Genomic DNA, 56,286 nt, shown 5'->3' on the forward strand with positions numbered 1-56,286 from the left:
AGATTCCGCTGGAAATCTTGACGTATCTAGTTTGATCGTGAAAACCTAATTTATATTCGGACATGAAATTTTTATTTGATACGCCAGTCGTTCACCCGGATTATTGTCGATGGTTACGTCTTTATTAGAACATAGAACAATCACACCTATAACGAAGCCTCAGTGGCTTTTATACATAGAAAAGGGGGGAGGAGTTTTAATATATGAAAACAATAAGTGATGTGGGGGAAGGAATGTCGGGGGATAAGAATGTGAGGATGAGGAAACAATATCAATCAGGAAGCAAAGGGGAAAGTGCAAAATAGATCAAAAGATTATGATTCATCATCAAAAAGGCACCCGGAATCGGGTTCACAGATCTTTTCAGTTGATGTGTGTAGGGTGTTGTCATTGGGACATTATTTTTTGATTGGACCAAATTTTTATAGGAAAACCTACTCTATACATTGGCTCGGAATAAATTGATTATTCCCTCAAAAAGCTGTGTTTTGAGTTGTTTTAGCGTGTTTCAGCTTCTGGTTCCTGTCAAAAAAGGTTTTGACATAAACTAGAGAATCTTTTCTTGATTCTCTAGCACTCCAAACGGGAATAAACTTGGTAGAATCTTGGGCTTCTATGAACTCTCTACCTCTGGCCCACTCTAAGACTGCCCTTCTTCGTCTCGGACCTCGAAACTCTTCTCACTCGTACACTATAGGAGGTACCCTCATTGTTTCCGTTGATTCTGTTAGGGATTTAGATTTATTACTCGAACCTAATCTCAAGTTCACTAGACACATTAATCGGGCTGTTGCTCTCGCCTTACTCCGTTCAAGACAACTACTGAAATCTTTCAAATCCAACTCTCCCCAATTTTATATCTTCCTGTTCAAAACTTACGTTCTCCCTCTAGTTGAATACTGCTCCGTCGTTTATTTGCCTCCCACATCATCTAAACTAGCGCACAAGCTTGAAACTCCTCCCATATTCTTTTCGCGGAAAATCCTTCAACGCTGTAACACACCTTATCGATCCTACTCTGATCGCCTCTCCCAACTTGACCTCTTTTTTATTACTCTACCGTACTCCAACACTACATTTCTCTTCTAAATTTCCTCTTTCCAGCTTGTATTATTGATCGAATTCATATTGTTTCAACATGAATAAAAGTTATGATTCAACACGGAGCGACATTACAGAGTATAGATAAGAAACGTAGAGACTTAGACAATTCGACAGTCACCAAAATACTATTCAATATTTATTTATTTATTTTACTTCGATGACGCTCCGATTCGAACGATTTCGCTTCTTTCCGGAGAGTGGAAAAACTATTACTTTGGTACGATTCTAACTCAATTCTTTTCAAAAAATCCACTGTTTTTCAGTTTCTTGGTGCTCTTCTTGGTATTGTTCTCTGTTTTGTAGATCTTCACAATCCAAAAGGTAATTATAATTGTGTTGAAACAAGAATTTCACTGAAATTTCTAGAATCCAAATTCTTTTGGACAAGCTTCTGGATCTCTTTTCTTTTCGATGTAATCACAATTTTGATTCTATTGAAAGACTGGGATGAGAATGTCGACTGGCTACGGAAAGCTCCTTATTCGGTATACGTAAGTGAATTCCCATCTGATTTATTTATGAAATACGAGTATTTCAGCACTCGCTTGGTTCTTTGTTGATCAGTTTTCTGGTTTTCATGGCTGGAATCATGTTCATGTCAAGTGAATCTCATTCAGGAGATGGAGTGTTGTATGTTGCCGCGGTTAGTGAATTGAATAGAAATATATAATGTCAGTAACTCCAATTCTTGCGATACATTTGTTATCCAGAATTGCTATCTAGTTCAAGCTAGAAACATTATTGGAACTTAGGAAAATCTAAATATCTGTGATAGATTTACACTCCAATCCGTTCAGCATTATCTTGTTTAACTTAGACCATAACAATGACAGATATTAAAAAACCCAAAAATACTTCCGGGCTTACTGTTCAATTGAAAAACACTTATATTTTTCAGTCTGAATGTAGAGATTCTTATTTTTATATGCGTTTAAGTTCCAGTACAGCTTCTGATCCTTGTTTAGTGGAGAAGATTTGTTTTCATTTCCGACAACAATTCTTTCATAAAATCTTTCATTTTTCAGTTCTTCTGTTTCCTGATATTCGGTGTGCGAATAATGTGTGTTGTGAAATCATTTCCAAAAATGAAACACGATATCCATTTCCCAGGTTTGAACTATCTCCATCTCTTTAATTAATTTTCCAAAAATACATTGTTTCCAGGTCGTCCAACTAATTCAGATTACGACAATGATGGTACCTCAATTGCATAAATGAATCAACTTCTTCTCTTCTTTTCTCCTTCTTTTTTCTTCTGATCTTTTCAAATGTATTGTTGAATGAATTGTTTAAACCTATTGGAGAGCCCTAGAGCATCAATACGTTATCAGTACGACACGAGAAGAAACCAATGATAAGAATGACACAATGCAGTAACCGAAAACAGAATATAAGCGACTCGTTTTTCTCTTTTTGGTTCCCGATTTCTAATTAATACAGTCCATTTTTCTTCCAGCTGTAAACATGCCACTGAATGTGTCTCGGTTCAAGAAAATTCCAGAACTTGTGAAGGTTATGTCATTGGTGAGTTTAGTTATTCCAAAATGGATCGAAATTTAGGTTATTGATCATTTAGAGCTGTTCGAAAAAGTGTAATTCGGTCATGTGACTTGTAAAAATAGTTTTGTAAAATCGAAAAAAGAGAATTATAGTGAGAGTTCCGTTCAGAAAAGGTAATATTTAACAGAACAATCATAATTGTGTTAACTCAAAAATCAACTAGGTCTGAGAATTTCTAAAAATAGGAGGAAACAAAAGGAAAAATAGTTTAAAAATCTCCAAATTTCAGCTAACTTCGCTATCTCTCCTCGTCTATCTCGGAACCATCAAATTCAGACCTCCAGGTTTCTTTCTTTCGTTTTCTATTTCAACTTCTCATATTATTTCATTCAGGAATGTCTGTAATTTGGTTCACAATCGGATGCTCTATCGTATTCGACATATGCACAATTGCCGTTTTACTCAAAGAATACGATGTTTCTGTTATGGCAATCCGAATGTTACCGTATGCTGCTATTGTACGTTTGATAAATATAATAAATTCATTTTGGAATTCGAAAACTGATTCAGGAATGTGTTGGATCAATTCTCGGTTTAATCTTCTACGTCATCTCAATGGCCATCTCCATCAGTAGTGAGGAAGTGACAGATGATTTCGGATTTATGGTTGTTGCTGTCATTTGTTTCATAAGTGCACTGATCCACGTGTCCAATCTCGTTGTGAATATTCGAAGATGGAATAATGGATCTCATCATTTGAGTACGTGGATCAATGTCTTCTGCTTCTTATTACTTGTACATTTTCAGATCCGTCTGGTGTGTACGAGTATTCAAACTATGGATCCGAAGCTTAATCTGATGTTTTACCGATCTTTTAAATTCACAAATAAATTTTTTTTACTCGGAAAACTAGAAATACAATACTTTTAAAAAGATGAATGCTCATCAATCCAAAGTAAATCAAAAGCTTCACGTTCGAAAAGGTTTCCATAAACTTTTGATCTCCTTTTTTGGGGGTACCATTCACGATAGGATATTCTCACTTCGAAACTCAAATTCATATATAAAACAAAACAAAATCAACAAGGAAAGTTAAATATTGAAAAGATTAATGCTCATCAATGGAATGTTTTCTTTGCATAACGCTTCTGTAGAATTCGAAAATCGCAGTTGCGGACGGCTGTGCTAGACTCCACGCAGCTTCCAATTGATTGAAATCCCATTGTCCAATCGCATCCATCGAGCATACTTCAGGATGTCCATCGGCTCCATTACACACAGCAAACAAAACTCTTCCGGTAGAAGAAGCTTCTTGTTTTGCCGTCGGATCAATAATGAGCTCGTCTTTCAATCGGACTACAAGAACCCCACAGAAAACCGCTCTGAAAAAGAAGGGCACTTGAGAGAAATTATTGTTGAGCATACTTACTCGAATGGCATTCCATTGTCAAGAAGAGCAAAGCACGCTCCATTGATAGCTACTGCTCCAATGCTACCGTCATCTTGAATCCCATGAATTGTGACGGCAATCGTTGTGTGTGGGAATAACTCGAGATTTATAGCTTTTGATATTGTTGATTGAATGATGTTGTTCAGCTGAAACGACAAGGATCAGTCTGCTCTTTCTTTCTTGTCCATTCCTTACCACACTGAACTTATTGTCTCCACAATTAGCTCTGTAACTAATATCCAGCGTCATTGCTTCTTCGTTTGCTTTCGAGGCATGAACGTCTCCAGGACCGCTACACGACGCCCAAATACACGTGGATCCTTGTGAGAAACATGCTGAACCGTCTGCATTTTTCAGAAATGACAGTTCACATCTCATCTCTCGTAATCTTCCAGCCATCTATAACTTTCTATTTATAAAAAAGGGAGGAGACAAACAGTGAGAATGTGATAATCAATGGTTGTAAAAAACCAGAAAATATATAAAATTTACATACATCAGTGTGGATTATTAAGCAAATTTCATTTCAAAACAACACAACAAAAGTAAAAATAACAATAGAGACATCAACAAGTCTAAAGACAATCATTTCTTGTAGTTGATTGTTCCCGAACGATTCGATGACTTTTTCATCGACTTATTCGTCTTTGACTTGTTCTTCAAACGGTATTTTTGATGGAAAGGATCAAACTCGGCGTTGTTATCTTTGACTGGTTTTTCTGAAACTTTTATGTTGATACCGATAATACAACACACGTGCCTTACCGAAAGCACTACTATCCGCTTCTTCATAGTTAAACTCCTCGAGTTCGGCATCAGTTTTTTGCTTCTTCGGATCAGAACTAGACGATTCTCCAAGAACTACAGATACATCTATGTTTCTTTTGGCATGTTCTCTCTTTCGTTTCATAGCTTTCTTTGACATAAGTTGATCGTCTGAGAAACGAGAAGGATCGAAAACTGGTGGCTCCTTGTCTTGTTCCATCGTTGAGTCTCTCTGCTGCTGCGTGTCATCCGAATCTCCAACTTTCACGGTGTCGACATTCAGAAGCTGAAAAAGAATGAAATGCACGTTTTACGATGAGAACTACTGCCACACCTTTGAATCAAACTGTGGCTTCCTGACAACAACCGCATCATGATGAGAAAACAAAGTCTTCGGTTTGTCACCTTCTTCTAGTCGTTTTCTTTCTGCTTCTTTTCTTTCCTCTTCTTCTTGTTTTTGTTTTGTAATCATCATCATCTGATAGCATTCGAAGGGTGTTACAAATTTGTCGAGCTCTTCTACTAATTTCTTGATTTTCTTAACATCACCCTTTTTCCCTTTCTCAACCACAACCATCGCTTCTGTACTAGGAATCGATGATGACTGAAGGACGGATATCAGTGACTGCAGTTCGTCTTTTCCCAAAACATCACTGCTCTCTTTAGTTTTGTCTATATGAATTTCTCCACGTTCTTCATCGAATTTTGTGTGTGTAAAATCAATCTTCGATTTCAGAATCGATGTGATGTGATCCATGGAATCGTTCATCACACCTCTCGCCTCTTGTGCATCATTATTCTCTTTAGCAGTTACTTTCACTTTCTCCAGTTTCACTTCTCTTGCTTCAACAATGATTCTGAAAAAATATTGTAGAAACTAGCGGCGTTCATAAAACTTACTTGAGAATTTGTCCAGCAAGTTTTTTCACGAAATGCGGAAGTGGATTGCAACAAGCGTAAATTCCTCCAACATCTCTCGGAAGTTGTTCCGCCAGAGCTAAGAGCATGTGATTTGGAAGAACAAACTGAGGACTCTCATCTTCTTGCCGGGCAACAACATCTCTCCATTTGTAAAGACTAGTGAGAGCATGATCCTGTCGACTGTTGAAGGTGAAACGAAGTTTGAGATCCGTCAGATATCCTTTCGGTTTGAAAACGGGTTTCTTGTACACTCGAACACATAGATCATTGCATTCGGAGTACACAACATTCAAATCCTTTTTGTCTTGTTTCAGAAGCTGTTCCCGAAGCATATCATAAGAGTAGAGTAAATAATGAGTGTCTTCTCTGGCATAGTTAATCATCGCATTTCTGAGAGGTCTTGCTCTCCAATCCGCCAATTGATATTGCTTGTCTAGAACAACGTCAGCGAAACGGAAAGCGAGGTAAGCAAGACTGAATTTCGGATACTTTAGCTTTTTCATTGCAACATAAGTATCGAATAAGTTGACAATGTGGATTCCAAAATCCCGCTGCAACCACAGTACGTCATTGTCAGCTCCATGAAAAACTTTGAGAATTTTCGGGTTAGTGAACGGTTCGTTGAGAATTCCGATACAATCCCACATAGGAAATGGATCAATAATGAAGTCCTCGTCTCTTGTAGATATTTGGATAAGACAAGTGAGCCCGAGATATGTTCGCATTTCATGATGTTCCAAATCGACAGAAAACTCCGTCACACTATTCAATGTGTCTTTCAGAGCTTCTAACTTTTCCTTTGTGTCCACCATTGTCAATTGAGTGTTTTTCAACGCATTGAACTTTTTTGGCTCCGCGGATTCCAGTTGGGACTCAGGAAGTTTGAAATTCAAAATTTCAGCGATGTATGGATGCTCCTCTTCTGTTTCTGCTTCGGCGTTTGTCCAACCTATTCTTCCTGATTCATCGTCGTCCACTACAACAATCCCGCTTCTTTTCTCAATGGCGTGATGCTTCACGGTCAATCTGGATACGAATGGAGCCACCGAGTTGTCCGCAATGATGTTATATGTCTTCTGTGGCTTTTCATGAACAATCATCTGAGCAGCCTCTTCTCTTCTCTCTCTGAACTTTGCAGCCAATACAGTACCAATGTTAGCCGAGAATGTCTTCATTGCCTCTGATATTTCAGCTTCAGTTTTATTGTTTGTTGGACCTGCTTTCGTGATGAACTCCGGAACTTTAACTATTTCATCTTTTTCAGCTTTCTTAAGTGCTTCGTGAAGAGTGGCAACTCGCTCTGCTATGTTGTCTTGAGCCTCAATCACGCATTCCGTGTAGTGCTCCACGCTCGCACCGACATCTGGAACCCTCATTGCACAACCGATTGAATTTGTAACTTTTCCCATTCTGAAAATATGAAGAGAATAAAATTAAAATGAATTTGTCTAACAAGTGAAACTTACAATGCGTTTAAACGCTCCTCAGATCGTTTCATGAACGCGTTGAATGTTGGAAATGAATTGTAGAGCTCAAAGTCAGCTCCAGCCTTCGGAAGTCCATTAGATTCCCGTACTAATGTAGCTCCATTTTTTATTATTTCCTCAACCCGCTTCCTCATGTTCAATGTTCTCTGCCTTATCATTTCTTCGTCTTGAACATCTTCCTCTTTTAAGTTTGACATTCTGGAAATGAGACACTGCCAGTTTGTCGGCTCCTTATTTTTACAGATATTTTTAGCAGTTGAAAAACCGCAATAGGCGTCCAAAATGTTTTACAAAACAATTTTTAGTCGCCAAAATTAACATTTATTTCAAGAATACATAAATAAAACCACCCGCAAGGAACAACTAGATAGCAACCGTAATCAACATATAAAGCTGGATAAGTTATGACACAAGTTGAGTAGAGAAAGAAAAACATATGAGATTCAAAAAGAAATGAGAAGATTTCGACAATTATGTGATCTTTTTCCGGTAGAGAGTGCACGTCGTATATTTATTGAGAGTTCCGGCAAAGACGGGGAGATAGAAATTTTTGAAGAACATATCCGATTGATTCGCATCAATAACCGGTAATGATAGGATTGGTTTCCATTTTTCTGCCTGAAAAAGTAACAAGTTTTGAACAATGTTCTAACTGCTTCTCACCATGTTTCCGAAGTTCGGTTCCTTTTCTGTGGCAGGCATATCCATGTCAATGACGTAATCACAGAATTCCAAGCTGTTGTTTATTGTGGGACGTCTATTCTCATCAATGGAGGTGTCGGTCGTATTGTTTACAACTGCGTACTTTGTTTGAAGTGAGCAATTATATGCACTTTGCAGGAAACGCATCTGGAACTTGCGTGGATTCAGCTTTCCATCATATACACGTTCGGGGAGGAAGAAAGAAGAAGGGAAATACTGCCATTCTTTGCCAATGCACAATGTGATTGGATCCTGAAAATGTGAACTCTAAATGGTTCAATCAACTGTATAAAATACTCACATTGAATCTATCGAATTCTTCGTGTGCGTTTAGTTCTTGGTGCAATCCTTTGTAAATTTCGACATGGGATCCATAACTGTGATATACAGAAAAAGACCTCATAACAGAAAAAAGGGCGAACAGTCCAATGGAAGAATATAACATGTTCTTATACATATTATTCTCAAGCTTTTTTGTTTTGTCAAAAAACAGTCGAAGCATGGAATCAGCTGCGAGAGCTGCGAAAAGGGAGATGAAGGGGTACATTGGAAAAGCGATATGTTCTTCTTCCGTTGAAGGCAATCCGAAAACTAAAGACCACATAAAGACAATGAATGCACAATGAAGAATAGGAAGATAGTCGATTAAAAGATTGCGCTCTTTGGCTGAAAAAAGAAATGGATTATCGAAGAATCGAACAGAAAAACATACGGAGGAACAGTCGTTTCTCATAATTTGATGGAAGCCGAAATTTTGTGAATGTCTTGTAAGATAGAACAAATCCAACGAATGCATAGAATATGGCAAAGTTCCAGTTGAAAAAGAGGTTTTCCTTGTAAGGGTTGATTGTCGCATGTTCATATCCAGTATTATTGTGGCCGAGAGGAGCTTCATATTCAGGAAGTGTTCTTAGTTGAGACGCTACTACTCGTAGTCTCACAAGAGAGAAGATCATACAAAGACACATAAAGACTCCCGTCCACTTGAAAATCTCCTTCTTCAGGGCAGTAGCATGAGTGAGAACCACACCTAGCACGAAGATAAACGGTGTTCCGAAAAAAACCGCAAACAATAGTGAAATGATACAAACCACCCTGAAATTATTAATGTTCGATTCATTTGCATCTCATTAGGAACAATAATGCTTCTGAAAATCATACTTGTCTCGGGCCGGACCGGGCTGGACCGATTTCTAAATTTTCACCGGCCCGGGTGAAGCGATTTTTTCCCGAAAATTTTTTTTTCAGCAGTAATTTTTAAAGAAGGAGTATTTGGGGCGTTTTGAGCCAAAATTCGAGTAAATTGACGATTTTAATAAGTTTTATAGTGAGATAACAAAGTACTCGAAAATTATTTTTGGGGTGTTAAAATTCAAAAAGAAAATCCACCCGGGCCGGCAAAATCTTTCCCTCGGCCCGACCCGTCAAATGACAAGTGTACTGAAAACTATTGTATGAAGGATATTATGGACTGTTCTCTATTAAAACGGAAAACTACATTGGAGTGGAGATAGATGAATTAAAGAACCATAAGTTTTGTCAATTCAGAACTAGAGTTTCGGCAGAGAAATCTTGAAAAACACCTTCAGTGATTGACGAAACGTTACAATGAACGAATTCATTCATAAGTCACCGTTAGTGGACGCATCATATACTTTCTAAGTTCATATCAACTAGGCATGTTCCATAATACAAACACACATTGTAGTCAGAAACTTGGTTACTCAACCAACATACACACGTTCCCCTTTTAGAATAATCGAGGAGATCAGAGAACGAGTCTCCAAACCACGTTTAAAAAATTACCATTGTTCGTCCAGAAAAGCTGCGATAAAGTAAAATGTACATATCATAGTGAAGGAGAGATCCGAGAACGTGACACTAGCATGAAACATTCCAGGAGACAGAATGGTAAATAAAAGAAAGTATCGTCCAGTCGCTACGTTGATTCTGAAAAAAGGAATATTGTAGTAATAGACATATTTTCAAAACACCTTTTACTGATAGCATAGAAGGCATAGTACTCTCCCAAAAGACAAAGCAGTCCCGTCATCAAGCGAACACAAGTGAAGACGACGATTTTTGAATCACCGAAGCAATTGACAAAAATGCTAGCAGGAATTGAATAGATCCAGATTAGAAAAACACGGCTGTAGTAGTTTGTGTTATCAAGCAACTCCCATGTGTTGAATCCGTCTCCGTAGAGCAAGCGATGCAATCCCTCATAAAAACCGAAGACTTCAGTCTTGGTGTCGATACTTGACCAGAGTGCAGCAGAAATTCGAACCGAAAGAAGTAATTTAATCACAACACCTGCAGAAGGTTGCCAGTCATCGTCGGGTACGTTTTCCGGATGATAGAGTTTGGCGGGACGTTTTCTGGAAAAAAAAGGTTGAAATTTCGGTTAACATTGCATAACTAACTTGACGTTTGACATAGCTTGGAAAGGAAGTTCTATCCCTGGAAAGGTTTGGTTGCAAAATGAATTCTAAAAGGTGAAAGTACATATGGTATCAAACCACAATGAAACGAAGTCAATTAAACGAACATCAATCAAATATTTAGATTTGAATGAAGCAAGATAATATAGTCACATAAAAACGTACATCATTGGTATTAACTTAACCCGAAAAATCAAAATACAAAAACACGTATACAAAGTAAAAGCCCATCGGTATATATAATAGTGCGCAACACGGCAATGTTAGAGTTAGTCACTCAAATTAATGAAGCATTTTCCGGTGATCATTTCTCGATGATAATTCTTCGATAGAGCGTATACGTAGTCATCTTGTTGACTTTTTCCGAAAAATATGGAATGTAGAAAGCACGCAACAATCCGGCGAACCCGCTAGACTTAGATACATCGATAAATGGGTGTGAGGCTAAAACCATCCACTTGTCTGACTGAAAAAATGTCTAATTATGGAAAACTTTGAAATAGTTTACCATGTTTCTAAAATTAGGCTCAAACTCAGTAGATGACATATCCACGTCGATCACATAGTTACAGGAATCCAAATCAACGTATCTTGAGACCTCTTCTTTATTCAAATTGTTCATTTCTGTAGGCTCGTGTCTGGTTGAATCAATACGACTATAGCCTCGTTTGAATGGTTTTGGGAGAAGTCCACGAAATTCACTTTGCAAAAAGTGGAACTCAACTTTCCGTCCGGAATGGTCCATTTTCGGAATGAAGAATGAAGAAGGGAATCGGTGCCACTCTTTGCCAACGCAAACCCTGTTAACAGTCTGCAACTCATTAATGGAAATGACTCAAATTAATAAAAAACTGACGTCACTTGAAAACTCGGTATTACCCAGTTCTTCGTTTAGAGAACTGTAGATATTAACATGTCCGCTATAGTTTCGGTAAACTGAGAAGGATCTGGACGCAGAGAGCAGTACGAAACTCCCAAAGAAGAAGCAGATCAAGACATTTTTGAATGAAATACGATTGAGCCACTGGTCGTAAACATGCTCATAAACGATTGCGGCTATGAAAGCGATCAGTGGATAGATGGGGAATAAGAATCGTTCTTCTTTGTGTGCTTGTGCTCCGAAAATCACCATCCATAAGGCTGCACTCACTGCTAACAGAATGACTGATGTATTGGTTTCGAGGAAGGTAGACAATTTTCCTTTAAAAAATTCAGAAAGTTTTATTTTGAAGTTTGAATGATGATACCTTCTTTTAATGCTTTTCGAATTGCGATGAAAGAGAGTGGTACGCCTGCGAAAAAAGCAAAAATAGCGACATTCCAGTTGAGAATCAGATTCTTGATATAAAATATGATAGACTCTTCTCCGTACAATGAAGGTCCCGGACCACTCAATACGTTGTAGAGGACAATGTTCAACGATGCCTGAAATAATACCAATCATTATACAGGTTGAAAAGTATTAAAACTCACAACAACTGGTTTCCCGAAATAATAAGAGTCAGTTAAGAATTGAACAAGGGCAGTACTCGATCCTAAAAGAAGTGAAGTAACAATGAACTCGAACTTCAAGTCTTTAACGTAGAGCATGAGCACGACAAATGGTAATCCGAGAACAGCAACGAATGGCCAGCCAACCAAAGTGGAAAATGCGACACAAAATATGCCAAGGGTCCTGTAATTTTTAAAATTTATAAGTGGTCAGTAAAAATAAAAGTTTGAGTACCATCTCTCGTTCAGAAACGCTCCAAGTGTAAAGTAAGTAAGAGTCATACAAAAAGACGATGGCAAAAATGCAGGGCTTGCTTGGAATACTCCAGATGAAAACATGGTGAAAATGAAGAAGACTCTCCCAGTCCTGATGCTGAATCTAAAATAGAAATAACTTTCAAAACTCCGTTATTTGAAGTATTACTTTTTGGCAATAGCTTTGTAAGCATATAATTCTCCCAGACAACAGAAGATTGCTAGAAATCCACGAACTAATAAGAAGACGGTAGCTTTTGAAAATCTTGTGTGATCCAAACAAACGATAGGAATATAATGAAGGTAGATGTAGAAGTATGATCTTATGGCATAAATTGGAGAATATTCCCATGTTTGAAATCCTTCTTCGTAAAGGAACAAATGCAAGGGCTCCCAATAGTTGTAAACTTCATCACAGTCGTTGATAATCTGACTACACGCTCCCAATAAGCGAACCAGAAATAACGCCAAAAACATGGGACAACGGTAAGTATCAGGACATTCGGCTTTGATGTCTCCGCCAGATTCTGCCGGTTCTTTTTCACTGAAAATTGTTTTTAAAAATCATCTGTTTAAACAATCCCAAACCTTATTGAGGTTTTAGATGTGCCTCCTCTCCTTTGTCTCGTGGTCATTGTTGGTTTTCTTTACCTTCACCTTAAAAAATCTCTGAAACGACTACGAACTGCGTTGAATAAAAATCCATATTGGAACTAAACCATGGATGGATATTGAATTATTAAAGACAGAGAAAACCTATAGAAGTTTATAAACAACAGAAAAAAAAACAGAAAAAACAACTATTCTAATAAGTACAAAGATTTCGAGAATATCGCTCCTTCAATCCTTCTTCTTATCTTCTTTTGAATTTTGATCTCGACTTCTCCATCTTCCTTTTCCTCGTCCTTCGTCTTTCTTCTCAACCGCATCTCTTTCCCCACTACCTTCACTTTTTACCACTTTCACGGGATACTCTTCACTCAACTCGGCCAATGGTCCTTCAACACCACGAACATTAGCTGATGTAATACGTGCTTTTCTCCTGTCCATTCTTCCAACTCGTTCTCTAACTCCGAAAGTTTGTTTTTCCAAATCTTGATCTTGTTTCACTTTTCCGTTATTGATGAAATTTAACAAATCGCCGATCTGATCCCGGAAACGAGCGTTCTGCTTTATAAAATCTTTCACAATTTTTTCTTCGGAATCGCCTTGAGCAATAGTAACTCTCCAATCTGGTTTCACTGCCTTTTGGAGTCGAATAAGATTGGCACAATCCGATAACCGGCCGAAGCTACCAAAGTAGTTAAGAAGCTTTGGAATGTCGTCATTTAGAGCCAAGTAGAACACGAACGATCCAAAATGTCGAGTTGAAGTGATCACATGGAACTTGTTAGTTTCATTGATTCTATCAAAAATGAGTTGACTCAAACGGACAAAAGCTGGGTCATCGGGTTCATAAAACCAGCACGACCAATCGAGTACAAACTCATGTTCGTTCTTATCAAGAGCCTGTTGAAGATAAGGATCCGAAAAAAGCGGTGGTGGGTTGACTGGACGGTTAGGTTTCTGATAATACGTCCTGTTCATCCTATCATGCTCTTCTGGATTGGCAGTTCTTAGAGTTCCATCTGGTTCTCTGACAACTACTGTACGATCTTGATCAGTGGCATCGAATGTAATATCCGTGAAAACGAATTTGCTTGTATCGAAATCTTTCAGCTCTGCATCTTTTGCCAATGTTTGAACGGTTTCCTGACGAGGTTCTTTCACTGGAACGAATTGAAGGAACCGTCTAGCTTCTTCCCTCATTCTTTCACGAGTCTGAAATCAAGTTGTTTTCTACTACGTTTCCAGTATGAACTGACCTTTTCAAGTCGCTCGTCAGTCATTAGTGCGAAATGTGATCTTTGTTGAATAGATGTTCTTCTGGGGCGGAAGACTTTATGTTCGAGATCGATATCCGTCAAATCTGTCAATAGCTTCTGCACATTTTTTTCCACGAACAGTTTCTCAATGTTCACGTCCTCCGTGGTTGATGACCCGCTGAATGAAGAAAATCTATAGAATTATTCAACAATAAACATTTCTTACCTTGCCTTGACCCACTGTGACGATTGTCTAATTTCGGTGGACAGCCGAGTGAATGGCGAAATTTTCGGTTTTAGCTTCAACATCGAAGTCTGAATAGTTGCTGTGTTCATAAACTACATCTGGAAGAAAGATTTGGAAATAAATTTTCCTGAATTTAAACAGGTTTTAAAAGCGGATCCATAACACTGTACTTAAACACATATGTTCGCTTTCTATTTATAACAAACAATCTACAGAAAAACCTAAGAAAAGAATAACAAATATGATAGTTTTGGAGTCAATTGAACGCGCACAATCGCTCATAGTAATATGGATTGAATGCACTGAGATACATGAGTTGTTTCCTTCCTTCCTCGCTTCTAGCTAGAAAAATTGGCAGGTTGAGAATATATCGGGGAAGAAATGCATGTTTACCTGATTTCGATGCCAACCAGTTTTTGCTGACATAGTAGTTGTAAATCGTATCGGCCTCGCTTTCTGTGTAGTTGGATGTTTCGATGGGAACGAAGGGCTACAGTAAACTGATCATTTTTTGTTTGAATTAGTACTTTAATACCTCAATAAACTCAAATCCCTCTTCTCCAAATAGTTCTAATGGTGTGTGTCTGGATACTTCGAGTTCGTCTCTCGCATCGGCAACTTCTTTCTTGTCAGCAACCATCAAAACGCAACCGTTGGTCCAGTCGTTTGCAATCATTCGTCGAAAATGTACAACAAGAGTAAGATCAGATGGTGGAGCATACGTTCTGTCGGCTCTCTTCACTAGTGTTTTTCCCCAGAGTGAGTTTGCGTCGTCAATTGCGACAAGTACTTTTAATTTGTCGTTTTTAGCGTGTCTTCGAAGCTCTCGGAAAATGGCACCGACACAATCGCTTGCGAGAAACGGGGCAGAAGTTCCCATTTCAACGATTTCAGTGATTGGCTTTCCTTTCAAAGTTCGCTCACTTTTCGACCATTCGTAGTCTTTTTCAGTAAGCAAATCAGTAAGTGTTTTCCATACGTGTTGATTCTGTTGCTTGAAATTTTGTAGAATGGCCACGGCGTTTGAAGGATCATTGATACGTCCAGAAACAAATGATGACATCTCAATCTCTTTCACTCTTCTAGTTAGTTCCATCGCACTGCGGAGATTGACAATTGCCCAATTGTTTTTATAGGCATGGTGAACCGCTTGATTCAGCGTTACTGTTTTCCCGGTACCGAACGCTCCCCAAAGCACCAATCGCAAATTTGGAAGATGTTTGTCGACGACACGCATACAGCTCGCAACTTCTGCTGTTGGTTCTCGGACCTTTAAAAAACTAGCATCATTTATTCAATGCAGTGTGTTCCTTACTAAAGTAACAATTTCTCCTAACGTATCCATTTGCTTAGCGAGCTGTGAAGGAAGATGAGTTTTCATATTGAGCTGCTTGGCAACAGTGATGTCCATCTCGTATAAAGTTCCTGATTCAATATTTGTTTGGTCCTTAGACTCTACGCTGAAATGTCTTGATGTTGTTACATTGCGCTTGCACGTTCCGATTCGTCGTGCGGTGGTATACGCTAGCCTTCCGAATGGCTTCATTCTGAAAGTGGATAGAAATTTAAGAAAAAGTTTCTGTAAACGGAATCACTGACAAATAAAAATACTTCGAATATGACGAGACTTATTTGAACGCAACGCCTGATTATTAACGAACCCAAACTTCATAAAATCAACATTGTAACAAGAAACACAACTTAATTAATTAACAACTGATGGAACACTCAAACATGTGCATATTGCAAGTCAGAGCTGTTCTCATATTCAGCCATATCCAAGGCTACTTCACAGCTCTCACGGACGACTCGTTCTTCGTCATTGACATATTGCTTCAATATATTAGTGCATTCTTCATTCGCGATGGCACCGAGAGCTTCAGCGCATTCATGACGAACCATACAGTTCTCTGTTGACAACAAAAGACGATCCTTGAGTTCTTTGATAGCAACAGGAGATTGAACTTGTCCAAGAACGTAAGCGATTTCGTGTCGGAAGAGTGCGCTGTCTTCACAGTAGAGACCTTGTGCCAGAGCTTTAATAGACTCATCACTGTTAATGTTTCTTAAACTGAACATGGCACGGTATCGATCAAATAGTGGTAGGGAGACATTAACAAGTGTTGCTGCAAGCTCGCCTACATCAGAAATCGATGCAGATGGAGTTGGATCTGAATACGGAGTTTATTTTTATATACGCGCATAATTTGCTTACCAACACTATCATAAGGACTGTTCGTGTCTTTTCCACTATTTTCCACCCATTCAACTCTGCCAAGGGCGATTTGACACGTTTCAGACACTTCTGGACATGGATCTTGAGCATACTTTCTCAATACTTCTTTGACGGATGGATCAGCAATAGCTCCGAGTGCTTCTCCTGCTTCGTGTCGCACCATTGGTTCTGGAGTCATTTGCTCCAGAAAAGAAGAAAGTATGAGTCTCACCTTGTTTTTCATCTTCAAGAACACTGACTAATGTCGGGATGGCGCTCTTGTTTTGCATCTGACCCAAACAGTATGCCAACTCGTGCTTCAGTAGAGCCGATTCGTCATTCAAACATTTTCCGATCCATTCAACCGACCGATCGCATCCAATGTTTCGGAGTATGAACAAAGCACGAAAGCGAGCTTTCAGGGGACGCCTAGAAAGACAGAATTGGTCTTGCGGGTTTTCCAATGAATTTTTACTTGGTATCGTTGAGCGCCTGTCCGAATTTGTCAATTTCGCCTTCGCTGAATTTATGCGTCGCAGTCATAGTCCTCCCGAAGTGCTTCCAATCTAAAATTTTTATTTCATTTTCACAAAGTTTCGTAATAAAAAAGAAATATTAAGAAGAAACAGTAATACACTTTGAGAAAGATAAGATCGGATAGAGTAAAATTCAGGGTTAACACAAAAAAAAGCAGGATGTGGAGACATTTGTCTACCAATCAGCAAGTTGGAGTTGCTCGGTTGGCCAGTCTTCGTAGGAGCCATCTGGAAGATAACGACGAATGATGATAGGGATGCGACGTTGCTTGAGCTCTTTTCTAGCAATCTCAAGTGGATCAGTCTCTCCTTCGAGCTCAACCATCACTGGAGCACCCATAGCAATTTGAAGAGCACGAGTTCCAAGAACACGAGCACGTTCATATTTTGTCATGAACGGAGTTGTTACATGTTCACTGGTCGGAACAGCTTTTCCTTGATCGAATAACTCGAAGTTCTCATCGACATTATCATCGTCCTCATCCTCATTATCCGCACGTTGTGGGTCTTCCTCAATCACATCTTCCATATCATTGTCGTCCACAAAGTCATCGTTGTCCATATCTTGGTAATCATCATCATCGGCCATTTTTCACTGAAAGTTAAACACCTAAAGGGTCAATAAGGGTCAATTAGGTAGCAAACGAGACCAACAATGGAAATGAAAAATCGAAGAAATTTCAAACAGAGAAAGAGATATTCTTAACAAAGTAGTGGGAACAGTAGTTTGATATTTTAAAAGGTCATGTACATTTCAGCTTTTGAAGACAGAAACAGATTAAATTTGAAAACAATTTTAGGAAAACACCTGAAAAGCGTCTGCATTCGAAAAAATAGAAAGGATTAAAAGAGCGCGGGCGGAATAACGGAGCGTTGTTGTTTGCGGCAACTCAAATGGCAGAATCCTTGCTGACTAGGTGACTAGGCGCCGGCTGGGCTTAAAACGGGTCGTTATTATCAGAATGTTGGTTTAAATCATTATGAAGCCTGTCAATCAATTGAAAAACCTGTCACTTATTTTTCTTTCCAAATTGGTAGGAAGATTTCCCGGTTTTATCAGTTTCCCGCGTTGAAAAGCGTGTTTAACTTATTCTAGTCTACAGATTTGATCTCTAAATGATTGGGAGTCTACGGTAACTAGTGATATTTTCAAATCCTTTTTGTTCCATTACAGTTCGCGGTAATTATTGGTCGCTATAGAGTTGACCGGTCAAATCGGATTCCGAATTTATGGACCTACCCACGAAGAAAACTTGCCTATTCACGAATGCAAAATAATGCATTTTTATGGCTCAAAAATGCATTAAATTGCATGCGTGAATACTTAGAATTAAATTGCATTAAATGGTACAAGTTTTCTTCGTGGGTAGGTCCATTACGCTTCCATCTGTCACCCGTTAAATAGCTTATTTTTTCTATTCTCATGCTCCTTATTTAGGCCTATAATTGTTTCTCGCGCTTTTGATGTTTTGAAGGGATGTGCTGTATCCTTCTTTTAGCGCATGTCACGTTGCCATTGATAAACTGAAAATATAGCGTTCCCCTGCTTTGATTTCAGCCTCAAACGTATCTCTCCGAAACTTACGCCCTATGCTTTTAAAAGTAGGTTCAAATATCGCTTCGTTCTTCTGTTCTTTCTGTCTCGTTGTCTGGGTATCCACAAGCTGTCAATGGTTTATGTTCCGCGCTCGCGCAGCAGACGTGGCGTCCAGTCGATTTTATCCTGCCCTCTTCAGTTACTTACCCTTTCTCATTGATTTTTCTTTGAAAAATATATATTCAGGGATACAATGGTAGTCAACGTCTTCATTAGCGCTGTCACAACGGACACCTTGAGCAGAAAAGATGCGGTGGCTTGGGTTAACAATCTCCTAAAGGTAGAAAACTGATTATATGGAAAATCATTTTCCAGTTTCAGAGTCATTTCACGAAGGTTGAAGAAATGGCGAATGGTGCCGCATACTGCCAATTGACGCATCTCTTGTTTTCCAACTCTATCAATTTGCGAAAGGTGAAATTTAACCCAAGGAGCGAACCAGACATTCTCACAAACTGGAAAGTTTTGACAACTTCCTGGAAGGATTTGGGAATCGACAAACCAGTGGATGTCGAAAAGATGAAGAAGGGAAAATTCCAAGACAACATGGAGTTCTTGCAATGGTTTTACAAGGTAATCTAGTGGTTTTGTATCATTGAGATTACATGAGTATCAACTGTTTTTTCAGTTCTTCAAGGCCAATCTGAATGTGGAACCCGAAGATTACGACGCTGTGGGCTCTCGGTTTGGAGAAGACCTCCCCGCGTTGAAGGGAGCTTCTGGTCCGCGTCCCGCAGTCGCTTCTGTGCGTCCAGTTGTTGCTCAAACTATGAAAACGAAGACTACCATGCAACCAGTTGCTCCTGTCCCTGCCACCAAAGCTGCAGTCGCTCCAACTGTTCGAAATGGTGCTCGACCAGCGCCAGCGACATCCGCTGGTAATCGTCGGTCTGAAACTTCCCCGAACGAGGAACTTTTGAAACAAGGTAAAATCCGAGTTCACCAATAACTTTTTTCCCACAAAAGTCCAATTTTTGACTATACTTCAGAATTCAATCAGAAGCTAGTTATGCATCAAGAATTTGGATCAAAAAATGTAATTTGGTCAAAATATAGATACCATTTTTGAATCCGGGCCCACCGGGTTTGGAGTTTACAAATATGCACACAAATGGGAATTTTTCAGAAATCGAAAAGCAAAAAACGTTGGCTGCCGAGTGGGAAACGATGGCGAAAGATATGGAATCTGAGCGAGAGTTCTACTACAACATGCTTCAACGGGTGGAAGCTCTTGTCCACGAAGCAGATGAACTGAAAGCCACTACAATCGAAGTCGAAACTTTGAAGAAAGTTCTGTACGAAGGAAATGAAGAAACTGTAGAGAATGGAGATGACAACTCACAGCTCAATGAGGCTCTCAATGCAAATCTCGACGACACGGACACCTTCTAGAAGATGATTCGTAAACTGAAATTTCCCCGTTTCCTCATTCTCTCCCAATGATTTTTAAACGACTGCACATCTTATGCTTTCCCCGCTTTTCATGTGCCATCAATTGTTTCAATAATTTGTTCACACTCTTTAATTTTGTTCACACTCTTTTCATTAATTTCTTGTAAAATAAGCATATTCCTCATCGGTTTATAATTTATTGATTAAAAGATCAACATATTTGAGTAAATTTTGTGTTCTATTTGAAGATTGTAAAAGCGATGCCAGTGTATCTACAATTCGATTCGAAATAACAACACTCCGTTATTCCGCAGGAGCCTCTGTTTAAGAAATACATCTTCACTTCGTTTCCCTTGATCAAAGCATTTCTGAAGCAGAATGAGTTTTGTGAATGAACTCCAACCAGTTCCATTCGAAACTACTTTTGGAGGGTGCGATGGAGAAAGAATGAGCAGAGGTTTGTGAAAAATTAAGGATGCTAGATTTAAATATGAAAAACTAATTTTTAGAAAACTGTGGTAATAATTCAAACACTAATGCACAGTCTGAATCCCACAAACGACGCAAATCAACTTCGGTAACATCAAAAAAAAGAGCGAAAATGACTCGTGGTGATGAAAACAGTATGTATCAATATTTTCAAGTAGTTAAATTATTTTCAAAATGCTTTCAGTCACCGATGAAACTGCTAAACAAGCTGCGACGGAACTACTGGATCAGATCGCAAAAACGCCAGGTCAAATAGCATTGAACTTAGAGTCGTGAGTTGGAATTTTAGTATATCTATAGAAAATAACTATATGTTACAGCCCTGAAGCAGCAGGAATATGTCCATTGCCACCACTTCTTCTTCAACAATCAAAAACACGATGGTCTATCAGTCTTCTCGAAGAAGGACAATTGAGAGGTCTTTTGGCTTCAAACCCAAAAAATTGTCAGCCATTAGGATTGAAGAATATTCACAAAGGACACGTTGAAACACAAATACTCCCACGGCAGATGAATTTGAAGGAAGCAATAGAGACTCTGAAAAATGAGACCAGGAAGAATGATTCATACGTTGGGTTTGGAGTAGCTGTTGCCAATATTCTCAGAAGATGTAATGATGTTTCAGCGTATGTGCATTGAGCTTTTTTTTACTTTGTATCCATATGTTTTTCAGGGAGAAGCTAGCTCAAGTTATCACCGCTGCAATTGAAACAGAAGCAACATCTCTAATCAACAAATAAGTGTTAATTGAAACGAGTGTTTTTTGCAATCCAATCTCAAGCTGATTTTATATAATTTCTCATATTAATGTACAATAAGAAAACGTCAGATACATTTATTTTAGCTACTGAAAGATAAATGGAAAGTCATTTTGAAAAAAAACGAACGCGTATACATACAAACGGGGATACAAAAAAAATAGTTTAAGAGAAAGAGAGCAAAACGTGCGAAGAAAAGGAAGCTCTAATTATTATTTTATATTGAAGATTTCCATTTGGGCAATCGGAAGATCTCAGTTATCGATAGAATGACGCCGTGCTTGGAGCGGACTGAAAACTTTGATTATGTGAAAGTAAAGAATTAGAAACGCTGAAATTTCTAATAACAAACAACCACTGGGAAAGCTGAATGAGGGTAACGACTTGTGAAAGAGAGGACAGATTACGGTAGAAGTTGACAATATTTGAAAAATGAAAATGGCCGACATAACGAATCGTTGGATAATACAAACCTGAAGACGAAGAAGAAGGAGAAGAGGATACTCAGAGAAGAAAAGGAACGATCTACCATTCGGATGCTCCTTCTAAGTCGCTACAATTCGTTATAGCGTAATTATCATAGAAATTATATCCTATAGAAAATGAGAAAATCTAAATAAAAAGGGATCCATTTTTTCAAATTGTTTGAACTGGCTTCACAAAAACCGTTAACATGGAAAGAGGTTAGAATACTTACTTCAGCTCGGAGAATCTGCGCAAATATTTAGTTTCCTCAAATGATCGTTCATCGATTCTGTGTTGTTCCTCGGTATCTTGACGACGAAGACGATTTCTAGAATATACTTCTACAGTAAGTGACACCTTGTTCAGTTTTTGTTTAACGTACACTTCTAAGTAGTGTTCAATTTAAAAATGATCAAATCACGACTATAACTATTAAAATGGTCCACAAACCTGTAATTGGGTCTAAACTCGAACAGCATCCACAATGCGCTCACTACGATGGCAATGATAACTACTGCGAAGCTGTAATTCAAACCATTCATTCTGTGACATGAGTGTGAAAACTCACGTGAAAATCAAAAGATAAAGCCTAAAAATGTAGGACTCGCAGCAACTGATTTCGGTGCATTCAGTCGGCCAACCGCATAGTGTCATTCTCCTTTTGAATACTGCGAAATGGAAAATATTCTGAGAAATAAGAAAAAGAACAAAGAAATAGAAGAAGAAGAAGAAGAAGAAGAAGCAATTATGATAGGTATGTCAGATTGACTGCATTGCGGAAACATGAAAACGGAGCAATAAGGGGGGAAAAGGAGAAGAAGAAAAAGAGCATGTTCTTTCTCAAATTACCCATTTCCCTTCAAGTCAAACAACAAGATATTCAGAAGAGTAAGGAGTTATTCGATCTTTCTCAATTATCAGATGATTTAAATAATTCGAATATTTGTACCAAAAATGTCAATCTCAAAAACTGAGAAAAAGTTACGATTCGACTACAAAATTGTTTTGTTATACAGTAAGACACAGACATGACATGATAATGAACTATAATTATTAATAAACTTTCAAAAAAAATCTTAAAAAACGTTTAAAATTTCTAAAAATAAACCACATATCTATTTTCTAGATTTCTTTTCTCTTACTTTAGTATTTATACAAACAAAATAAACTTTTCAGACTAAGTATTGAACTAGAAGTTGCAGAAAAAGTGTATAAAAATCTGGAAAAGAGACCTCTATCGAGAGGATTTTTTCGAAAAAAGGTAGGGAAGCGGAACATCTCAAAGACACCTTCTTCTCCGAAAAGAAGTGAGAATAGTTGGCAATCGTGCCTCCTGGATGGATAACAGCTGTTAACCGTCTATTATTGTTGCCAATGAGTGGCTGTGTGGAGTCAAGTGAAGAAGAGAAAAGAGCCGACAGAAGAAGCGAGGGTGTAAACCGATTCTTGAGCTCACTTTTCTGTTATCACAACCCAAGATATGATGATTAATGACGTAAGGAAATAGGGAGAAGTGTCATAAAAACAATAGGTGACAAGAAGAGAATATGGGAAATAGTTTTGTGAAAAAATCGAAACGACTTTGAAATATCTCTGAGAACATCTCAATGCTCTCTAGAGTCGAATCGCAAACCGTTTGAATCCAAGAATTCTGAGAATCATAAGACTACTGTCTAGAGATGACTGACACAAATCATGAATCTAGAAAAGTCAGAAAAAACAAGTGTCTATAAATAAAAAATGGCCGCTGGCCATTTTTTGGTTGCTTTTTTCTGACAAATACACAAAAAGTAAGGACGGCAAAAAAGCAGATGCGCCTTCTTTCTCCTCTACTTTTATTTGTTGTTCGTGTTGTTTGTCGGGATGGGACCCACAAGAAAAGAAACCGAGAAGGTCCGTTTTCATCTGTTGAAAAAGAAAGAAAAAGAAGCTTCTGATGGTCCCGCCGTTCCGTTTTTTCTATTTTTCCTTTTTGTCTGGTTACTACTTGTTGATTTCGGAATAACTGAACAGGGCCTGAAACGATTTTGAGAGGAGACAAACAGTTATTGTTTGAATTAAATGGTCAAATGTGGGAAACATTTATGCATCTACCCACGAAGAAAACTTGTACTATTTAATGCAATTTAATTCTATTCACGAATGCAATTTAATGCATTTTTTGCATTTTTGTGCCATAAAAATGCATTATTTTGCGTTCGTGGGTAGGCAAGTTTTCTTCGTGGGTAGATGCATTAGACAATAGCACAATCAATCTGATATACATCAGTTAAAAGTTGCTGGCAATAACAAACAAGTCTTTCTTAATAATCAATTGTAATCTGACTACTAAAACCTGGATGCGGTCCTGCTTCAGACTGAAATTCAGGTTATTTAGTTATGCGAACTCTATGTAATCTCAGTCAGGATTTCCAAAGATTTTCTCTCTATTTGGAAAGTATCTTCTTCAGTCTTCTGCTAGGTAATACCAGGGATCAACATCTGGATTCTCGAAAACTAGATTTCATATTCACCTGGGACGTTTTTCTCAAATTCTATCGCCTTCTAAACGTTATTATATCTATCCATATAACCAATTCATTATAAATAATATTCCATATTTGTCAACAACTCAAATTGAAAAACAACTAAAATAAACGTTGAGGAAAAGAAGAGAGTGAGTCGGAGAAGTATCCCTCAATCCATCTCTTATTACTTGCTTCTTGCTGTTGAAAGTCGTAGGTCCCCCTTCTGTTTTCCACACTTATGATCTATCCCATTTGACACTTTCGAGACAAATAAAACTCATGTGTCATGATTTATGAGCCAATTTATAGTATTGGATAGCAGGGAAAAGAACGAAAAGGCTAGAAAAAGAAGAAGATGATCTCCGGGAATCGGATGAAGAGGTGGAAGGTTTCGGAGCAGATGTTTATTGTTTAGAGAGAAGAAATTTAGATTTGATAAACAAATTGAAGAGAATGAAATGATTTTATTGGGGAGTGGAAGATCATAAATTCACAACAGTTGTGTTTTATGAGATGGGGGTCTGAGGATGTATTCAATGCGGAAAAAATCAAGTAATGAATTTAAAGGAAAATAGATTGAACCATAGTGCAAACTTCAATTATAGAAACAGTTTTTGAAACTCTATAATCGGAAATACCCTGCTAATAGTAAGTGTTTCAGAGAGAGTCTTTCAGTAGAGCAAGCCTATTCAGATTCCTATACTAGCTTTCTTATTTCTGTAATCTCCTTTGTAATCTCCTTTCTGTAATCTCTTGGAAACGTTTCAATATTGATAAAAAGTGTGCTATATTACGGTAACTCACTAGAATTTCTTGAAAAGTTTTCTTCATTCAACTTCTTATGCATCAGAATGAAAACCTACACTAGGAAAACGCTCTGTCCAAAAAGGAAATTGATAGCACGGCGGTTTGAAACAAAACAAAAAAGAATAGAAAAAAAGGAAGATTTCATTAAGAAAAGCACACAGAGAAAAGCAACAGAAGGGCACATTTCGAGATGCAAAATGAAGGGATTAGGTCATTTTTTGTCGGTCTTTCTTAAGCAAACCCTAAGGGGGCAAAAGCAAAAATGAAAGATGTCGTCTTCTTCTCCGGAAGAACAAGAGAAAAAACGGATGAACTTGTCACTTTTTCAACGCCAGTACATCAGTACATTCAGAAGATTCTGCCTGTGCAACAAAGAGAGATTCGGTTTTGAAAAGCCAAAATTGAAAAACGGAATGGATAGGAGAAGAGGAAGAAGAAGAGAAACAGCGTAGAGAGATTTCCAATCTAAATAAAAAATGGAATGAGAATTCGATGCCGAATTTGAAGTATGTGTTTGTGTGTACTGCCCGGAGCCGCCTTCTGAAGAAAACGATGAGAAGAGTCGATTTGGAGTCGTCGTTCTTTCTCTCCGGGAGCGAAAAAAGGAAGAAGGAGCATAGGGAAATGAGATTCGGGTCGCTTCAGACCCTCGGCGCCTTTTTTGGGAAAACATACACAACCAGACCAGTTGTTGCATTTGGGTTTCTAGTTTTCATGCATTGGAGAAATAGAAAAAATGACGCCAGTTGATGACAACTCCGTTGGAGTAATTGATTGGAAAAATGAAAAAACGAATGGGATGAGAAGAAGATTAATAGTGAGTTGTGATATAGTTGTGAAACATTTTCCGAATCCGTCTATAATGAAGCAAGAAAAATAAAATAATACAACCTCACATTCAGTGCCACCACAGCGAAATTCTTCTCCGCTTACTGTAGTTTTTAACCGACAGAGCTGCCGAAAATATGTAGTAAAAGCAAGAGTGAAATTTAAACAAAAAAAGTTTATAAATCAAATTGAGAGAAAAGAAAAGGGTAGTAATTTCTGTCAACAAGAGAAACGGAAGCATTTCAGGACATAGAAACGGAAAAAAAGGAACATGAAATATTGTTTTGTTGACTGGAACGACGACAAAACTGCCCATTATTTATCAAGTTACGTAAGCTGACGGATTCGATTAGGAAAGGGTAAAGTATACGAAATTTAGAAAGAAAAATTTACAGCGTCGCAGGTTTTCTCGTTGGATCCAATCACTTCTGGTTTGGGTACGGGAAAACTTGATTCCAGTCAACAAAACAAGGTCAGGTAATGGGAGTTTAACTATCTCGGAGGTGATTATGAATTAACTCCAAATCAAGAACCAACAACGAGACTGCCCTCTATATATAGTTTTTCTCAGGTTGAAGAAATCTGAGAACCTATTCCAAAAGAAGAGAATATTTTCTGTCAACACAGATCTTCCGAGTCATCTAGTCGATTCTATTCACTTCTTCTACCCAACACCATCAATGTATCCCAGAAAGAATTCCCATGTGTTGGCAAACAATTTTGATGGAGCCGTGAGTCGATGCACAAAGTTTAGAAGAAAGAGACGTGTGCTCCGAGACGACTCATCCCATTCACTTTGCATATAAATGACCATACACCATAGAGAATCCGGCACAAAACGCAGAAGTTTGGAAGGAAAAGAAACAGAATAGTTGAGTTGAATTTGAAAAGGGAACCAGATTGAATGTTGCAAGTTTTGCAATAAAGGAAATGTTGGTTTTCGTTTGAGGGCTTGACGGGATTCATCCGAATTCACAACTGCTTTGAGACTGAAGAATTTACAGCAAAACGGATGTTCGTCAGTGTTGACACGAAAACTAAACAAGTCAAAATTGGGACCGCCTGGAGCTTGTTTTCTCCACCAGTTCAGCTTTTTTCATCGTTCCGTTCTCTTACTCTTTTTCGATATTTTCCTCTCTCTCTCTCTTCACGCCAGGAAAAAAGAAAAGAGAACTGGAATAGACAATGGATGGCATTTTGGTAGTTTCTTGAGAATTGGGTTAGAAGAGCAAGAAAAACGAGTAGAAAGAATATGGGAAAGAAGAAAAAGAGAAGAGTAGATGCGTGTGAGAATCTGAACAGAAGAAACTGAAAGAAAAATGGATGGAAAGCTTTTTTTCATTTGAAGGTTAAAATCGAGGATTACAAAATGGAACAGGAAAATAATAAACAATATAAACTTATTTTCAGCACTCAACTGTCTTCTTTTGATTCCAAGAGCTCTGTTAGCCTCATCGATTCGAAGATTCTGAAGAGAACCAAGTTCACGTTCTCCGCCTCCACATCCACAGCATACACATCCTCCGTTTCTTTTCACTCTAGATGATCCAAGAGTATCAATTGAAGTTTCAGAAGTTTCAGATGAAATGGCAGCGACTTCTGTAGTGAAAACTGGTAGCACAGCTGATTATCTGGAGAGTGAGGGAAGTAGTTCATCCTCACCATCTACTTGAACGATTTGTATGGTTAAGAATCAGGTCAGAGCTTCAACTTTGAGCTCAATTTTCTCGATTCCTGGATGCGTTCAGCAAAATTTGAAAATAGTTGTTCATTCCCCAATCGTTTCGGTAGAGGACACACATCTCAGTAAATTTTTGTGCTGTTTTTCTCAAACTTGACACACTTATAGAACTGACATTCATTTGCACCAAAGACATCCTCAATATTCGACCTAGTGACCGAGTTACTGTCTTTTTCTGTCAATTAGACCCCATTTCAAGTTGTTCGACACATTCATATGTATAACTTCTTTATTAACCACGGAAAATAACTGAAACCTGTGAAATGGTAATAACAGCGAAAAGCATCCCATATAAAATCAAAAACTTTGTCATTTTCTTCTTTCAATTGGTTTTATAAGTTCACTCACTACGAGCAGTTTTATATATCCTGATCAACTACGTGTTTGTCGTCTCGCCATTTGACAACTTGCCGGAAACCATTTTTTGTGATTCTTCGCGCGAGCCGCGTCATTTCGTTCAGTGCAAATTAGTTGCAAAAAGTTGTTAAATGCAGATGCAATGGACTGGGTGGGTGAAGATATATAAAGGAATATGATATGAGATATCTCATATCAGAACATAATGACTAAACTGATTTTGGCATCTTCTCTTGCACTTATTGCACTTGTAGCCTTTACGCAGGTATTCACTCTTATGATACTCGTGTCCATAACTCTTGTTATAGGTTCAATCAGCTGTTCTACCAGTTTCCACTACAGATGTCACTGCTATAACATCTGAAACTTCAATTGATACTCTTGGATCATCTAGAGTGAAAAGAAACGGAGGATGTGGATGTTGTGGATGTTGTGGATGCGGTGGTGGAGGTGGTGGATGTGGATGTTGCTGTTGCAGACCAAAATGCTGTTGTCGTTGTTGTCGTTGTTGTACTTGTTGTAGAACTTGTTGTTGTACAAGATGTTGTACTTGTTGTAGACCATGTTGCTGTGGATGTGGTCAGTTTTCTATTTCTCTCTGAATATCATTCCAGCTTCTTATTTAGGTTGTGGATGCGGATGTGGATGCTGTGGATGTGGAGGCGGAGGACGTAAACGTCGTTCTCTTCAGAACCTTCGAGTCGATGAAGCTAATAGAGCTCTTGGAATCAAAAGAAGACCATCTAAGAACGTAGAAAAATGCTAATATACCCCAACCATTCTTTCTTATATATTATTTTTAACTTATCAATAAAATTGGTTCATTGCTTTTATATATTCAAAACCACGTTTTCCGTTTTTATATAAGAACGTGACTGGATGGTTTCATAACTCTCGATATCAAGAGAAAGGAGAAAAAACGTGCTTGACCTGATGAATAAATGTTCCACTGCCCTATATTTAATGCATGTGGTGTTCAATTAGTTCGAATTTTTCTGTATTTTATACTGGATACTCGAGTTCGATAGGATGGCAGATGAAAACAGAGTAGCGGACGATAACGTCTCATTCACTGATGTCGGCGACCCAACTGGAGGTGGGGCTCATCAGAGTTCGCTGGTAGAAATACAAATTATTAATGTTTTATTACATTAAATCCTAAGAAACTTTTATGAGTTATGCCTCTATCGTAATGTTCTTTCAATCGATTAATCTTCTCCAGAATCATCTTTTGCCTCATCTGCAGTTCCCCACCAAGGTGACATGTAACTAACCATATTTCCATTGGTTCTCACTGAGAAGACGATTCCAAGAATGATAAATGTCAGAATCATGATCAATCCAACGACTAAAAACATTTGAAATTTTCAGTTTGAACTGTTGAAACTCACTAATTCCAGCACAAAACATTGATCCTTCGACACGATACAAAAAGTTTTGAGATTCATATTTATCCACTTTTCTGACTTTCTTATACTTGGTTTTCTCCTTTTTCTTCTTTTTCGTTGCTTTCTTCTTCTTATTCTTCTTTGCCTCTTTTTTCTTTTCCAACGATCCGAGCAAATCAAGCATTCCAGATGATCCTTGACGAGCCCCACCTCCAGTTGGGTCGCCGACATCAGTGAATGAGACGTTATCGTCCGCTACTCTGTTTTCATCTGGCATCCTATCGAACTCGAGTATTCAGTATACAATACAGAAAAATTCGAACTAATTGAACACCACATGCATTAAATATAGGGCAGTGGAACATTTATTTATCAGGTCAAGCACGTTTTTTCTCCTTTCTCTTGATATCGAGAGTTATGAAACCATCCAGTCACGTTCTTATATAAAAACGGAAAACGTGGTTTTGAATATATAAAAGCAATGAACCAATTTTATTGATAAGTTAAAAATAATATATAAGAAAGAATGGTTGGGGTATATTAGCATTTTTCTACGTTCTTAGATGGTCTTCTTTTGATTCCAAGAGCTCTATTAGCTTCATCGACTCGAAGGTTCTGAAGAGAACGACGTTTACGTCCTCCACCTCCACATCCACAGCATCCACATCCGCATCCACAACCTAAATAAGAAACTGGAATGATATTCAGAGAAAAATAGAAAACTGACCACATCCGCAACAACATGGTCTACAACAAGTACAACATCTTGTACAACAACAAGTTCTACAACAAGTACAACAACGACAACAACGACAACAGCATTTAGGTCTGCAACAGCAACATCCACATCCACCACCTCCACCACCACATCCACAACATCCACAACAACCACATCCTCCGTTTCTTTTCACTCTAGATGATCCAAGAGTATCAATTGAAGTTTCAGATGTTATAGCAGTGACATCTGTAGTGGAAACTGGTAGAACAGCGGATTGAACCTTTAGTTATAACCTCTTTATTAACCACTGAAAATAACTGAAACCTGTGAAATGGTAATAACAGCCAGAAGCATTCCATATAAAATCAAAAACTTTGTCATTTTCTTCTTTCAATTGGTTTTATAAGTTCACTCACTACGAGCAGTTTTATATATCCTGATCAACTTCGTGTTTGTCGTCTCGCCATTTGACAACTTGCCGGAAACCATTTTTTGTGATTCTTCGCGCGAGCCGCGTCATTTCGTTCAGTGCAAATTAGTTGCAAAAAGTTGTTAAATGCAGATGCAATGGACTGGGTGGGTGAAGATATATAAAGGAATATGATATGAGATATCTCATATCAGAACATAATGACTAAACTGATTTTGGCATCTTCTCTTGCACTTATTGCACTTGTAGCCTTTACGCAGGTATTCACTCTTATGATACTCGTGTCCATAACTCTTGTTATAGGTTCAATCAGCTGTTCTACCAGTTTCCACTACAGATGTCACTGCTATAACATCTGAAACTTCAATTGATACTCTTGGATCATCTAGAGTGAAAAGAAACGGAGGATGTGGTTGTTGTGGATGTTGTGGATGTGGTGGTGGAGGTGGTGGATGTGGATGTTGCTGTTGCAGACCTAAATGCTGTTGTCGTTGTTGTCGTTGTTGTACCTGTTGTAGAACTTGTTGTTGTACAAGATGTTGTACTTGTTGTAGACCATGTTGTTGCGGATGTGGTCAGTTTTCTATTTTTCTCTGAATATCATTCCAGTTTCTTATTTAGGTTGTGGATGCGGATGTGGATGCTGTGGATGTGGAGGTGGAGGACGTAAACGTCGTTCTCTTCAGAATCTTCGAATCGATGAAGCTAACAGAGCTCTTGGAATCAAAAGAAGACCATTGAATGATAAGTGCTGATGATGTTTTTTCTCATATTTATTATTTATCTAACTTTGATTCTTAATAAATTAGAAAAATCCACCCCTTTCTTTGATTTTGTTAAATATGTTCATTAAAATTGTTTTGTCTTCAGTCAGTTATCGATTCGGTCGCTCAATAAATTTTATCCGCGCGCGTTCCCGCATTCGTTTCGAGACCCTCTTCCATACACTGCGTACAGCATTCCACATTCTCTAGAACATACCTGCTGCCAAAAGAAGGGAGAGCAGCATTCATTCTATTCATCCTCCGCATCCCATACCTATTCTCTCTTCCACCCTCTTCCTATCCACTCAAATAGCCACATATATCGATTGTTACTTTTTAACTCCAACATTTTACCATTTCACGGTAATTCAATCATAACCTATGCAAACGCGCTTTGTTGAGACTACATTTTGGTAATATTATTTGACGCCTAAATTGCAATTTTTTAATATTTTTTGTTTTTCCAAAAAATTGGCCTTTCTCGATTATATTTCTCCTTAAAACTATTTCTTGTCTAAGTTTTTCAGTTAGAACAAAAAAATTTAGGTAAGCGATTTTTTCTCAAAAGAGCGCATTTGCATAGGTTCACTTTGAATTATCGTGCCATTTATACACCTATTCACGGCATGTTAAAGTAAATTTTAATACATTTTCTCCTTGTTTGTGATTGTCGAGTAAGCAATTTTTACAAATCATTTGCATTGGTCTACCAAAAACTGGGAAGCCATATCAAACATACATTTTGACCGTCCGCGGACCTTCTTTACGGACGCGTCCGTAAAGAAGGTTAAATAATTATGAAACTACATATGTCAAACAACCCCGTGAACAATCCAATAACTCAATGAGAGCTGTGTTTAAACAAGATCTCATATTTTTGAAGCAAAGCTCTTCTACAGAAGCTTCTACTTATGAAATCGCGATTTTTTTCTACAAATTGAAATTATCTCAGAAAAATTATTTTTGAACTGCGCGCCAAAAGAGCATTGCAACTGCGCCCTGGCGCCAATCATCATACACTCGCCATACACTTAACAAAAAGGCGCTTCAAAACGCGTGGATGATGACAAAATTCGAATTTGCAATCTCTTACGTATTTTTTGAGACCCCACAAATTCCGAGGAAAAAAAACTCCTGGGAAACGAACTCCTGGGAAAAAGGCGGGGCCAAGCGCGCTGATTGGCTAATCAGTTGCGCAATCTTGCTAATTTGCATTTTGCAGCCAATCAGCGCGCTTGGCCCCGCCTTTTTCCCAGGAGTTCGTTTCCCAGGAGTTTTTTTCCTCGGAATTTGTGGGGTCTCTATTTTTTCTGTAATTTGCCGAGTTTTCAGAATCTTAACTTCTCTTATTTAAGTGCAGTCTCCTTTTACGCGAATATTTATTTTTGTTCAGGCTTCTGAAATCGTTAAAATGTATGTTTACAGGTTTTACTTTGTACATAATACAGTATGGCCTCTGTCCCCACGCATCAAAGCGAAAAGGAGAAGAAAAATGATGAACTCTCTACAGCCATCTTGAAGGATAAGGCAAAGCCGAATCGCTTGATTGTGGACCAGTCAGAACAAGACGATAACTCCGTCGTATCTGTTTCCCAAGCCAAGATGGATGAACTCGGCCTCTTCAGAGGAGACGCTGTAATTCTCAAGGTATGCTAATTTCCGAAACTATACTCGGACACAAGTTAAGAACTTGTAAGATACTCTGGCACAGCTTAAGAACTTGTAATGTCGGTATTTCACAAATCACTTCGATAGACGTTCTGTATTGAGATTTGTTTTGTGAATTTGCTGTTGATTTTATGAGTGTCATAGTTGTGCTATAGAAATCATGACAACTGTTGTTATCTTTTTCTCCAGATTTCTAACGCTGCGCAAAAGCGCTGAGTTTGTTGATTACAACAGATGTCTGACAAAATCACAATCAGAAAATCTACAAATTTATAATAATTTGTTTTAGGGAAAAAAGCGGAAGGAGTCAGTTGCAATCATCGTATCCGACGAGTCTTGCCCTAACGAAAAGGTTCGCATGAACCGAGTTGTTCGCAACAATCTCCGTATTCGCCTCGGAGATGTTGTCAGTATTACTCCAGCTCCAAACCTCAGCTATGGAACTAGGATTCATGTTCTCCCCATTGACGATACCATTGAAGGACTCACAGGAAACCTTTTTGATGTTTTCCTCAAGCCTTATTTCCTCGAAGCTTACCGTCCTCTACATAAAGGAGATATATTCACAGTTCAAGCTGCCATGAGAACAGTCGAGTTTAAAGTTGTTGAAACAGAACCGGCTCCGGCTTGTATTGTTTCCCCTGATACAATGATTCATTATGAAGGAGACCCGATTAAGAGAGAAGAAGAGGAAGAAAGCATGAATGATATTGGTTACGATGATTTGGGAGGAGTTCGTAAGCAGTTGGCTCAAATCAAGGAAATGGTAGAGTTACCGCTTCGCCATCCTCAGCTCTTCAAGGCGATTGGTATCAAACCACCACGCGGAATCCTTCTTTTTGGACCACCGGGAACAGGAAAAACGCTCATTGCCCGTGCTGTAGCCAATGAGACAGGATCATTCTTCTTCCTGATTAATGGTCCAGAAGTCATGTCAAAAATGTCTGGAGAGTCTGAGTCTAATCTTCGCAAGGCATTTGAGGAATGTGAGAAAAATCAACCTGCAATTCTTTTCATTGATGAGATTGACGCCATTGCTCCAAAACGTGAGAAGACAAATGGTGAGGTGGAGCGTCGTATTGTTTCACAACTTCTTACTCTTATGGACGGAGTTAAGGTAACTTGAACGAGGAGGTATATTTTAACACTTTCATTTGGATTTCAGGGTCGTTCCAATCTTGTTGTCATTGCTGCTACCAATCGACCAAACTCCATCGACGGTGCTCTTCGCCGTTTCGGACGATTTGATCGAGAAATTGATATCGGCATCCCTGATGCTGTTGGACGCCTGGAGATTCTCCGTATTCATACCAAGAACATGAAACTTGCTGAGGACGTCGATCTTGAACAAATCGCAAACGAATGTCATGGATTTGTCGGAGCTGATTTGGCCTCATTATGCTCAGAAGCTGCTCTTCAACAAATTCGTGAAAAGATGGAGCTCATCGATCTTGAAGATGATCAGATTGATGCTGAAGTTCTTAATTCTCTTGCTGTCACAATGGAAAATTTCCGCTTTGCACAAGGAAAATCGTCCCCATCTGCTTTACGCGAGGCCGTCGTTGAGACTCCTAACACTACTTGGGCTGACATTGGTGGTCTTCAAAATGTGAAGCGCGAGCTTCAGGAGTTGGTTCAATATCCTGTTGAGCATCCTGAAAAGTATCTCAAATTCGGAATGCAACCATCGAGAGGTGTTCTTTTCTATGGTCCACCGGGATGTGGTAAAACATTGCTCGCTAAGGCAATCGCCAACGAGTGCCAAGCCAATTTCATCTCCATTAAGGGACCGGAGTTACTTACCATGTGGTTCGGAGAGTCCGAAGCCAATGTTCGAGATGTGTTTGACAAAGCTCGCGCTGCTGCTCCGTGCGTGCTTTTCTTCGACGAGTTGGATTCAATTGCTAAATCCAGAGGGGGTGGAGCTGGAGGCGATGCTGGTGGCGCTTCAGATCGTGTCATCAATCAAGTTCTCACAGAGATGGATGGAATGAACGCGAAGAAGAACGTTTTCATTATTGGTGCTACCAACAGACCTGATATCATCGATCCAGCTGTTCTTCGTCCAGGTCGTCTGGATCAGTTGATTTATATTCCGCTGCCAGATGAAGCATCTCGTCTTCAAATTCTCAAGGCATCTCTCCGTAAAACTCCACTTTCAAAGGACCTCGACTTGACATTCTTGGCCAAGAACACTGTTGGATTCTCAGGAGCTGACTTGACAGAAATTTGTCAGCGGTAAGTAATTTTCTATTTAGTAGATAAGATAGCACAACTTAAGAACTTGCGGTGTCTGCTCGAAGTTTATTGACTCTTGCCTGCGTTTTGCATGCAAATTTCAAAAAATTTAAAGCTCATGATCACGCGAGTGTCATATTTGTGCGAAAACAGTTTCGTTTAACAATCAAAGATTTTCTAAGGCCACGCTAAGGCTCCGAAGTCTTGGAATGCTTCTATTCAAACGAATACATTTTCAGTGCCTGCAAGTTGGCTATTCGCGAGTCAATTGAGAAAGAAATTCGAATCGAAAAAGACCGCCAAGATCGTCGTGCTCGTGGCGAGGAGCTCATGGAGGATGACACTGCTGATCCAGTTCCAGAGATAACTCGTGCTCATTTCGAGGAGGCTATGAAGTTCGCAAGACGTTCAGTGACTGACAACGATATAAGAAAGTAAGTTTTGTACATGAGAATAAAATACCATTACGTTCTTTCAGATACGAAATGTTCGCTCAAACGCTCCAACAGTCTCGTGGTTTTGGAAACAACTTCAAGTTCCCAGGAGAACAGCGTGGTAGTGATGCTCCAGCAGCTGCAGCGCCATCTCAGGACGATGATGACCTGTACAATTGATTATCCACGTTCAGGATTTCTGATCGTTTGTATGATACTTGTTTTATCCCCTCCCATACCCACATTTTTCCATCTGTCCATTCACCCTTTCCAATCCACATATTTATCCTTATTTATTGTAACTGTAAAGCCAACATTTTTGCTTTAGAAACTAATGGTTACGGATGATCCTCGTGAAATAAGAACATGTAGATCCCCTCGTCCCAGTTTAACAAGTAATTATGCCACCTTTATTTTGAACCCTCTTCTCCCAGTTTTTGTAATTATTGACCGATTTCACACAAATAAATGTATGATGTCTAAATATAATGTTTCCGAATTGGGAGTGTGTTGCCAATTCAAACTAATATTTTGTGAGTAGGCGGTATGGTCACAAGACTGGCTCTCAATTTTTGCTTGATAGTGGGAAGCTGTAAACGGAGATAACATTCTTTCTTTCATCGTATTATTTAAGTAGTTTTACAAGGAAGGAATGAAATTTGAATAACGTTCTTCAATTTTCGACTCATTGCAACTACAATGTTTGATCTCATTGAGCCTTCCGTGCTTTTTCAATCGCTTATCACTGCGCTCCTCTCTCCGTGATAATCATTCTATCTCGTCTCTCTTTAAAGCGCACGCAATTTGTAAGCAATCATGCTTTGAATTCCAGATCTTTCATTTTTTTTTGTAAATTGATTAGAACATTTTTTGACACCGTCGATTCGAAAATAGTACAACATGTGTCGAAATTATAAATTATATTTTTTCAACCTCGTATCTAATGTCACATGTCCTACCCTGTTGTCAAAACATTAGACAATGAGATTTCGATCTACAGTAACTTCCGTTGTTTGTCCGGTATTCTATCGAATTTTGATCTATAAGTCGTCCTCAATTGTATAATATTCAGTTTTGAAGACCGAAAATAATGACTTCTTCGTTTTCGAATTATTTTTGACGAAGATTGACTGCTATTTATTTTGGATTCTTCCAATTGGTGCCAATAATTCAGAAAGTCGTATATTCCGCATGATAGCTCTGCTACGTTCACTCTCAGTCTAGAGTTTTAATGCATTTATCTACTTCTTCAAACATTCATGTGTATCCATTCGTTTCCAGTACAAAGTGTTGTCTCCTTTTTCTTGTGCGAACATTTCGTTGTTTTTGTTGCTTTCACAGTTTTCAACAATAGAATGTATAACGCAACTCACCAATGAATAGGGTGCCTACCAGACAGATCATGTGTGTTCCTTTCGATGTCTTATGACCCTCTGCAGTTTTCTGTTCTTCTTGAAAAAAATACGAATACGCGATCTTTGTTATTAGATAGTAGCGGTTATAAAAAATATGCCGTTTTGTTAAAATGTGTTCATATAAGTTCAGACATCAAAGGATTTAAAAACTATTCGGTTCCATCCCATTAATTTACATCCTAAACTTCAAGGATATTTGAATTAGATTCAGTTGGGGAATGTCACATGGGTAATTTCTTCACGACTGGGCGGTAATTCAAAAAGAGACACGTGCATTTGCGCTCACAATTTGTCTGCGAACCCGTGACCATTCTTTTGGCACCGCGCTTGTTGGACGCAAATTTTCAAACTCTCTGATGTCTCCTCGATTCGTGTAATCTTCCAATAACTACATTGTCACGCGCTGTCATCCGTCACTTTCATACGTGTACATATTTTATCTGAATTAGGAATCTTGTTGAATATTAAAACTGAACTCTTGGTTTGTCTGACTGTCTATATTTGCTCAGTTTCTGGCACAATGCCAAAGATCATCTAAAAAAGCAAAAGCTAACAAAAAAAGTTTCGGGGGTTTGAAGAGTTTACACATAAGTTCAAAATCTCAAATCGGTGCCGTTCTGCACTTTTCATTTTTCGAAAGTAGCTTTCTTTTTTCGATCTCTTTTTTATCCGTCCAATCATCTTTCTGAAGCTATTATAAAGAGTCACAGGAGAAACTTGTGATCCATAGATTTCAAAAAATATGGAACCAATAGAGCAGTTGTTAGCACTAGTCTGACATTCATCACGCATTTCCTACGAAAGATACGCAGAGAAAAGCACGTGGCACCGTTGAGCCACGCCCATTCTGTCATCAGGATTCAGTGAAGTGCAAATTCAGTTTAAAAAAGATCATCCGTTGTTGTTCCAAAATTGTTTTTTTTTTTTCAATTTTTACGAAGAACTGCTTCTTGAGAGTCAATCTTTTTGTAGAGAGCTGCCACAGTAGCCCTTTTTCTCTTCGTTTTAATTCCACAATGGCAGGCCTTACAATTCTTAATTCTCTCGAACAAGAAATGTACAAGTCAGTGTGAAAATAGTTCTGTACTCATTATCTCTGTGCTTTAGACTTGCACCTCTTGATCGCACCCGGAATTCACAGCCATTCAGAAAATATTTGTCAACTCTCTCCAGAAATCACACGACACTCGTGTATATTCTTGTAAATGTTTCGTTTCTTTTCAAGAACATTTATCATGTGACACGAGGCGACTATTTCAAAAGTTCATCACACCTCACACTATCTTCACCAGATAGATAGAATAAGATGATAGAAATCTATTCTTTTTGCAGAAGTGTCTAGTGTATAGCTGATGTTTGTGTTTCGAACTGAACTGTTTGTTCGTTTATCAGTCTAGATTCTTTTAATACTCGACTAAAGGTCAGCTTCTTTTTATCAATTTTACTGATTGACATGTCGAATATTTGTTGTTTATTCCAATAGTGGCCATTCAAACATTTTGAAAATTCTTTTCTTTCTGTTTTCCTGGTACATAATCATTGCTCGACTCATTTTTCTCCTCTGCCGATCAATCATCAATTGCAAAAAACCGCATCATTAAACTCTTCCGAGTTTCGCTATCTATCCGATAGGTGTACCATAATGTTCACTCTGATCAGGAAAAGACTATGGAAGCTTCTCGGCGCTGCGCTCTTATCGCTCCGAGTACACTTGTCTGGTCTTCTTCATAACCCACTTTCTATTCGGAGCACAAGCAAAACTTCCTCTTCTCTCGACCATTTGGCTTTTTTACTGTACGTGTGCGTGTTAGAGGAGAGAAAACCCGACTTTTTTCTTTTTTATTCTCCTGCTTCACCTTTCCTTTTTCGATTATTTATATCAATAGTTCCTCGTTCTTTGAGGTTTCTAAAAAGTCAAACGCCATATTAGGCCGTTGATGATTTGCTTTATTTGTTTTCTGCCGAGTTTTTTAAGTAGGCTAATTCACACACAAAATTGGACTGTTTGGTGAAAGACTACGTTCGCCGAGTCGTCTAAACTCAGTTAAAAATTGACATAATGGCACGTGAACTTCGTAAGATTTGAGTCGTTCAGATGATCCAAATATTTACTCACACTTCATTCTATTCAAAAATTCCTACTCAATATGTTGCGCCTGGGGACAAAAGTTTTGTTTTGTTGGCCGTCAGAGACGAATTGAACATTCTGTCTGATATTGAAATACGGTCATATCCTAATTGCCATTCTTAATGACTCTTCTCGAAATTTCTTTTTCATTCTTCGAAAAATGGTATCATGTACGAATGACCTCGGCCCTATAAAAAAGAGGAGAGAAGAGCGGCGTTAGTCTGCCGATGAATGTACTTCTTGTGATGTCCCGGGAACGACGTCATTTCTATTGCATCAGTTTCTTCGTCTCTCTCTCTCTCACTTACCATTCTCATCTAACCTATGGGTAGTCTTCTAAGTCTTTTATCTGTATTTGACTCTCAATCATCTCATCTCATTTTCAATTTCATTTTCACATTGAGAGAACGGAATTGATAGAATCTCGTGGCTGAGAGACGTGGCCACTTTTCATTTTCTTCTCCTCTACTCTCCACTTTCTTACACAGTTTCTCACCCCGCGACTGTGCCTGACGAGAGAGCAGAGACGCAAACATTCTGAGTGGCAGGGCAATGGCGCCATTTTATCGTCCCTGCGCCGGCGACGGGTCCTCTGTGTCTGATATATATTCTACGTTTTTTTTACTCATCACACGTGACCTTATACCAAAAGCACTCACGAGGGTTTTTTTGTGTATTACGTGACATGATTAGTGATTCATATTGGCACAAACAAATCATTCAAATCTTGAACCTATTTTTCGAATTGTTTTTCCTCGTCATTTTTATACTCTTTTCCATGGCTGTATCCTCTTTTTTCCAATCTCGTATGCTTTTTTTTATAATATCCACTATAAATCAATTTTCTTCATTTTCAGACTAGTTACAATCGTAGAAAGAAGTGAAGGTGTTTGACGGTCGGTGTCACACCCATTGCCGCAAGCAACACAGGTCCTTAGTCAGGTAAGCTATTAAAAATGTCTAAAGCTTTTTCCTAGCATGCACATCTGGTAGTGGTAGCTCTCCAGCGGACCAACATATGTTGAGAAAGCCACTCGTCTTCTAGAAAGCTCTAGACTGATTAATGGGTCTCGCCAAGAGAACGTTGGCATATAATTTTCTTTGTTTTTTTTGAGAGGATGAATAGAATAAGTCCCTTTTCGAACTCAACGTGTTTCACTTTTCTGGCTTCAAACTGGTTTTGAAATGCATTTTCTGTTTTTAATTCTTTGTTCTTCCCTGTTTCCTTTTACAAGATTTTCCAATTGTGTTCGTCTGAATGGAAACTGTCCCGTGACGTCTGCATTGTTTATGAATTATAAAACAGCGCTCAAATTTTGAACCGAATATAACTTTTGTAAAGTTGTGCAAACCACCTAGGCTCTAGAGAACAATTTACTATCTATGCGTATGATTTTCGATGACATCACTTTTGGCTCCTTGCCAATGGCAATTTATAATGCAAAACAGGCCACCTGTCTTTTAATGTATGGTCCTCCTGTCAGCCATCTGAATTGGGTTTTTCTCGTGACTCCTCTATTCAAAAAAGAGGTTACGTCTCCTTCTGGATGGTGGTTCGATGTCCTTGAATTTCACTGACACTTCCTCCTCCCATTTCGTCCCACCATCTTTTTCACCATAATTTCTAGGATCCTGCTACGATTTAGCACAAAATTTTGATGAGAAGCTGTTCTCATTCCTGAGAAGTTTCTAAAAAAACAACTCCAAAAGTTAGTTTTTTCTTGTTGATTTCGACACACTATTGTTCGAATATAAACTTCATGAATCCATAAAATTGGATGTCCTGTTTTCAGGAAAAATATATTGCGAAATCATGAGGGCTTTTGTGTTTACTATAAATAGAGATGTGTTCAGACTTTTGACACATTCATTGTTGGTGTATGATTCGGGAGAGTCTTACTGTAGTTTAGTTATGCGATCAGACATTCACCCTAATACTTCTGTCTTTCGATTTTGAATCTTGCTAACTCGAGATTTTCAGACTTGAATTAAACCCGCGATAAGAACAAAGCTGCTATCAACTCCACGAACTTGTCAACATGTTCTTCCTGGAAAACAAAGATTCGATGTCCACTCCCAGCCGCGGGATCGCCATGCCCAATACCATGAACACATCATTCCCGGACGACGATATTGGCGGATTCTCACCACGAAAAGTTGGCATTCAACACAACTGTGAGTCATTGTATTACTTAGGGAAGCTATTTGGCTCTGTTGAGTAGTTATGATTCTCTGAGATGTTTGTTGAACAGCTGGCTGATGTGGCTCTTTTTCTCTCTGTGTTTCTCTTCGCGGTTGTTCAGTAATGATCAGTGGAGCGGAGCTGGTGGATCTATAGGGACACGTCATTGGTCGTTGATTTGAAGATCATTGGAATAAAAGGGCATTGCGGATCCTAGTAAATAGTGAAGCTTTTTAGTAAACAAGTATGTGCTTCGAGTAGATATGTCCACTATGACTGAACAAAGCATTATCTGATACTAGCAAATTAAGTTTTACTTTCTTAGGCAAACTTTTTGCACTCTTCTCTATTTCTTTTTTCCTAACCGGTTGTGGTAAACAAAAATGCATTCGGTCAATACTTGATCGACTGTTGAACTTTTTTTCGTCAGCAACCTTAGTTTTTTTCATCTTTTCCGATACTTGAAAACAGTATACCCAAGATATTGTGTAGCTTTGCAAATTCGGTTTCTTTTAACAGTAGTATGAACTTCAACTTTTGTCTTTTATTGGATGTCCAGTTTGCTGAAACAAAATCAATGAAGTCTTTGCAGAACTTTTCATCCCAATAAAAAATTTGACTTTTTCTTACTTCACTTTGTTAAGAGGGGCTTAACCCCTGACCCGTTTTAGTTTACTCTACCGGTTTTCTCTAAAGTTGACACAAACATTCCACCAGTCAGATAGACATACTGACGACATATTCCCACATGAGATGCTTAGGAGCATCAACTATTTTGATAACCATCATGACGTAGTCGAGTTGGATGCTCAATAATAAATCCAACAAGTCTTGTAGAACTTGTAAACACTCTCGAAAGTGAGAAAAAGCAAAAGAAAACTGTTTTGTTTGTGCTCTTCGAGCAACTTTTGTTATTCTCTGTAACTTTCTCTCTTCTCGTATGCTTATCAATTTCATACAAATATTGACTTTGTTTTCACCCCGCTGTATGAGAAATCACAAACGAAAAGCGATGATAAGAGTTGAGAATCGTTGATGATGGTGTATGGATTTTTATGCGAAAGCACGGTGTGTTGACGATACGGAAAGCAGGAGAATCCCTCCTCCCTCGTAGTGGTCATGTGAGACGACGATGAGTTTTTTTTTCAAATTGACGCGATTCTTGACTTTTTGGTTGGACCTGGTAAAAACAAGAGACCGAGCAAAAAGAAAAAAAATTGAACCAAAGTCACATGGTCCCAGTCCTCTACCTTTTTTTGCATTTTCTTTCTTTCGGTTTTTTCAACTGCTAGTCTTTAGGGACTTCATAGACCCAGACATTACAAGTGTCCTCAATCTATCTGTGTTTCTGTCTCTTCAGTTTACATTGTCTATGTATTCACTCTGACCACTCTGTGTTCAACCATTGAGAATCATGTGATGATCAGCGAGAGAGAGTGAATTGGAAGAGACTCAGAAAATAATAGAACAGTATTTCTGCAATTGAAATTAAATGGGGTGAACAGAAAGGTGATCTTTATTCGAATCGTGTCGTGTTTCTTTTACTTTGACACGTTTCATCTTGTCACATATCTCGTTTAGTTTCTTTTTCGAATCAACGACTTCTATCTATCGACGACAGGCATTCTTCTTTTGCATCGACTTCTTTTTTTTTGGGTGATGAAAATGAATTGGGAATGAAGACATCGATACCAAGTTTCTTTCCGCAGATAGGTTATCAACCGCTGGATTACGGTAGATTTTGAAAAAGTGGAAAAAGTGGTGGTTTCAAGTTTTTTGAGGGCATGATTGAGAGAAATGAAATAAAAAGATCTGAATGAAAATCTTACACTGAATACATTTGAAAACTGAAAAGTTGTTTCATATTACTCACAGTTATTTGAATAATCGGATTAAAAAGTGTTCCACTTCCTAGTAGTCTTCCACTTTGGGTCTAAACAAACACTAACCACGTCTTCTACTCTTTGAATCGTCGCCTCCGCTTTTTCAAGCGTTTCCTCAATGAAAACAGGTGGGTGTGTTGTGTTGCTCTGTTTCCAATTTAATAAGATTACGTTCGTTGCGCACTTGTTGTCCTTCTCCGATTTCCCGAGAGGTCGTCGATTCACTTCGATTTTCCTATCTTCGTTTTTCTTCAATTCTTCTTTTCCTAACGTTTGCGGGGTGCAAACAATCCATCCTCGTCTTCTTAACTTACAACAAATGCGAGTCATTGTTCATCATAGTGGGTGCGTACGGTTTGTACCAGCAGTTATAACGTTTTCAATTCAAATTCAAAATGCACGTGAACGATTGCTCTGAAATGGTCATGTGACGTTGCGTTTCGTGTACTTTTCTCCGTTAAATTTGATTAAAAATGTGAATTCAAAATGCGAAAAACGGACAGCCTATATTTGCAATCTAGGCCTGGTAAACAGCCATAAGATATCTGATCACCTCGTCCTACCTATATTCTACATCGCCATCACCAGTTTTGGTCGGCTGACTTTCCGGTCGTTACTGCTTATGTTTGTACGTGGGTGGAGAGAAGAGGTTTTTGATGATTATCTCGTCAGTCAGCAGCACAACCCATCGAAAAAGGCTATATCCGGTTGTGTTTATAATAGAGTTTATCTTATGTTTGCACCAAACGAAAAAAATAAAATGACGGGAATAATTCGAGGATTAGAGAGAGTTAATTCAAATCTGAAAAATCACAAGATAATATGGATTTTACAAGTGACATTGATTTTCAATGAGGAAGACCCACGAGATCTAAAAATAACACTGGAGATAAAGGTATCACGTTGTCTGAATACTTAAGTTTTTTCATTTTTCTCACCGGGGCCTGACAATGAAAAAATCTGAGAAATATTCAAATGTGATCTCTGAGCTTGGCGGGCCACGCAGAAAGTCCCGTCTGGCAGTCGGGTCTGTCGGTCTCTCTAGTGGGTGGTTGGCGTTGTTAGTCACACTTGTTATTTTTTCTTATTCTTTCCTTTCGTTATTTCCTCGTGTTCTTTGACTGACGGAGCAGTTGGAGCCAGACGGACGCACCCTTATAAGGAGAAGTAAGAAGGAAAGTTAGATTGAAGAACCTTCCTGAAGAGACCTTCCAGAGAAGAAGACGAGGAAAAAAACGACACACATAGGACCTCGATGGCTCCCCAGCTCTGTAGTTTCTCTATGCTCTCTTTGCTCTTCAAACTCCTTACTTTAGGCTCGGGGAGCCGGAGGAGCTCGTGTCCACGTCCTCAAATGACAGCTTTTTTTCCTTTTCATTTCAAATTTTGAATTGACCAGATATTTGAAAAGCAAACTAGAATTGCGGGCAATCATCATCATCTATTCGTATTGTTTTGTCTGAAAATTTAAAAACAAAACTATAAATATCGAGTGTGGAGGCGTTCTTGTGTCCATTTCGCCCGCGAATGCATTCTTCTGGTCGTCCTCAACTGTGTAGCCGTCAAAAACATTGGCCGAAAAGAGAGAATAAGAGAAGAAGAAGCTTCGATGATGGTGAAGGGATTAGGCACGGAAAAGAACGCCTCTCCACTTTTTTCGCCTTATTCCCTTTTTCTTTATCTCTATTGCTGTTTCGCAGTTTTTTGGCGCAACGGGTGTAAATCTAGATAATCTTCTATCCGGTGCTAAAGAAGCTCAATAATTTCAACAGATTTCACTTTTACAGATTCACGTATTTTTATATTATCTAGTATTCTTTCCAAATGTCACACGATTCCTCTTTGATATTACCATCATGATGATGAAATTAAGCATATGGTGCCTGACAGGACTCCATGTACCAGTATGAATCCTTGGTCATCTCTGTCATAAAGGTTGTCAATGGTCGGTCTTTCCTCTTGATCGAATGACCTTCTCCGAACACGCTCTCTCACCACCAGATGGCTTTTTGCATATGCAGTCGTTTTTGTTGTCATTGTATTACGGTCGATTTGAATAGGAAACCCCTTCTCTCCTTGTTGTTCCGACTAGGGGTCACACTAGGTCAACACCTCTTGCAATGGCTGTGAGCGTGCGCTTCATTTAACACAGAGCCCCACACTCATCATAACTCCAACGTGCGATTGTGTATTCGGATTGTAGTGGGGCGGGGTGAAGGATAAACTGTCAGCCTGTGTAACAAGAATGATGTCATTCTCATTTACCCGGTTGCACGCAAACCGCTCAGCCCCGCATACTCATCATGAACACGTGATTATTAGAGGAAGGAACTGTAGGTGACGACTCAGATTTGGAAAGTGCACAGTCGTCTGAATTTCCATGATCTGGAGCAGCTTCAAAGAGAAAGAAACGACAACTAAACGGATTCTACGCAGAGAATTAAACAAATAATCAGCTTCTTTGTCATGAGTAATCATCTTTTCACCATTGCGTTTTAGAAGAGTCTCGGTTTCGGAAAGTTTGAAACATCTTAATTTTCGGCCCCTTATAAAAAATCCTCAATTTTTCAAAGTTAGGGAAACGTGTTGACGGAAAAGAAGAATATAGACCGTCTCTTCAGTTGTGTATATCTCTAACTACCTCGTCCTTTTCTCTCTCATTCTCTGTTCTATAGCAGTTGGGGACGATAGAAGGCGCTCGAACATTTGGGCTAGAGTGCGGAGACCCAGACACGCGCTGAGAAGACAAGACTCAGAGACGAAGGGAGCGAGAGAGAACATGAAAGCCCATCCCTCGTGGTCTATGTCTCCGCCTCCGTTTCTCTCGACCTACCTCCTCACAGTAGCTTGTGCGTTGTTCTGTGCTTGTGTCTCTGTCTGTGAGTGTGGAAAAAGCTGAAGAAGTAGAAGAGCTGACGATCAGTGAAGGAGAAGCTCCACGTTTCTCTTTGATCTCTTCATAACTTCTTTATCTCGTTCCCTCTCTGGTATCGTTCCATCGAACCGATACATTTGTTCGGTGTCAACCATTCTGCCGTTCATTCAAAACAATATGACAATACTTCATGCCGGGTACCCACAGTCTCCTATTGTCCATTTTGGTCGCCATCATAACCTGAACATTAGCCATCTTGATCTCAGTAAATTGGATCAAGCTGATAATGTATTCAAACAAGTTAACAGTGAGTTTTCTTATTATTTTCTTCCGATCTCCTTGTCTGTTTTCTTCTTCTCCGATACCATTTAATGTTCCTGTATTCATTGAAATCAGCTGTTCAAACAGATCATAAACCAAATTTTATCAGTCCGTGCTTGAATTCAATTTCAATTGTAGTGAATCAGTGTCCCAAATAACTTCACAATCAGAAACGGAGCCGACTGGTCTGATAACTGTGTTATCTTGGTATTCGCAGTTGTTGTCCTTTATTACTTGACACTTATATTTTTGAGACAACAAGTGTCGGCTGATGCAATATGATTCGATTTGTACTGTAACTAGTACGTTTCAAATTTTTAAAATTTGGTGACGATCATCATTAGATCCTTCAAGTGTTAAATTGAGTCTGTAATCGTTTTTACTAATAATCAAAAACAATCCCGAAACCGGAAAGACTAGACGCGTACTTGTTTTCTCCCCTCGTTCTTTCTGTACTATTTTCATGGTGTTTTTAATGTGAACACAAGGCGAAATTTGAATATCTCATATTCCTGCATTCTTTCCATGTGACATACTTACTTATTATTGTTAGTCACGAAAAAGGACCAAAAGAGAGGGTTTTCATCAGTAGATAGTCTACGGGTGCACCCAACACCAACAGCCAGCCAGCTGGGAGAGACCACCCGCTGCTACTGCTGCGGCCCCCGGCTGACTGGTCTTGTGACATGGTAGACGCACTAGTGTCGTCCTCTCCGGAATTGCCATTGCCTCTCTTCCGATCCATGTGCGATGAGGTTATGACTATTCGTGAGGAACGAAATGGATGAGAGAGTAGACGGACAATTAGAAATAAAGTCCCAAATTTTATAACGTTGGAAAAAGAGTACGGTATCTGTAAACATTTCGACCTCTATGATCTCTGAAATTAAATCTTCCGTATACCAAACATCTCTTCCTACTACATATTTTCCATTAGTAGAACAAGAAAACAATCAATTTATTTTTCCAGATTCGGCCGTCGGCGGCAGCGGTGCTGCTTTCCACCATCTGCACACTTCTGCTGCTCCGAGACACGTGGCCTCCTCTGAGTTCTACGACGACGAAGAGGCAACGTCGCCACGTGGTGGAATCGAAATTGGCTCTGGTAACGATAAGATGATGGCCAATTTGCGTCGACATCGTCAACGTGAGCGTCAGGCGTACGAAGACGAGGAGTGGTCATCGTCGGATGAATCCGGACGTCCGATTCCGCGTTACGCCGGTCGTGACACGGACCACGTTTTCGGAGAATTCGAGATGGACGATGACGACGTGGAGATGAGAAGTGGAAGTGGTAGACGACAGGAGGAAAAGCATTACTATGGAGAGGAGACCGACGAAGATGAGATGGAAGAGGAAGAGGAATCAGTTTCGGAGCTGTTGCCGCTCGGGGGAGGAACTCGTCGGGTGCCGCGAACCCCGAGAAGGAAGAACTCGTCCAAGTGCGGATTCTTTGGTGAGTTTTCTTTCCCAATTTGTTTGTTTTCGTCGGTTTCGAGATACCGTTTTCTTATTCCGTGTTCCTCCTCCTCTTCTTTGTTTGTTTGAACAGCTTGATTTGGTTTTGACTAAGCAAAAGGGACGGATGTCTCTACCAAAAACAGCTGTATTGGTTGTTTTATAGATGACAGAATTATATGGCACGTTATGAAATATCGAGTGTTTCATTCTATTAATTTTGTTTCATTTTCGATCATTTTAATTTTATAGGCCGCAAATATGCTATATCTAGCCCTAATCAAAAGAATATACCAAAAAAGAGACATATTTCTATCAGCGATACCACCGGAAACAGTGATGTATGTGAGATGACAGTGACGGCACGTAGATTAGACGCCATTTGATTGTGACACATTACCATTACTTGATGCTGATTGATTTACTACAATATTATATGGTAGTAGAAGTAATAGTACTTGTTGTTATGTATGGAGGTGATTTGGGTTTGTGAGACGGCGGTGTAGACGAAGAAAGGGTAGTCAACACACATAATTGGTCTTTTGAAGAAAAGAACGGAACTAAATAGGCCGAACCAGTCTTTGGTTACGGTGACTCGCATAATAAGCATTTATTGAATGTTTTACGGGTTAATTAGGCGTTTTTTTTTCTTCCAAATAGTTTGAGAGACTATTTTGAGATTATAAAAAATTCACATAAATGACGAAATTGTGATGCAAAGATGAAGGGGACCATTTCGAAAGCTCTCGAAAGTTCTAGAAAATTCTAAGAAATGATGCAAAACTGTTTCTCACTGTTTTGTTATTTCACGCTTCATCATTCCACAGTTCCAAATTTTGCAACACTCTGCAACTTTTGCAATAGTTTCATAATAATCCCCGTAGTGTTAGAAAACTAGAAGATGGCTATTGGACGAAAAAGCAACAACAGAATATCTCGTATCAGAAGACGTATTGAAGGTGACTATATCTGAATACTTCTGTTTTTATAACTGAATATCAATTTTTACTAATTTCAGACTACTACAAGTTAACGGATGAGCATTTGGGCTCCGGCGCCTACGGGTCTGTAACCACCTGCAAATCGATCAAGTCTGGCCAGGAGTTTGCTGTGAAGATTGTCGACAAGCAAGGCGAGACTCACTCCCGGAAACGCATTCTCCGTGAAGTCAACATCTTCAAGACCTGTAAAGGACATCCGAACATTGTCCAACTCCTCGACTGGTTTGAAGATGACAACAAATTCTACCTAGTCATGGAAAAGATGCGTGGCGGACCGTTGCTCCAGCACATTCTTGAGCGTGGCTATTTCACCGAGGAGGAGGCTCGTCGTGTCACCAAGGATATTGCGTCGGCTCTCAAGTTCATGCATGATCGTGGGATAGCTCATCGTGATGTTAAGCCGGAGAACGTGCTTTGCACTGATCCGAATCATGTTTCGCCCGTCAAACTTTGTGATCTGGATTTGGCGAGTCAACGACAGCCGCAACATGAACGTCATCCATTAAGTCAAGTTGCTTCCGAGCCCGATCTTGCTTCACCAGTCGGATCAGCCGAGTTCATGGCTCCAGAAGTTGTGGATGCGTACGTTGGAGATGCGCTCAAGTACGACAAGAAATGCGACACGTGGAGTTTAGGAGTAATTCTTTACATCATGCTAGCTGGATATGCTCCTTTCCAAGGAGTGTGTGACGATCAAGATTGCGGGTTAGTCTTATAACTTAAATCTAAGATAGTATGTTTTCTCACATCTTTTTATTTAGTTGGTCTGAAGGAAAGCCGTGTGAAGACTGCCAACAGGATCTATTCCATCGTATCCAAGACGGCTACTACGAGTTTCCTGAAGAAGAGTGGGGAATGATCTCTGAAGAGGCCAAAGATCTGGTCTCGAATCTGCTGAAACGCGACCCAGTTGACAGGTTCGTTCTCTCCCTTTTTCTCTTCTTTGTCTTTCTCGTTTCTCTTGAGACAGCGCTGACAACAATAGCGCAGTGGGTAACACGCGCGCTCTTCACTCTAATAGCGGTTGTTCTATTCCTTCTTATCCTGCACTCAGTTTGTTGATTGGCTGTGGAGCCTGGAAATGGAGGATAAATGATATTGAAGGAGTGCTATTACTTGACGTCTTCTGAGGATGTGGAGATAGTGTGAATTTGAACAATTTATTTTTAGGAAGTAAAAAAGTTTAACATGATTTTTATTTCAGATTCAACGCTGATCAGATTCTATCTCATCGCTGGCTCCAACAATCTGCCGCCTCCACTATTCTTCAAACACCATCCAATCTCATCTATCGTAAAGATTCAGCACGTGATGTCCAGCAAATGTCTGAGCACTTTAATCTAATGAACAGACACACGGATACTCCTCTCTCTGCAAGATTCGACAACAAGATGACGATGAGCGAATGTGCGAGCGATTTGGGGACTGCTACCTATCAGTAAGAATACATATTTTAACTCGTACCGTAATCAGTCGTTTTCAGTGGCGATGGCTCATTCCTTTCAATGGGCGGTGAACCGTTTGGTACTTTCCCACGGAAAAAATCAGTTGGAATCGCAATTGAAAAATCAAGAAGCGGAGAATTCACCCCACCAATCAGTCGTGCTTCTCCAACAACTCCACCACCATCGATGCTCGACTTGAGTCAAGATTTGACTGATTCTCCGGTCAAAAGAAGATCAGCCGATGATTCAGGAACATATTCACTCTTCTCACCAGCGTCCTCCAATGGAGAAGATAATATTCGCTCACCACCAATACTCTTCCTCGAAATGCCATCAATTCAACTGTTTGATACTGATGCGACTATGTTGAATTCAGTACAAATGACTCCTCGACATACTACCGAAGACGAGGCGTCATTGAATTCATTTGAGGACGAACATGAGGTGGTTCATTACTTTAGAATTCGAATGATCAACTTGCTGCTTTTCAGGCTCCAAACCCAATCCATCGTGTCGAGACTCAGGTCAACGTCTAGATCTCTCTCCCCATTTTAAACACTCTCACCAATTCTCGGACTATCTAAACCACTTTTTGTTTATAAAATCCCCACCCCCAGAATAATGTATGTAGTTTGTGCCTTGTGTTTTCTATAATTTTCTTGCACTCAAATGCACTCTTGTTTTCACTTTCATGCTCTTGTCTTCATTCTTTCTTAATTTTGTTTGTTTGGTTTTCACAATGCCATCCAAGCACCTCTAGAAGAAGTGTGTTTGTTGTTTCATTTCACTCATGTATCTGAAAATGCTGTAAATTTCGGGAAGTTTCTAGTTTTTCGTTGACTTTTGAAGTTTCTAGCATTTTCGTTTGCATCAACCATACACACTCTCAGCCCCTCAATTGCTTCATATTGTAAATAGTAAGCTGAAATCCCCACCACCACCCTAAATTTGTTTTTTCTCTCTTGGAAACGTGTATAGTACGGTTTGTCATTCTATCAGTTAGGATATGACTGAAAGTTTGACTAGTCGTCATTAATTGCGTGTACAAATGCCCATCCACCCACTCTAAATTGCATTGCTGGTGTTGTTGTTACGAGATCCCCAAACCCCCACAGAATGCCGGAATACCATTGAAAGTTACTCTTTTATTGTTTTCCCTTTCATAAACTCCTTGTTGATATAACTTTTCGATTTGAAGATATACCTCTATAGCTTCATCTCTTCAAATCGTAAAGTTATTTTTGTATTTATCATCTTTTTTTATCATCTTCGTTTTTTATTCCAAATCCCTGTAACACCATCACCACCACCCACCCCCATTTTCCAAGATCTGACACTCATACACCTCGAGTTTTCAGTCGAACATTATGTTCGTCTGAAGTTTTCTGCAACCACGTTGCGCTCCCCACCCCCGTTTCCCCAAACAATCCCCTTCAAGACCTGTAAAACACGTGTACAAAATCAGAGATAATGTCGAGTTTACCAGTGATTCATGATCGCAGGATCATGAAACACTGTTCCTTTCGGTGTACATACCCGCTTTTTAGTCGGAAAATTGTTGATTTATGGAGAAGAATCATGGAAAAGGCTAGAACTTCTCAACAGAATTTCTAAACTTTTGCTTGTGTTCATCTTTATTTCTTCCCCTTGAGGATCGTTTGATAACCGTGATTGACAGTGACAGTGGTTTATGTGCCCCTTTCCAGTCACCCAACTTTTTCTCTGATTCTCTTCCCTTTGTTGTACATTTTCCCAAACTTTTTTACTGTAATACTCTAGGTTCTAGCCTCCCCTCCAATACCAAGGTAGAATGTACGATGAATGGAAATAATTGAGAAAATTCAAAATGTGATTTTCTCAATGATTTCTGTTTTCTTTCCCTCGATAGGCCCTCTATGCTCAGAACAAGAATAGAAAACCCACAAAAAAAGAGATAGTTTTTTTTAGTTTGTCTTCATACGGTTTGGAATAGCCATTCCTTTCTCACCCCGTCTTGCACAACATCTCGCCCTGACACCCCTGAAAATCCCCCAGCAGAAGCCCGTGTTCTTCCCGCCACACTCACTCAATTGTTGTACGATCTCGTGTGAAAAAGTCGAACTATCTGAAACTTTTTCGATTTTTCCGGTTTGTCACAAATCTTCCCCACCTATCTCGTTGATGGAAAACACGGGCCCGGTTTCGGTTTTTCTCTGTTTTACATCCGTTTTTAAACGGACCCCGAACTCTGACCTCGATTTTAAGATCTTTCACTGTCAGTTGTTCATTATTCACTACCCTCGTTCACTTTAAATCTCTCTTGTCGTTACCATTGTACACATTCATCCTGTTTTTATCCGCCTTGCCTCATAACTTATTTTCTTTGTTCCTTCTCTACATCCTTGTGCAGAACTTTTCATAGTAAATTAATATTCTGTCTTTTTCTTTTCTTTCTGAAATATTCGTTATATTTATTTTATAGAAACCCTCCCATCTGGATAGAATGATTAATGGTTTCGAAAGGAGAATAAACTGTGAATAATATATACTTGTGTTATTTGTGTTGAACAGCGAATATCGGACATTCACAAGATGATACGAAATATCATTGAAACTACTGATGTTTTACACCATATTCCTTTGGGAATGTAGAAGCTCCCACAAAATTCGGGGGAAATGTGCAGGGATGAATGCGAATTCGCGTTTCGAACAGTAAGCATTTTTGCAGACTTTTGTTCTTCAATTCATAAGATTCGCAACTTGCATTCATGAAGCGAATACAATTGAAATCAAAAATATTATTAAAATTTTAATTTTAAATTTAAATATACATTTTTTCTTACACAAAACGCTCTCAATTCGCGAAGATTTCCTTTATTTCTCAAAATCAAGAAGCAAATTCGGTGCTTCGTCTCAACGACACTCCGAAATGCCGCTTGCGCGTGTTGTTTATCGTAAAACTACAAATCGTTATTTTTCAAGTTTTCTTCGATAATATTGCTATTTTCTTTTTTCCTTCATGTGAATTCATTGTAGAATGAAAATATACTATGATAAAGAGATATAGGTAACTATTCTACACGTTAATGAAGTTTCGTTCACTTTGAAATTCCTTTGAGTTCTCCATTCGCCTCTTGTCATATTTCTAATTCGACCTTAATAAATAAATTTCCTAATTTCTTATAGGTCAAATCCAATGGCGTACTTGGGAGTGGACACAAGCCGCATCGCTGGCACACAGCCTTTAGAAGTAAGTTTGAAGCAACAAAGTATTTTTATTCCGTGTTTCTTACAACTTCGCGATAGATGAAATTATAATAGTCTTTATTAGACAAAAAAACATTATTTTTACTACCAACTCAGGCAACTCAATATCAATCTAATTAGACGCGGCATCAGTTAGATTAGCTTGAATGTTGGCATGATTAGATTAATGCCGCGTCTAATTAGATTGATGAGCAATCTTGTAAGATTAATGCGCCGTCTCATTAGATTAGTGTGAAATCTTGTGTAACTAGTCATAACATTTGAAAATTCTTTAGGTAAAAAAGAAATAGTAAATTTATTCAAATTAAAAACAAGATTTTTTACAATCGAAATGTACAAAATATATAGAAAATAATACAGAAAATAAAAATTAGAAATTAGTAGAAAATCCATTGCAATGAAAGTGGAAAAAGTCCTAGTTGTTCTCTGTCCGGCTGCTGTCCATTGTCGTCCACTCAGCGAATTTTGCTGTAAAATGAACGAAATTACCAAAAAACTGTTTGATTTCGAAACTCACAAAAGACTCTTTTTTTCGAAGCTTATGTAGAGAGCGCTGATGTTGAAGCAGTAGACGCTTATACCTGAGCAAAGAACTGTTATTCACGGCTCATTGAAAGCAAAACAATTTGCTTACCAAAGAATTTATTCATGATTTCATCGCAATGTTGACTTTTCTTCCAAACCAAATGAAAGTTGTGAAGACTGAAGACTGCAGTTGAAGACTTGATGAGCCATAGAAACCGAAAAATACAATTTTTAATAATGGAAAATCGTGAAAAAGTCGATAAAACCGCAAACGAAATTAGTTCGCAACGATTTCAGGCTTTCGAGACATAAATAAGGAATTAAAACTTAGAAAAAAAAACATTAAAATAAAAATTGAAAGTAATTTTGCGCGTTTTGTACTGACTTATTCTTGGATCCTTGGCGCGAACGAAGTTTGCGCAAGCAAAATCCACTAATCTAATTAGATTGTGATTAGATTGATGCGGTTGTAGGATTAGATTAATATTGAGTTGCCTGAGAACATGTTTTGTAGATGCTGTTAGTCAGCAGCGGTAGTCCGGATCCACATTCTACGATAATCATCGATCCACGTACTGGAGTTTCTTCGTGGAGTTATAAAGGATCGGAACTGCAAGGAGCCTCTACTGGACTTGTAGAACCTCTCGGTGAGATTGTTTGAGTGGAGACGAAATAAAATGCCTCTTTTTTCAGGGAATCATGGCGAAAGCATAGTAGTCACGACAAAAGAGCGTCCTCTTGTTCATGTCGTTTCTGTTAATCCAAAAGGCCGAATCCATCAAAAATGTGTGCTACCTGGGCCAGTATCTGCTATTTGCAGTGATAGCTCAGGTCGTTTTGTATTAATGAGCATTAAACGACAACTATACTGCTGGCTGCTCTCAACTGGAGAATTATTATCTGTTATTGATGCTCATTATCAAAATATCACAAATATCGTAATATCTGACGACGATTCGATGGTTTTCACTGCATCAAAAGATGGCGCTGTTCATGGTTACCTTTTTACCGAGTAAGTTATTAGGTATCTTAATGTTTTCACACACTTTTTTTCAGATTAGTATCATCAGACCGTGATCATACCGTCGCGCCATTCAGAAAATGGGCTTCTCATACCTTGTCGATTGCCGACCTTAAAATTACACATGGTTCGAATCCACGTGTGCTATCAGCTGGAGCTGATCATATTGTTTGCCTCCATTCAATTTCTATGGATTCAATTATTCTAAAAGCGTCTGCTGATAGGCCTCTGACAGCTTGCGCCATTGACTCTGCGGAAACGCGAATTTTCATTGGAACGGAAGTGGGAAATATTGCTCAGATTAATCTATTTCAATTGGTATGAAGCTATATTTGAGTACAATCTTAATGAAAATTAAGTTTTTTAGGGTCCTGAAGAACGAGATCTTCTGATTCAAGCAGGTGATGAACATAACACAAAGTTCAGAGTGTTGAATGGTCATTCGGATGAAGTTTCGAAACTTACTATCAATACAGATGGAACTTTACTCGCATCTGGAGATGTTTCTGGAAAGTACTGCATTTGGGAGATCAGCAGTCATCAATGTCTTAAAGTTAGTATCATTCAATAACTCATTATAGTGAAAATCTGAAAATTACAAGACAACAAAAATTGTTTCACCCAACTATTTCAGGTCTCTACAATGCGATCCACTATCAGCACACTCCGATTCATCCCATACTGGGATTCAATCAGTGGAGGCGATCTGAACTTCAAATTTCGTCCCGTGTGGGACCTTCGGAGAGAACCAACGAAATGTGATCGTCTCGCAATTGAAGTATCTGAAGAGTTCAATTCTGACCAAAAACATTGGAGTAATGTAATTGAGGAAACAATTGATCAGATGCTGTTAGAATCTGGCAGCAAGTCTTCTGCTCAATTACAATGGGACGCAGAAGATCCAATGAGAAAAGAAGTCGAGAAAGCTGAAAAGGCAGCTGAAGACCCCAGTAAGAGTGTTATAACTCTAGGCGATGATGAGGACGATGCTCCAGAAGTTGGAAACCAAAGAAGAAAGAGTGGAAAAAACAATAAAAAGAACAAAAAGCTTCAAAAGAAACTTGTTGCTGAGCAGGCACTGAAAAATGATTCTATTGTAGAAGAAACAGAACCAATTGTGATCGACGATGGAGAGGAATCGAACCAAAGAGTTTCAGAACTTGAAAAGAGTATGCAGGAATTGAAGGCGGAAAACGAAAGACTCAAAGAAATTAATAGACAAATGT

General features: G+C 38.8%; 19 protein-coding genes across 19 annotated transcripts in view; 8 read left to right on the top strand and 11 right to left on the bottom strand.

Moving 5' to 3' along the window:
* Positions 1 to 1,261: 1,261 nt before the first annotated feature.
* GCK72_005494 (uncharacterized protein) lies at positions 1,262 to 3,458 on the top strand (the record flags this gene model as incomplete). Its single annotated transcript, XM_053725211.1, has 9 exons — positions 1,262 to 1,321; positions 1,368 to 1,425; positions 1,471 to 1,595; positions 1,643 to 1,747; positions 2,545 to 2,628; positions 2,894 to 2,948; positions 2,998 to 3,122; positions 3,175 to 3,364; positions 3,412 to 3,458. The coding sequence occupies 9 exons, from the start codon at positions 1,262 to 1,264 to the stop codon at positions 3,456 to 3,458; spliced, it is 849 nt and encodes a 282-aa protein (XP_053589405.1).
* A 254-nt stretch (positions 3,459 to 3,712) lies between these two features.
* Positions 3,713 to 4,453, bottom strand: GCK72_005495 (uncharacterized protein; the record flags this gene model as incomplete). The annotated part of the gene is made up of 3 exons (XM_053725212.1): positions 3,713 to 3,986; positions 4,034 to 4,200; positions 4,250 to 4,453. The coding sequence occupies 3 exons, from the start codon at positions 4,451 to 4,453 to the stop codon at positions 3,713 to 3,715; spliced, it is 645 nt and encodes a 214-aa protein (XP_053589406.1).
* Positions 4,454 to 4,639: 186 nt separating this feature from the next.
* On the bottom strand, positions 4,640 to 7,424 carry GCK72_005496 (uncharacterized protein; the record flags this gene model as incomplete). Its single annotated transcript, XM_053725213.1, has 5 exons — positions 4,640 to 4,773; positions 4,820 to 5,105; positions 5,154 to 5,676; positions 5,720 to 7,150; positions 7,207 to 7,424. The coding sequence occupies 5 exons, from the start codon at positions 7,422 to 7,424 to the stop codon at positions 4,640 to 4,642; spliced, it is 2,592 nt and encodes an 863-aa protein (XP_053589407.1).
* A 274-nt stretch (positions 7,425 to 7,698) lies between these two features.
* Positions 7,699 to 10,366, bottom strand: GCK72_005497 (uncharacterized protein; the record flags this gene model as incomplete). The annotated part of the gene is made up of 7 exons (XM_003087966.2): positions 7,699 to 7,845; positions 7,891 to 8,181; positions 8,231 to 8,595; positions 8,642 to 9,024; positions 9,736 to 9,879; positions 9,924 to 10,307; positions 10,353 to 10,366. The coding sequence occupies 7 exons, from the start codon at positions 10,364 to 10,366 to the stop codon at positions 7,699 to 7,701; spliced, it is 1,728 nt and encodes a 575-aa protein (XP_003088014.2).
* Positions 10,367 to 10,674: 308 nt separating this feature from the next.
* On the bottom strand, positions 10,675 to 12,751 carry GCK72_005498 (uncharacterized protein; the record flags this gene model as incomplete). The annotated part of the gene is made up of 8 exons (XM_053725214.1): positions 10,675 to 10,836; positions 10,879 to 11,181; positions 11,227 to 11,570; positions 11,618 to 11,795; positions 11,844 to 12,045; positions 12,097 to 12,234; positions 12,286 to 12,660; positions 12,705 to 12,751. 8 exons carry the CDS (start codon positions 12,749 to 12,751, stop codon positions 10,675 to 10,677), a joined length of 1,749 nt encoding a protein of 582 aa, XP_053589408.1.
* Positions 12,752 to 12,956: 205 nt separating this feature from the next.
* GCK72_005499 (uncharacterized protein) lies at positions 12,957 to 14,290 on the bottom strand (the record flags this gene model as incomplete). The annotated part of the gene is made up of 3 exons (XM_053725215.1): positions 12,957 to 13,937; positions 13,982 to 14,159; positions 14,208 to 14,290. The coding sequence occupies 3 exons, from the start codon at positions 14,288 to 14,290 to the stop codon at positions 12,957 to 12,959; spliced, it is 1,242 nt and encodes a 413-aa protein (XP_053589409.1).
* Positions 14,291 to 14,484: 194 nt separating this feature from the next.
* Positions 14,485 to 15,774, bottom strand: GCK72_005500 (uncharacterized protein; the record flags this gene model as incomplete). The annotated part of the gene is made up of 4 exons (XM_053725216.1): positions 14,485 to 14,570; positions 14,622 to 14,718; positions 14,764 to 15,498; positions 15,544 to 15,774. 4 exons carry the CDS (start codon positions 15,772 to 15,774, stop codon positions 14,485 to 14,487), a joined length of 1,149 nt encoding a protein of 382 aa, XP_053589410.1.
* Positions 15,775 to 15,956: 182 nt separating this feature from the next.
* On the bottom strand, positions 15,957 to 16,986 carry GCK72_005501 (uncharacterized protein; the record flags this gene model as incomplete). The annotated part of the gene is made up of 4 exons (XM_003117131.2): positions 15,957 to 16,399; positions 16,444 to 16,632; positions 16,676 to 16,872; positions 16,919 to 16,986. 4 exons carry the CDS (start codon positions 16,984 to 16,986, stop codon positions 15,957 to 15,959), a joined length of 897 nt encoding a protein of 298 aa, XP_003117179.2.
* Positions 16,987 to 17,154: 168 nt separating this feature from the next.
* GCK72_005502 (uncharacterized protein) lies at positions 17,155 to 17,568 on the bottom strand (the record flags this gene model as incomplete). The annotated part of the gene is made up of 1 exon (XM_003116694.2): positions 17,155 to 17,568. One exon carries the CDS (start codon positions 17,566 to 17,568, stop codon positions 17,155 to 17,157), a length of 414 nt encoding a protein of 137 aa, XP_003116742.2.
* A 1,201-nt stretch (positions 17,569 to 18,769) lies between these two features.
* On the top strand, positions 18,770 to 19,968 carry GCK72_005503 (uncharacterized protein; the record flags this gene model as incomplete). The annotated part of the gene is made up of 4 exons (XM_053725217.1): positions 18,770 to 18,838; positions 18,898 to 19,149; positions 19,205 to 19,502; positions 19,703 to 19,968. The coding sequence occupies 4 exons, from the start codon at positions 18,770 to 18,772 to the stop codon at positions 19,966 to 19,968; spliced, it is 885 nt and encodes a 294-aa protein (XP_053589411.1).
* A 378-nt stretch (positions 19,969 to 20,346) lies between these two features.
* Positions 20,347 to 21,197, top strand: GCK72_005504 (uncharacterized protein; the record flags this gene model as incomplete). The annotated part of the gene is made up of 5 exons (XM_003117430.2): positions 20,347 to 20,425; positions 20,478 to 20,591; positions 20,642 to 20,729; positions 20,778 to 21,083; positions 21,131 to 21,197. The coding sequence occupies 5 exons, from the start codon at positions 20,347 to 20,349 to the stop codon at positions 21,195 to 21,197; spliced, it is 654 nt and encodes a 217-aa protein (XP_003117478.2).
* Positions 21,198 to 21,740: 543 nt separating this feature from the next.
* On the bottom strand, positions 21,741 to 22,222 carry GCK72_005505 (uncharacterized protein; the record flags this gene model as incomplete). Its single annotated transcript, XM_003117009.2, has 3 exons — positions 21,741 to 21,768; positions 21,913 to 22,008; positions 22,131 to 22,222. The coding sequence occupies 3 exons, from the start codon at positions 22,220 to 22,222 to the stop codon at positions 21,741 to 21,743; spliced, it is 216 nt and encodes a 71-aa protein (XP_003117057.2).
* A 5,903-nt stretch (positions 22,223 to 28,125) lies between these two features.
* Positions 28,126 to 28,686, top strand: GCK72_005506 (uncharacterized protein; the record flags this gene model as incomplete). Its single annotated transcript, XM_003117291.1, has 3 exons — positions 28,126 to 28,185; positions 28,229 to 28,499; positions 28,547 to 28,686. The coding sequence occupies 3 exons, from the start codon at positions 28,126 to 28,128 to the stop codon at positions 28,684 to 28,686; spliced, it is 471 nt and encodes a 156-aa protein (XP_003117339.1).
* A 442-nt stretch (positions 28,687 to 29,128) lies between these two features.
* Positions 29,129 to 29,585, bottom strand: GCK72_005507 (uncharacterized protein; the record flags this gene model as incomplete). The annotated part of the gene is made up of 2 exons (XM_003116809.1): positions 29,129 to 29,268; positions 29,312 to 29,585. 2 exons carry the CDS (start codon positions 29,583 to 29,585, stop codon positions 29,129 to 29,131), a joined length of 414 nt encoding a protein of 137 aa, XP_003116857.1.
* Positions 29,586 to 29,848: 263 nt separating this feature from the next.
* Positions 29,849 to 30,407, bottom strand: GCK72_005508 (uncharacterized protein; the record flags this gene model as incomplete). The annotated part of the gene is made up of 3 exons (XM_003117186.2): positions 29,849 to 29,988; positions 30,036 to 30,306; positions 30,351 to 30,407. The coding sequence occupies 3 exons, from the start codon at positions 30,405 to 30,407 to the stop codon at positions 29,849 to 29,851; spliced, it is 468 nt and encodes a 155-aa protein (XP_003117234.2).
* Positions 30,408 to 30,656: 249 nt separating this feature from the next.
* Positions 30,657 to 31,211, top strand: GCK72_005509 (uncharacterized protein; the record flags this gene model as incomplete). The annotated part of the gene is made up of 3 exons (XM_003116952.2): positions 30,657 to 30,716; positions 30,760 to 31,030; positions 31,078 to 31,211. The coding sequence occupies 3 exons, from the start codon at positions 30,657 to 30,659 to the stop codon at positions 31,209 to 31,211; spliced, it is 465 nt and encodes a 154-aa protein (XP_003117000.2).
* A 1,458-nt stretch (positions 31,212 to 32,669) lies between these two features.
* On the top strand, positions 32,670 to 35,740 carry GCK72_005510 (uncharacterized protein; the record flags this gene model as incomplete). Its single annotated transcript, XM_003117090.2, has 5 exons — positions 32,670 to 32,867; positions 33,178 to 34,005; positions 34,054 to 35,126; positions 35,366 to 35,560; positions 35,605 to 35,740. The coding sequence occupies 5 exons, from the start codon at positions 32,670 to 32,672 to the stop codon at positions 35,738 to 35,740; spliced, it is 2,430 nt and encodes an 809-aa protein (XP_003117138.1).
* A 10,480-nt stretch (positions 35,741 to 46,220) lies between these two features.
* Positions 46,221 to 50,804, top strand: GCK72_005511 (uncharacterized protein; the record flags this gene model as incomplete). Its single annotated transcript, XM_003117011.2, has 7 exons — positions 46,221 to 46,350; positions 47,335 to 47,820; positions 48,841 to 49,528; positions 49,585 to 49,740; positions 50,028 to 50,261; positions 50,307 to 50,712; positions 50,760 to 50,804. 7 exons carry the CDS (start codon positions 46,221 to 46,223, stop codon positions 50,802 to 50,804), a joined length of 2,145 nt encoding a protein of 714 aa, XP_003117059.2.
* A 3,749-nt stretch (positions 50,805 to 54,553) lies between these two features.
* The window catches only part of GCK72_005512 (uncharacterized protein), a gene marked incomplete at both ends in the record, with an annotated part of 1,768 nt that continues 35 nt past the window's right edge, over positions 54,554 to 56,286 (top strand). The window contains 5 exons of the mRNA XM_003117228.2: positions 54,554 to 54,686; positions 54,733 to 55,051; positions 55,096 to 55,378; positions 55,428 to 55,613; positions 55,695 to 56,286. The exon at positions 55,695 to 56,286 is cut by the window's right edge and continues 35 nt beyond it. Coding sequence (XP_003117276.2) covers positions 54,554 to 54,686; positions 54,733 to 55,051; positions 55,096 to 55,378; positions 55,428 to 55,613; positions 55,695 to 56,286 — 1,513 coding nt within the window. The remainder of the gene's footprint in view (positions 54,687 to 54,732; positions 55,052 to 55,095; positions 55,379 to 55,427; positions 55,614 to 55,694) is intronic.

Source organism: Caenorhabditis remanei, chromosome II, assembly GCF_010183535.1.
Source record: "Caenorhabditis remanei strain PX506 chromosome II, whole genome shotgun sequence".
NCBI classification, from domain to species: domain Eukaryota; kingdom Metazoa; phylum Nematoda; class Chromadorea; order Rhabditida; family Rhabditidae; genus Caenorhabditis; species Caenorhabditis remanei.